The sequence below is a fragment of the Podarcis bocagei genome (assembly GCF_964188305.1).
Source record: "Podarcis bocagei genome assembly, chromosome: 8".
In the NCBI taxonomy this organism is placed as follows: Eukaryota; Metazoa; Chordata; class Lepidosauria; order Squamata; family Lacertidae; genus Podarcis; species Podarcis bocagei.
In genome coordinates this window covers 29078578-29142930 of record NC_138133.1, presented here as the reverse complement: position 1 = coordinate 29142930, position 64353 = coordinate 29078578, and the positions used below count along the sequence as shown (strand labels likewise).

General features: G+C 44.4%; 1 protein-coding gene across 2 annotated transcripts; it reads left to right on the top strand.

The window, feature by feature from the left end:
* The first annotated feature begins 8588 nt into the window (after nucleotides 1-8588).
* On the top strand, nucleotides 8589-63733 carry NEDD9 (neural precursor cell expressed, developmentally down-regulated 9). 2 transcript variants are annotated; one of them, XM_081206264.1, is made up of 7 exons: nucleotides 8589-8778; nucleotides 31250-31696; nucleotides 54002-54103; nucleotides 57504-57605; nucleotides 59400-60620; nucleotides 62242-62331; nucleotides 62751-63733. In XM_081206264.1, the coding sequence occupies exons 1-7, from the start codon at nucleotides 8767-8769 to the stop codon at nucleotides 63258-63260; spliced, it is 2484 nt and encodes an 827-aa protein (XP_081062390.1). In that variant the 5' UTR covers nucleotides 8589-8766; the 3' UTR covers nucleotides 63261-63733. The 2 variants fall into 2 exon arrangements, with proteins under 2 accessions (XP_081062390.1, XP_081062391.1); XM_081206265.1 differs by lacking the exon at nucleotides 8589-8778 and adding an exon at nucleotides 9367-9386.
* Nucleotides 63734-64353: the final 620 nt, after the last annotated feature.

Here is a 64353-nt window from a genome sequence, read left to right as displayed (position 1 = left end):
AGCATTGTTGTATTTGACATTGTTGTATGTTGAGCTTTAAATACTGTGAAGTCCCACATTTTAAACAGTCTACTTATTATTCAAATTATTTATGTGTTTTGTTGCTAAATGCATAGCTGCAGGTCTGCTGTGATAGCCTTAGAAAAGCTTGGAATAATAAAGGATATGAATCTAAATACATAAATGGCAGAGCATTCCAAACCCCCAGATCTATTGTTCTGGAGGGGGCTTGGATGGAATAAATATGTCCCCCTGCCCAGTCTTGTCCAAGTCTGCTGGTCTCTGTGAGTGAGAATTTTGCTCTCTTCCTTAAACAAGGACAGAGCAGTATACCCTCCAAGTGTCCCAATTTTCTTGGGACAGTCCTGGAATTACAGAAACCATCCTGGTTTCTGATTTGATCCTGAAATATCCTGGTTTTCCTTTTCCTCCCCTCCTCATTTTGGAAACAAGCCTTTGCTCTATCTGTGTGTGTGAAGGTGCAAAAAAAGATTCCTGTTTATACTGAATATAAAGTATCTGCACCAAATGAAGGAAACTGAAGCTGGCATACGAAGCCCTTCCTAAAATTTTGAAGGAAAATGTAACCAATCCACTTTTAATTCTTTAATTGCAATGCTTCAGCAGCCAGCCTTTTTTTAAAGGAAATGCCTGGAGTGTTTATTCCTTTATTGTAAATGGAGCCTTACACTGTCTACTCATAAGTAAGCCCCACTGCATTCAATGGAGCTTACTCCCAGGTGACTGGGTAAGGACTGTGCAGCCTTACACCGCAACCCTCAGCATTTTTTTTACTCAGAAGTAAATCCCACTGAATTCAATAGGATTTATTATCAGGTATGTTCCTGATCATTCTCACAGTTTCTGTTGTTGTTGTTTCCTGCCTTTTTCCCTGACAGAGACACAAGGCAGCTTACAGCTAAAATTTTATTTCATTCCATTTATCTGTGGAAGGTGTTCTACATTATCCTTTCATTCGCAATTTTTTTCTTTACAACAGTCTTGTGAGGTGAGTTCAGCAGAGAGGTTGTAATTGTCTCAAGTAACAGATATATATGTGTGTGTGTGTGTGTGTGTGTGTGTGTGTGTGTGTGTGTGTGTGTGATACACACACACACACACACATATGAGATGCATATGTGTGCAGCAAGATCAAGCATGGGAGTATTTTCCTGATGCAGAATTTTCATCTGAGAAATGTTGGAGGGTATGAGAGCAATCATAAGAAACTCCCATAATAGCCTAAGTCCATTGTCAACTAGTCACTGAACCATATAAGGACAGTATCCACACAACCACATCACACAGTCTACTTTCTGTAACTTGGAAAGGCTGTCTATTCCAGATTTATCCTAGACCAAGAGAAGTATATGAGAAGGAGATTTTAACACGAATGGTAATTCTCCCTTGAAGAAAAGCTCTGGAAGGAAGTAGGAATCAGAGTGTAGTGTCCAAAGTGAAGAATGGTTTAATTCTGGCTTGTGAATACATTGACATGGTACCTATTTATCTGATACCTCCACATAAAATGCTTGGCCAAACAAGTCTGTAATATGGTGTCCAAAGGAAAAGAGACCCTCCAAGTTTCCCTATTTTCCAGTGACAGTCCCAGATTTACAGAATCTGTCCTGCTTTCTGATTTGATCCTGGAATGTCCCGCTTTTCCTTAGGTCATCCCTATTTTCATCGGAGAAATGTTGGAGGGCATGGGAAAGGGCAGAGCACACCTAGATAAATAGCTGGTCTTCTCTAGAGCCTCTGGAGCTGCCTTTGCCAACCTGATGCCCTCCCAAAGTTTTGGACTACAATTCCTTTCAGCCGCAGCACCCAGCTGTAGTGCAAAGCATTTGGGGGGCACAAGGTTAGCAAAGCCTGCTCTGAAGGCCCAGCCATGTCTGCTGAAATACTTGTATAGCAGGGATGGGGAAACTGTGTCCCTGCTGGCTGAATAGCCACTGAAGGGCCACTGGTCCCCCCATCCCTGGTGCATAGTAATCGGGTAACACAATACAGCTTACTGTTCGTTTTTATATCACTGGAAGCAATCCCAGTCCATCTGCAGCACTTAGAAATACTGGTGCAGGTCCAAGTTGGTCAGAATAAAAGAAATAAACGTGGAGCTCTCTCACCAGAGGAATGCTTTGAGACTCAGACTGGAGGCTTTTCAGTCCAAATCATTTTGTCTGGCTGGAGTTCCTCCAGTCAAGATAGTGAATGTCTGGCCAGGAATCATCTAAACCTAATAAAGAGGCCCAGTTAAAAAGAACGGCAACAGCGTTTCACTTTTGACTCATCTCCGTCCTGCCCCCATGTGAACCCAGCGGGCTTTTCCGATTTGGCCATAGTTTTATACCACCAGGCATTGGGCTCACTCATAGGCGCCGACTCCATGGGGCCTGAGGGGGCCCGAGCCCCCTCAAAAATTCGTTTGGGGGGGCTCCGCCCCCCAATATTCTCGGGCGCCCTTCCAGCAGAGCGCCACCGCCGCCCCTCCCCCAGCCCAAAATGCACAGGGTCGGGCTGCATGCCTCCTGCCCTCCCTCCCGAGCAAAAGCTCCACCCAATTTCCTTCGGAGCTGATTAATAGGCGCAGCACGCTCTCCCCTATTCGCTCACGAGGAGGCGGCGCCACTTTATCTGCATATTCATGAGCTTATTTATTATTCATGAGCTTTCGCGGGCTCCCCCAATATTTTTTATAAGTCGGCGCCCCTGGGCTCACTTTAAACCAGTTTGCCTTCCAACACCTAAGCAGCATGTAAATAAGACATTTTCCCCACGCAAAACAAACCTTTGGCCTTTTTATTTTTGGACTGAGGAGACAATGAGTGGGTGTTATGGGAACGTCTTCTAAGAAAAAAAGGGGAACAATTAATGTGTTAATGGGGGAAGAGATCTCGCTACTGAACAGGAAGACTGGCAAGATGCACTTCTGTCCCTCAAAATTATAAAGCCCCCCCCCTTTTAGTCAAAGTTTGTCTGATTTTTAAAATAAATACTCCACCTTTATTTCAGGCTCTCACCAGCCCACACAATGTAATGGGCAACACTTTCAGGGTATTTAAAGGGTACAGGGTTCCAATGAATATTCCTATATCTCTGCAGTGCCCCCTGCTTTTGCTGTTTCAGTGAAACACTTTAGATATATTGTCTTTAACGTTAATAGGCTACACCCATAGCTGAAAGCCTTCCATGAATAGAACGTGCATGTTATACACCACATACTATAGCAGCACCTTGCTGGTGCAAAATACACATTTACTGCTTTAAAAAAAGCTTTTTTGGGGGGGGGGGGACACAGAAGGCTACTTCATATGGGGTTAGCCTATTTGTCCAGCAAACCCAGCCTTGTCTACTCTGAGTGGAAGCAGCACTCCAGGGAAAGGGTCTTTCACATCATCTGCCACTGGATCCTGGAATAGCATGAGACTTTTAATCTCAGGGTTATGGGTTCAAGTCCCACACTGGGCAAAAGGTTTCTGCATTGCAGGGGGTTGGACTTGATGACCCTTTGTGGACCCTTTCAACTCTACATACTAAGTACATAAAAAGTAAAATTATATGGAATGGGACATCCCCATTTCAATCGGAGAAATGTTGGAGGGTATGGTACAGCATGGGTGGTGGTGGTGGGGCAGTGTGGCAGAGCACAGTGGCAACTTCTCTAACACCTAGTAGATTGTCAGAAATGTATATATAAATCAAAAATATGTGTTGGAAATGTAAAGAGAAAGAAGGCACCTTTTTCCATATGTGGTGGCCTTGTAATAAGGTTACAGCTTACTGGGAAATGATATATAATGAACTGAAAAAGATCTTTAAGTTAACATTTGTAAGTGAGTGCCCCATGGGTGGTGGTGGTATGGTAGTGTGGCTGAGCATGGTGCACTTCCTGTTTTGCCTCAAGTGGTGAAATGAGACGTACCACCGCTGACCTCATGATTTGAGAACTTAAACCTGTCAGTTCTGATGAAAGGCAGGCAAGGACCTACAGCCCAGGTGGGGCGCACTAGCTTGGGGAGGAGTTGTCTGATTTCTCAGCTGGAGTAGACTCAAGACAGGTGGGAGTCGCATGCCTTGTCAGTCTCAGAAGGTATAGCAGGAAAGCTGTCCTGGCCGACAAAAGACGAAATCTTCCATGATATGTTGGGTAATAGATATTGGTCACAATATAGAAATGGAGGCATTGGGACAACTGTGGAATATGGATGTAAGATTTACAGCATGCTATGAAAGAAGATAAAATTATATGAAAATGTTGTATAGCTGGGGCCTAATACCAGCAGATTGGCAAAAATGTATAAATCAAAATCAATTAAATGTTGGAAATGTAAAGAGAAGGAAGGTACCTTTTACAGTTACCTTGCAATAAGGTTAAAGCTTACTGGGGAAAAGATGTGCTGGAAATCACTACAAACACCTCCCTTGTTCTCTTAGTATGGCAATGGTGCCCACCTGAGATGTGCTGGAACTGAGTTTCTGTGGGGGGGAAAGCCCTGCTTGTGGTATTGTTTTGCTGGGTGATGCCTCCCTCCATGATCCCTAGTTCCATTTTGTTTCCATCAGACCAAAGGAAAGGTTGTAGTCTGCCTTTTCCCACCACCAGCTGCTGAAGGCACATTTATGGTATTTTTATTTTTTACGATTAAAACATCTGTTTTGCATTCACACAATAGAGCACTATTAAAAAGAAAAAGTTTCCCTTGCAGGTACAAGCATGGGCGTAGCCAGGATTTTGGTTGGGGGCATAGCTGTCAAGTGTCCCTTATTTGAAGGGACAGTCCCTTATTCCAGCACCACGTCCCGCTGCTGTCCCTTATTGATGGATGTCCCTTAAATGTCCCTTAAATGATGTCCCTTAAATTTCAAAGGAAGCAGCTCCTCTCCCTCCCTCCCTGCCGGCTAGGGAGGAGGGAGGCTCCAAATGTGTTGCTCACCCAATAAGAAGTCTAAGAACGACTGGGGGGTGGAGCTTGCATGCCTTGTGTGTGGCTAGTTAATGCAAGCTGAGGAGGTTTTTGAATGCTGGATGCCATTTTGTTGCACGTGCTGCTGCAAACTTTGCAGTGCAAAGCCAGGCCGGGGAGCCATCTTAAGTTGAGGCTGCATAGGCCTTGTGGTGCAAGTGATTCAGATTCTATTCAGTTGAACCTCTGGTTACAAAGTTGGTTGGACAGTGTTCTCGAAGCTACCAGCATGAGTTTGACCAGACTCCAGGAGGACAGGAAGACTGGAGTGCCTGGAACAGGTGAGGCTGCAGGTCCCTTATTTTGGCTGCTGGTCCCCTATTTTCAAGGCTGCTAGTCCCTTATTTTCAAATCTGTAAGTTGACAGCTATGGTTGGGTGGGGGCAGCCAAAATTGTTGAGGTTTTCTTGGGAAATCATGGGTAAAAATATCCTGTAAATAGGACATTGTAGGGGGCAGGCTTCTGCTGGAGGTGAATGACAGAACCTCCGATAAATGAGTATTTCCAATGCTTTTCAATATTTTTTGTGGATCTGGAGGGGGCAACTGCCCCCTGCCCCCCTTGGCTATCCTCATGGATGGCAACACTTTCTGAATGCTCAAAGCCCTTCACGTCCATTATCTCCGCAATCATTGCAACAGTAATTTCTAAGTTGTGTGCTGAAGGACACTAATGCCGCAAGAGACCTGCTAGTCTGCAGTGAGAAGTGAATTCATTAAAAAGATGGATGGCAGCTCTGGGCCCCTGTGAGTCCAGCACATCCCATCTGTAGAGGTGCTGCCTGCTGTGTGATTTACCGTCTGGCCTTGCAGTCTTCTGATCAGCCTCCACTGGGAGAGGCAGTTCTGCTCTTTACACAAATGATAATTCCTGAGCCAGAAACACAGAGGTATTCAACGCAGTGCCCCCCTTCCAAAGTGGCTGAACCCCAGTTCCCACCAGCCTCAGCCACCAAGGCCAATGATCAGGGATGATGGGAGCTGTCGTCTACAGCAACATCAGGAGGGCCACAGGTTCCAGAGGAGAAGAGGTCTTGCCTATTAGAATGACTCCACCCACCTGGTCTACAGATGTGAAGGGCAACATGCATCACCCAGGGACCCAAGGGTGAGATGGAGGTCACACGCCCTGCTTCCAAGGAAGAATTGTGTGGCAAAGGCAGAGCAACCCACCCCCTTCTACTGACCATAGTAGAAGCAGAAATAGGAAACTGGGCAGAGGGAACCAGGCAGAGGGCCTTCTCGGTAGTGGCACCCGCCCCGTGGAACGCCCTCCCACCAGAGGTCAAAGAGAACAACTACCAGACTTTTAGAAGACATTTGAAGGCAGCCCTGTTTAGGGAAGCTTTTAATGTTTGATGCATTACTGTGTTTTGATATTTTGTTGGGGGCCGCCCAGAGTGGATTTACCACTGGCTGGTTTACTGCTGACACTTAGTGGCAAAGAACTAGTGCCTAGTTTCCTTCCCCCGCCCCCTCTTCTTCCCAATCCCAGTTCCTTTTGTGTCATAACTTTTAGATTGTAAGCTTGAGGGCAGAGACCATTGTTTAATAATGTATTGCTAATTGAAAGCTGCCCCGGAAGCTTCACATCTGAAGAGCAGGGTATTTTTATTTATTTTTAATAAACAGATAAAGAAGGCTTCCTGGTCAGGCTGGAATTGTTATGTGGGCAAAGAGGATAGTCTTTCATGCCATGGGACCTGTCCAAGTGATTGCAGAGCTGAGCTCTGTCACTCCTGCAAGAGGCTGGCATTTTTCTCTCTTCCAATCAGGATGCAGGGTCAGGAGGGCATGTAAAAAGGTAGAAGGGTATTGGGAAATGATTTATAATAAATGGGAAAAAAATGTTTAAAATTACACCCCCCCAAAAAAACCCCCAGAGTTCTTTTGTTGGGGATAACCCAGACTAAAATTCCCAGGTGTCAGAAAAGGTTATTTATGTATGCAACAACTGCGGCCCATGTTTTGTTAGCCCCAAAATGGAAAGTGAGGGAGGTCCCAACTAAAGAGGATTGGCAAATTAAGTTGACAGAATATGCACAACTTGCAGATTTAACATATAGAATAAGAGAGCGAGAAGATTGGAAAGCATTTATTGAATATCTGGAAAATAACTGTATACAGTTGAAAACGCTGGCAGTATTAGGATAAATGCAGCAGAGTAAATAATTTTTGATGGATGTAAAAGTGGAAAATGGATTTGAATGGTTATAGTAAAATATGCAGGGATGCATATGATATGTAAAATGAACCATGGCAAGAGGAGAAGGGAAGTCATTGGTTATTTTAAGGTTTGTAAAATGTTTATTTGAAATTGTAAAACAGAAAACTTAATAAAAATTATTACATAATGAAGAAAGAAAAAAAGGATGCAGGGTCAGGAGAGTGATTTACACAGGGAACATGGGATGGGCTTCTCAGAAGAATGTCAAAGCTATCTTGTATTTTAAATTTCAGAGGTTTGGTGGGAGCACTGCCTTTACATCAACCCTGGTTGGCAGACCAGACTACTTATCCCAGTTTGTGGTGGTGGACTCCACCGAAGCAGAGAAAGTGTGTAAGAGAGTGAGTGTGACTTGAAGAATCCATAGGTTGCTGGACTTCAACTCCCATCACCCCCAGCCAGGGAATTGTAGTCCAACAAGACAGCTATGATTCTTCAATTTACATGTTTTACTGTGTTGTAGATACAGGAATAAGGGACACGGGTGGTGCTGTGGGTTAAACCACAGAGCCTAGGACTTGCGGATCAGAAGGTCGGCGGTTCGAATCCCCACAACGGGGTGAGCTCCCGTTGCTTGGTCCCTGCTCCTGCCAACCTAGCAGTTTGAAAGCACCTCAAAGTGCAAGTAGATAAATAGGTACCACTCCGGCAGGAAGGTAAACGGCGTTTCCGTGCGCTGCTCTGGTTCGCCAGAAGCGGCTTAGTCATGCTGGCCACATGACCCGGAAGCTGTACACCGGCTCCCTTGGCCAATAAGGCGAGATGAGCGCCGCAACCCCAGAGTCGGCCACGACTGGACCTAATGGTCAGGGGTCCCTTTACCTTTAGTTACATTCAGACAAACACCACAAAAGTTGCAAATAAAGAGACAAAATCTCATAGGGAACAACAGAAGCAGCAGATAACAGAAGAACCCCTTTTCGTCCTAAATGCCGATTTCACGCAGGGCCTATGGGGGGTCGTGAGAAGTTTTTTAGTGAATCCGGTGTCGGACCTCACTTGGTCTCCCATCTCTTATATTTGAGACATGGGTGTAGCCAGGACTTTGGGGGGGCAGGGCTTTTGGGGGGCAGAACCGACCTGATTGGTCAGTTAAGTATGTGTATTGTTTCACTTAATTAAGGGAGGGAAGAACAGCTGCCGCAGCTGCTCCCCCCCCCCTTAGCTACGCCCAGGATGCGAGACTATTTTACAAGAAGAACGTTCAGCGCCTTTCCCACGTTTTACTCCGGGCGGGAGCAACACGTGTAACAAGAAGATTTCATTCAGAAGGCGGCGCGTAGGGGGCGTTGCCCTCCTCCGCAGCGCGTCTGGCTCTCTAGCCAATAGCGGGAAACTATGCAAATGAGCGCCGCGGTTAGCCTGCGAGCGAGCAAAGCAGCGAGCTCAGAGTCGCTGGCGAAACGCAGCTTTGCAGTAGCGTCGCCGCGGCCGGAGCTGGCAGGCGGCTGTTTTCGTTTTCGATTGCAAGCGGCGGTCAATGGAGTATAAAACCCGCACGGGCTCGAGGTGGTGGGACTGACTTGTCCAAAAGGGAGCGCCTCTTCCACTCCCTGCCCCAGGCCTGCGAGAATGAAGTACAAGGTAAGAAGATGGGTTGCTTTGAAAAACTTTGCTCGCCCCCCATTTTTTCGTGCGTGGGGCAGGAAACGCGCGTGGGACGGGCAAAAGTTGTGCATGTACTTTTCGTGCTCCGGAAGATGTATTGGCAGAGCAGAGCGGGGAATGACGCGAGCCTGACCCGCCTCGGTGCTTGGATTCAGGGTCGAGCCAAAGTTAAGGATCTGTCGGGAAACTTTTCCAAACTTCTCCAGCGGTGTCTCAGTTGTGTTCAGTAGGTCTCTTGAATTTAAAAACAAAAAGTCGAGTCGAGTGAGTGAGTGACTGCGGTTAGTCCTTGCTAGCAGCCAGTTTTTATTTTGTATTTTGGAGGGGAGAGTTTTGTTGCGGTTTGAAAACTTCTAACCAGCCTCAACTATGCCTCTGACAAGCTCGATATTTTCTCATCCGCTGCTGATCTTCAAGACAGTTAACGCTGTCTCTTCCTCTAGCTCCTTACTGTAGAGCAGCCTCGCTCGCTTACTCCAGAGTAAGGCTGCCCTTTCAGGGAGAAAGACCGAAACAGCCGCGCAGCCCTATACATATGTCTACTCGGAAGTAAGACCCATTGAGTTCAGTGGGCCTTCTCCCAGGTGAGTATAGGACTGCAGCCTCAAAGTTAATATTTCAAAGTAAATGAGACACTTGAGATTTTATTACCTCCTTTTGAAGCTCTTCAAATCCTTTTTGAGATAAAAATATGTGTGGGTACCTTTGGGGTGTGTGTGTGTGAAGCAATGGGTTAAAAGAAAACTGTTGTGGAGCAATTTAAACCTTTGCCAGCAGAGATATCATTGAATAATAGATAACTGAGAAGAGGATGTCGTTTACAGTCAGTGATAAAAATAATTTTCAGAAAAGGTGTATCAAAGAGTTTTTCTGAGTGACCAAAGGAAGCCTGTTCTTCTTTCCTTCAGAAATCAGGATGAGATCGGGATTATGTTGGCTGGATAGAAAATATTTAGATGTCGGCATAAGACTTAGCTGTTGACTTGGGCTTGGATTTTCCCCCATTTTGCATGCAAATCTATGCAGAAGATCTGAAAAGATTTCCTTCCATCACGTAATGGAATTGCTTTGATAAAGTAGAAAGCATCTCAGTTCCTGTTAAAGAACCAGTTTTAAAAACTTAGTGCAGTAGACCAATGAGATCTGGGTTCAAGTTCCTTCTACTTAACCAATCACCACACTGGCTGCCTGTGGATCAGTCCCTGTATATCTGCCTAGTTGTGAGGATAAGAAGGGACCGTCCCCATGTTGTTCACCAGTTTGGACACTTTGAAGGATGAGTGCTTTACAAAATGGGGCAAACAGAGTTTGATGAAATATAAAATTCTAGATCTGTATTGTTAGCAAGAGGGCTCACATGTTGATTTAATGTGATTCCTCCTGCAGAGATGTTGCCCATTAATACAAAAATGTGTAGCCAGAATCCTGCACATTTCAGTCACTTGGAATGAATTGTTGTCTTGCATTTCCCCCTCTTTCCAGTTTGCTTAGTTTCTAGAGTTCATTCTAGTCGTCTTAGAAACACACATTCGGGCTGTGATCCTGTGTGCATGCTTACAAGGGAGTAAAGACATCTGAAATCAGTAAGACTTTACTTGGGAATGTGTGCATTGTGCACAATTCTTTAGGTAGCTCTGAGCAACAATCTGGACAAGTATTTGGTAGCAGTGACCCCTGTATTCCTTCGTCTCCCAGGGGTCTAGGAAAACTCTTTCAAGTTAAACTAGGAAAGAGATTGAACTTTGCAGAGCTCTTTCTAAAGGAATTCTGTTTCAGAGCTTTCGTGATTGGCTCCTTGCAGTCAGTCACAGCTCTATACTGATTAAAAATATGTGTGCTTGGTACAAGAATACCCTGGGGCATCAGATCAGCAAATAGCATCTACTGCAATCTTGTTTTGTTGGACTCAGAGGGGAGGGGGAGGGGAGGAAAAGTTGTTCCTCTGCCAAGAAAAAGGAAACCTGTCAAGGTCAACATGAAACCAAAAGAGTGAAGGAAGTTTTTTACCTTCCAAGTCGAAGTTTGTAACTATTTATAATGTTGTGAGTTAATTTGGCCACAAGTGGTGGTCTTACTATATGGCTGTACAATGCATAGCTCCATGCTAGTCCTAGCCTATGATTATAGCCTCTAGAATGCAAAAATAGAGTAGCAAATAGTCATAATGATAATTCATGCCTGGAGGTACACTAATTCTTAACTGTAATAGTATACATGAACCTCCTCAGAATTTCCCACATGCTGCAGGGGAATTTAGAACCAGGTCTCATGAATGATGGGCCCAAGTTTAGGATTGCTATAGAAGATTTGGGTTAAACAGTGATAGGCTGTGACAGAAGATCTTGAAAGGCAACTAAAAGCTTTCTTGAATTTAGGGCTGTGCTGACAGCAGTTCTTTTCCTGAGAGATGTCTCACAGTGCTAGCTCCAGGATTTGCTCATTCTCTCTTTCTTTGCAAACAGATCCATGGCTGGTGGCAGCACCTGGCATAGGTGGGCAGCTGACAGCATCTACCTTGGTTCCCTCCCTTCACTATCATTATTTTTTCAAAATGGCCCGCCACTCTGAGCAGTGTCACATGGTTGAATCTGGCCACCATTTTCATTTCCCACAATGCCCCTGATCTAGGATGATAAATTTAAAGGGTGTTTAGGCCTAGCTCTGCTTGAAGCGCTGCCTGGCACTGCTAGGAAAGCTTTCCAAGGTTCACTAATGGAGGAGTGGGTCTGCCAGAGGCCCTGAAACCCAGATCCGTCCCAACACCCAGGCAAGTGAGCAGGTGGAATTGTGAACTTGGAGTCTTGGAGAGGTCAAATGAGTAGGTAGCAGGTTCTGGTGGTTAGCAGTAGAACCTCTGTTAAGGTCTGATCCTGGGCAGGTAGTAGGTAGTATCAACTCTGGGAGAAAAGGAAGGGGCTTACAAATATTGGCTTCCAAGTAATTTTGGAAGAAATATATTGGCTATTCCTAGTGGCTGCCAACAATCCTGCCGTTTCCTCAGTTACCATTGCACGGACGGAAGGTACAGGGAGCAAGGAGGAAGGATCTCTGACGTAGTGCTACTCTTTGAAAGCTGTCAGGATCTCAACCAGCCTCAGTTCAGAAATACACCCACTTATAAACAGTGTTTTGAAAGGAAATGTGAGGCCCATGTACCTGCCCTGCTATTGAGATCAAGGAACATTTTGCTGTTGGCTTCAACTGGGTATGGGATACTCTGCCTTAATTGCACCGTAATCCCTTTGGGATTATAAAATCACCTTGACATTTCTGGTTATCCCTTTTTTATCCTTCCCGCACAGCCAAAAGCGACGATCCTGTTTCATATATAGATGCAGTCTCCTTCAAAACACCGAGTGCATGTGAAATGAGTAATTTAATTCAGATGACTGAATGCTGACTGACTGACTGAATACTACGTAATGCTCTTAGATGGAGCAGGCCAGACTTCTTTTGTGCCAGCGAGCAGGCAAACCATAAAATCAGAAGATTTTTGCCTCTATAAAACCTTCCTGGTAAACTAGTTTGTTTACATTTCTTAGGGAGTCTGAAGTATTTATTTAAACAGTTTACCCAAGGCTAACATTCTTAAGCTGAGGTCCACAAATCATTCACCCTGGAGTAATTCTATAGATTTCATTAATACTACTACAAACTTAAAACCGTTTATCAAAGTTGATGTAACTTGAAAAACTACTTCTATTGCCTTTCTTAAAAGCAAGGCAAACAGCCAGCATCTAATATATTGCTTATTTTATGTCCTGACATTTATTATTATTTTTGCTTTTGTTTGCATAACAAAATGAATACCCCTTGTGGTTTAATGGATAGAGGATTGGTTTGGCTGCAAGACTTCAAAGTCTTGCTCAGGTATAGAGCTCATTAGGTTGGTCTGGATCAAATTGCTGGTCATCAAAGTCATGCTACCAATCACTTTCCTCAAATTCATTCTGAATGGCAAAATCTGGACACTTCTCTGAAGCATACATTTTACAGCTTGCAAGAATACACATGTTCCAACAATTTCCCTACATCTTTTTTGATGTCCTGGAGTTGTAATCCTAGAGTTTCCACTGTTGTGTGACATAAATGCCGAGTATTTCAATAAACAACTGTTGTTTTCCTAATAACAAAGCTTTGATTTGGCCGCTACTTAAAAATAGAAACTTGATAAGATGGATAGTTGGCCTGAGCATGTTACAAAGATTCACCTGCTGAGCAATAAGCTGAGTATATTATGCTTTCCAACAAAATCTTGAAACATCTTTGATACGCAGCAGAATTAATCTCCCCACGCCCATACATTGTACTTCGTGTATAATCTAGTAGACGTTTGAATACTTGTAATGTGGGGGTAGGGAACCCTTTTCAGCCAAAGGGCAACATTATCTTCTGGACAGCTTTCCAGGGGCCGATGGTGGGTGTTGCCAGAGGCAAAAGTGGATGGAAGAGCAAGCGTAAATTTTACCTCTGTGCAGTAGGGTAGTTTCAATTAATTAATTATACACCCTGCCTTTCTTCCCAAAGGAGCCCAGTGTGTACACACACCCACACCTACCTCTACCTCTACCTCTGTATTCTCCATCCAGACAAGGAGGAGGCATGATCAGAGATCTAGGACACAATCCAACCAAATTTGGAGAGTATTCTAGGGCCAGGTAGAGAGGCCTGGAAGGCTGCAGTTCACCTTCAGGCCTGAGAGTCTCCACCCATCCTGTAAGGCAGGGGTGGCCAACTCCCAAGAGACTGCGATCTACTCACAGTTAAAAACTGGCAGATCTACCCCATTTTTGGGGGTTCAGGTCAAAGTTGTTGGGAGCCAACTTTGGGGGGAGCCAGTGATCTATCACAGACATCCAGTGATCTACCGATAGATCACGATCTACCTGGATGTGCCGATCTACGTTGGATGTGCCTGCTGTAAGGCATAATAAGAGTTGGGTACGACAGCTGAGCTTCCCCAGGAGCAATTTCCCTAGTCGCACCACTGGAGAATTAACTTCCAGGTTTGCACTGTTGAGAACCGCCTGCCACGTTTGAGCTTCATTCCCAAGAGCATTCCATCCCATTGAAATAATGAGAGCTAGCCGTCTTCCTTCTGTCACGGCAACAAAGGGTCTTTGCTGTAGCACCTCAGAGGCCATCACATTGGTTAAGACCCAAGTTGTCAGAAGCATTGGAAATAGATCTGTCCATTTCTCCAAGCCTTTCCCCCATGCCCCTTTGTGTGCCAAAGTCTGATGTGCATAGACCTTGGCAAATAAGTCCTCCCTGCCCTATAATTTTTTCTGATGTGAGTGACTTGTGGGCAGAGGCCCAAGGCAGAAAATTGTAACTTGGGAAGCGGCTCTGAGCTCTGCATTCCGAGAAACAGAGGCAGCCACCAGGACTGGTAGTTGCCAGAAAGTGTCTGGCCAGAAGAGGAAACAAATGAAAGGCAGCAGAGCCCGAGCGTCAATGGCCTGCACACAAATTCCTTTAAATGGCAAACTGGCTGAGGAGAAATGCCTCAGAGGGCCAGTTTATGGGTGTGGCCCCCCACATCCCTGACCACAGCTGCTTCTCAGCTTAAACAAAATGGCCTGATTGACAAATTTCCCACGGGTGTCTATATGCCACTTTAGAAGGATGCCACAATAGAACAACTCTTCTGTTGCCTTAGAGATGCTGGCACAGCTCTACTGGCAGTGGCGCGTAACCCATGGGTGTAGCCAGGATTTTTGTTGGGGGGGGGGAGAACCTCAGTTAGCCATGTATTTTTATTGACTTGGGGGGACGGCTGCCCTTCCCTTCCCCCCCTTGGCCATGCTCATAGCATAGCCTATGGCAAAGTAATCAGAGAGCACATATAATTTGCATCCAGAGAGGCTGGAGGGATGTGGTATATCTTGTGAGGAAGAGTTGGAGAAGCTGGGTAGATAGCAATCTGGAGAAGAGAAGGTTAAGGAGAGACATGATGGCCATCTAATATCTGAAGGGCTATCATGCAGAAGATGAAGCAGGCTTGCTTTCCCTTGCGGCAGAGGGCACGACTGAATCCAGCGGGTGTGCGATGGCAAGGAAGCGGATTTCAGCTAAATATTAGGAGAAACCGACAGTAAGAGTTGCTCAGAAGTGGGACAAATGGCCTTGCGAGGTGGTGAGCTCTTCTTCACTAGAGGATGGCTGCCTCTCAGGGATGCTCTAATTCAGGGGTGGGGAGCCTCATGCCAGGGAGGCAAATGTGGCCCGTGAGACATCTCTTTCTGGCCCTTGGAATGTTCTCCAGGGAACCCCCCTCTCCCCAGGCTACTCCCCTCACTGGCACTGCTTCAAACCCCAAGGTTTTTTTGTCTACCTGGAACACATCCTTGAACTCTGATAAGGTCTCTTAGAGGCTAGCCTACTATTCAAAGGTAAAATTTACATGTGTTGCTCCACCTGCCTTTGCCTCTGGCTCCGTCTACCACTAGCACATGGTTCAACTGGTTGCCTGGAACAGAATGAGGACGTTGGACTGGAAATGATTTCTTCTCCCTTGTTGTGGTTGCAGATTCTTGTATGGAGCAGGGGGACTGGGCTAGATGGCCTGTAAGGTTCTTTCCAACTCTAAAATTCCATGATCGTATTGAAACAGATTTCAGTCAACCAAGCTGTAGGCATGAAATTGGAAATAAATGACTAATAGCAGCGAGTAATTGCAGGTATATTTTTTAAAAAATGAAATAATATATCACTGTACATCTTTCAGTTAAGAAATAGGTAAATGAGTCTCTTTTTTAAAATGCCCCATTAGAGAAGAGGGAGGGATTAGCATTTGTTTAAAAGGTGATTTGTAGATAACAAATTGGGATTTTGAAAAGACTTCAAATCATCAGTGTTTTAAATAGCCCTGTTGCTGTAATTAACACCCGCCTGTTACAAGCCCTCTCCCCACCCCTGTTCATTGCTAGTGTACTGTGAACAGACCTTAAGGTCAAAGCAGAAGAGGACTTTATAGAATGAATGGCTTTTCAACCAAGGACCTGACCGCTGTGATTTTTAGGAAGCGCAGGGTATTCGCTTCAAGGAGGAGTTCTGAAACTGTGCCCTACCAAGCCTCTCTAAGGTCTGGTCCGTGTGTTATGCTGAGCCAGGGTGTGGTCCACAGTGATCTTGCAAACATGGTTCTTCCAAGGTGGAAGTGGCACTCACTGTTCCCTGCTGGAGCTTTTTAGGTTTATGCAGGGCCAACAGCTAATCCACGGTTTGGCTTAGCATGTCATCCAAACCCAGGATAGTGCTGAAGGTGCTTCCTGCTTGACCATGATGGGCAGCCATAGGACAAACTGTAGACCTGCAGCATCTTCCAAGAGAGAAAGGGACAACTTTTGTTCGCAGTTGCTGGTATTGCTAGGAAATCCTACTCTGTGAAGCCTTGGAGAGTCAGTGCTGGTCAGTGTAGACCAAGAGTGAGGAGCTGAATGCCTGGGGGCCAAACGCTACCATTCAGGCCTCTCTGCTGGTCTTCAAAACTCTACCAGCCCTAATTTGTCGTCTTCTCCAGTATCCCTGGATTCTGATAACACCTCCTGCTGGCTTGAATGGAGGACAGAGAGGGGTGTGTGAATGTGTGTAGAAACCAGCCTACTGTTTAAGAAGCCTTTTCCTAGCCCTCCCATCTCTGCTTAGCTGGAGGTGTCAAGGAGTGAACCTGGGGATCTATACTTTCTGCGTGTGCGGTACAAGCTCTGTTGCTATACTCCAACCTTTCAACCTAAAGACCCTCAATTTTCAGCAGTCCTCCTAACAACAACAACAACAACAACAACAACAACAACAACGATGATGATGTCACTTGAGCTATCTCTTCTTGATTCACCAGTTGCAGGACAAAAGTAGCTTAGTGTCACTCTATCCTCCAGTTTTTACATGGACAGGAACATATGGAAGCTGAAATGTGCATGGATCCACAGATGATCCTGCATACCTTTTTACAGCCCTGTACAAGTGAACTTGGCCCGCCTACCTAGAGTTCACTGGGGTTTGCTAGCTATCTGATCATCCGAAGCAAACCTAGGGAAATGGCGGGTAGTTCACAGTATGCAAGGCAGGGGTTGGGCATGTGTTGCTGCTGCAGAAAGCTTGAGGTATTGATCATCTATTTTTAGGTACTTGGTAGGAAAGGGAGAAAGCTGAGCAAATTGGTCTGTGAGGCCTTCGATTTGGGCTGCAGCAGAGTCGTAAATACAATGTTGGCATGCCAAGGCAAACACAACAGTATCTCTGGGAAGGATTACTGTATTTCTAACCATAAGTGCTTGCTGTCTGTAACCAAGGCAATGAAAGACCTGGAGCATTAAGCTATGTAAAAAAAAGGGGTGATGGCATGTACTTTGCTGACCCAAAGTGTTTATTCCTGACATTCCCCTCTGAATGTCACGGCACAAAGTGTGGTAAATGAGATCAGTAAAATCTTAATACTAATAAAAGAGATTCCTCTGACTTCACAAGGCATGGGTAACTAGCAGCCTTTGGGCAGCTATAGTCACCCGATACATTAAAGGCTCTAAATATTATTTTGCATCAGCATTGACTCAAAGAGAGGAAAGATAATTAATGACACTCTTGGTCACTGTTTGTAGTCTGTTGTAAATACAGCACGCTATCTGTCTCCTGTTACAGTCTTGCATCCTGATGAAGTGGATGCAAGATGAATGCACTGCATGTTATGGGAAGTCTATTTTAGCATGAGTGAAGAGAACAAATGCAAACGAAAGAGATTCTGTGGGACATTTTAAATTAGAATTTCAGGACATCCTCATTTATCTGGATGCCCTGGAGAACAATGAAGGGAGCTTTGTCTAAAAAAGGAGCTATTATTTTCATGAAGGTTACATGAGGAACTGTCTGCACTTTCAGCTACACTATTAATGAATAGTTTTTGTTTGATACGTTCATTTTTTATTTTACATTAAGGCTGCATTCGTGTACATAGGAGTAAGTCTCACTGAACTCGGTAGGACTTCCTTCTGCGTAGGCATGTCTAGAAGTGCACTGCCTGAACCAAAAAATACCACTCCATAGCAACTATAGTTCTGTGGATTTTGGCTGCACGTTTTGAAAATGTTCGTTGCTTCCCTCCTTTTGGATTATCAGCTGGCATTATAGTGGAAACTGCCTTTTCTAGTGAGAGTTTTGCTATTTAAACAGATCTGTTTGATTCACTTCAGTCCCAAGGATCTCAGAGAGCAGCTGTACTTTAGCCTCACAATAAAGCAATCACATGAGGCAAATTGGGTAAGAAAGTGATAGGGATTTGCCTTGTCTTCTGAGAGCCTCATTTCAGAGCAAAGATCTGAACTTTGTTCTCTCACACCCAAGCTGGACACTCTAAAGTTATCTGCATTAATGAGTGTTTCAAGCAGAAGGCAATAGTTGGCATCATCTATATAGCCTTTGAGATGTTTCTTGGCTAGAATTCTCACCATCCCTGACCATTGACCATCTGGCTGGGGCTGATGGTGGTTGGAGTCTCTAGCATGACTTTCTGCATGATTCAGGCTTTGCAAACCCACACCACCTTGTGTAATCTTGTAATAAGCGTTGGCTGTTACATATAAACTGACCTAGAACTGGGTAGAATTTGCTACCCAGAAGGACAGTGCTGGTGGCAACAGAGGCAATGGTGTTTTGCAGAGAATTGTGTTGGTTGCCATCTTAAAACAGTGATGCTAACTAAGTGTGCCGTCAGCTAGCTGCCCAGTGACCACATTTATCTGTCCATAAAACTGGATACACTTGTATGCACTGTATGTGTGGGAACTTTTAAGAACTAAGCAGAACCAGAGTCTCATAATTCTTTGTTCTGAGTCATTTTTGAATCCAGCTAAGTGGGAGTGGGAATCTGCTGCTGAATCACAGATTAGCTAGAATTCAGCAATATGTATTGCTTCTTCTGTTAGTCCACTAGATGTCCCATGTACAGCTAAACATGCTCAGTGAAAGAATTGGAGTGAGTTTCTGCATACCTAGGAGACCCCTGAGATATGCAAGAAAATCTTGGCTTCTTGGGGAGGAAAATACCCCAAGTTCTCAAAAAACTGGTAAGGACCAAGAGCTGTACTTGTGTGCAAAATTGCTGCTGTCGCTGAATGTTGGCAGGAGAAAGCCCTACACAGTCACTTGATTTTCCTCATAAAGGGAGGGATGGTTAGGTATTTGCACCTCTGAGCCAAATTCTCATACAGGATTCAAACAAGATATTTCATGGCTCGAGCAGGGAGGCTTCAATGGCTGTCGGTGAAGCTGACTCCATGCAGCCAGATTCCCTGACCCAAGTAAGGAGACCACTGTTCAAAAATATGTGTTTGCATCACTTGCTGGTTCAGTTGCGCAGATGCTCATTCATATATGCATCCGTGTTCAGGGGCCACATATCTCTTTTGCATTGCTTTCAGCGAGATTCATGTGGATCTCCTTAGTTGGATCAGAGCAAGAGAGCAGGGATGGGAGGATATAGCTATTAAAGTTTTGGTAAGCCCCACAGCATAAAGATCAGACTTACAAAGTGAAGTATTTAAATGCATCAATGAATTGTTCTGGTAATAAGGAGAGACTTATGGTATGTTACAGCACAGGTAATCTACCAATCAGCAGTGAGAACATTATGTGTATCATACAGAACAATTTCTGCCAGTTACAAAAATCTAGATTTATGCATCCTCTAAGCCAAAATGTGATGTCATTTATCTTGGGCCGGTTTGTCTCTGACAGCTCATACTGTTCTTTTAAAACGACTATTTTCTTTCCGCTTCTTTATTCTGAATAATAGTGGAAATTCTTGTCCATTTTTAAGTGTTTATTCTTTGCCCTAAAGAAAATAATTAAAAATGAGAAGAAACATTTCTGTTGAGAAACATAGTTTCTGTACGGTTGGTGAAAATGACCCAACTTTTTAGTTTCAAAGGGGACAAGGCTAACTCTATCTGTTTGAAGTTTGTGTTTTTACACCCATTCATTCATTCATCCATTCATTCATACAAGCAGGCTGGATTAGTATGCTCCAAAAGAAGGGGAGAACTAAGAATGGATTTAGTCTGCATGAATGTAGTTGGCATATTAAGAGGCCCTTCTTAAGATGTGCCCCATTGACTAGGAAGTTGAAATTTCAGCGGGAAACCCTGTGACATGTACAGAGACAATAGCCTTTGAGGAATGCTTAAAAATCGTGGGAATAAAGTCTTGTTTCCCACTGAATGCCATCTAGCTCACTTCATTATTATTTTTTTAAGAACCATGGAGAATTGATGTTTAATCTACAGGTTCAAACAAACTGTGTACGTAGAAAAAGTCTTTGGCATTGTAATTTGTAATAGTAGAGTCTGGGTTTGTGCCTTCAGTCTTTTCACCAGCTAATTCTTTATAGAGTTAAAATGACTGTGGAGTTTTCACATATTGCTACTCTTAACAAGACTATACTGAAGGGATCCTACTCTCAACCCAGCTCTAGTAGCTGGAGGTTTTCCATTCTAGTTTAAAAGTTGTGTGGAAGCTCCTTCCATTTAAAGTAGTCCGATCTTAAGTAGTTACATTTCACAGGCATAATGGGGATGAGAATGGGCTTCGCTTTGGTTTGTTCGGCTTTGGTCTGATCAGACTTTTTTATAGCATTGAGTACTACGATGCCGGAGTACTAGTTATGCCTCCCATCTCTATTGCACTGTCCAAAGTCTGTTTGGGGGGGGGCTAATCCAGTCCACCGGTTGGTTTAATCTGGCCCCTGTGGCAGTTTATTTCCTGGGGTAAAATCCTAAAAAAACCCCCAACAACTTCAACCCTAAAAAAAGGTCAATAACTTTGGTCGGCCTTCATGGCCCTTCACGTCATCAAATCTGGCCCTCTTTGAAAAAAGTTTGGACACCACTGTTTTAAAGCAATGTATTGGATCCATCATTAGTCATACTTGGAGCAGATCCATTGAAATTAATGGATATGACTCCTGGTAGATAGAAGTCATGCATCTGAGCCAGGTAACCACTAACATTTCATTGATTAGACAGGGATATAAGACATCAAGCAGCCCCTGAGATATCATGGACCCAAGTTGGAATTAATACAAAAACCTTGACCCTGGAAACCTGAGTCAAGCTATTGAGTACTGTTATGGAGTAGCTGTTGGTTCTCCCACCCCCAATATGTTATGGGAATTTTATTCTAGATTGCTTATATGGGAAAAAGACAGAGTGTGGGCAGTTTCAACCACAGCAGATTTCAGTGGGTTCTTACCTCTTTTGTTTCTCTCATGCCCACTCCCCCCCCCTCAGCTTTTTGCCTCCTAGCACCCAACAGCCAGTCTCCTTTCACAAGGAATTTCCTGGTTTGCCCAAGGGAATGAAGTTAGCTTTTCCACCACACATGTCTGGGTTTTTGGCATGGTAGTATTTAAATCCTAGTGAGATAATCCTTGCTTTGCTTGGTTCTCTGCCTTCTGCTACCATCCCTTTGGTTTCGTAGTTTTCCTTCATGCACAGAAATGATGGTGTGGTCTTTAAAAGGAAGCCCCCTTCCAGTTTAAGAATTATTTTAAAATAGATAGCTCTATAGGAAAAGGGTGAGGGGGGGTTTAAATATATATATGACCAAAATCCTTTGACTTTGTAGAGTTTCCAAACATTTGGCTAGTCTGAGCTGGGAGGCAGAGGGTGGAGTCTGTCTCTTTCAAAGGATATGTAAGGGCATGTCACTGCTAATGTTCCACTGGAAAAGAAATGAGCGCCCCATGGAGTTCTGGAAATGTGATATGGTAGCTTGGTTGCCTCTCTCCTGCTTGCAATAACTGCTTCATCTGGAGTTGTACTAATGTGTGTTGCTCCCTGGTCGCTGTCCGTCATGTGCCTTTATGAGCTGACACCTCCTTCACAGCAAGGCTGCATAGAATCAGTCGGCTGGTGATCTCATAAATTCCTCAAGTCTGCAGCAGGATCATCGGCCCTTTGGCACACTAACCTACCTAAGGCAGAGGATAGAATGCCAAAAGCAAAGCAACAGAGCAGACATCGCCTATCGGCACTTGGTAGCCCAGGTAAAAGCATAGTGTTTTAGATATTACAACACTGTTCCTCTTGTGCCACAACCTTTGGGCATATTCTGATAGAGACCTGGGATTTCTGAGTATGTGTACATTCAGATGTGCGTGAGGATCAGGGTAGAATGTGCTGGTGTGTGTGTGTGTGTGTGTGTGTGTGTGAGAGAGAGAGAGAGAGAGAGAGAGAGAGAGAGAGAGAGAGAGCAGTGTGAGAAAGCAAGCAACAAAAATGAAATCCAACTCCACCCTGAAATCTGTTTTGGGTTTTGTAAAGCTTGTTCACAGGCCTTTTAAATGAATAACAATCCTGTAGGCAAACAAGCAAGCCAAGAGCCCAACCTTCACCCAGACTAGCACCACTTAGCATGTGTTGTTAATTAATGGACGTTGTTCAGAACGAAGATCCTTGGTGAGCATTCATATGGTCTGCTGGAAGGGACAGCCATAAAATTCCAAGGGAGGAATTCAACAATGCACTCTTCCGCTCTTCCCATCAGGGCAAAGATTTCTGCTTGCCAGGTGGAATGAAGCCCCTCTCCTCTTGCCATGTTCTGTTCTGGGGGTTCTCCTCACCCTCCAGAGGCAATCTTAGCGGGTTGGCACAGGGGGCAAACAGGGGGAGGAGAGGAGAAGCCCCATTGCACTAGTAGAACCCCTTGTATTGACATCCACCAGCATGCTGGCTTAGTTAAATCTGGCCCTGAGTGTTTGCACACGTAACGTCGTGATTCTTGCAGGGTGGTGGCACTTCTTTGTGTGGGCTCCATGTGACAAGCTGCTTGTATGCAGTGCTTCTCTTGTGCTGCCATGGCAAGGTCAACCTTCCCAGTGTGGCTTCTCTTTGGGGGACCAGAGGAGGAGGGATATTCCACGGGCATGGCTTGCCACAGGTGCATCCATGAAATTGCATTTCCAAGTGTGGTAAGCTCCATATTTGAAAGAGGCCAAGGCAGTCTTGCACGGTTTCTCCATCCCATATGATGGGATAAAGGTGCTGCTACAGGGATTGCCACATTCTGAAGCAAGTGAAGTAATGCCATCTAATGTAAATGAATCGCTTAATATCAGGGTCATAGATTGGAGTCCCACATTAGGCAAAAGATTCCTGCATTGCTAGATAACCCCCATGGTACCTACAAGTCTAAAATTCTGTGAGGTGACCATCTGTAAGAATATTAAGTCTGGAGTCTTACAGGATCTGCAGCAGCAGGTCTTGTCACCAGTTCCTTCTGCAGTAAAGATACAGAATATCTGAAACCAGAATACCTGTTTGTTTCCTAACTGATCCCCATCTTTTTGCTGCAAAGAGAGTATAAATTAGAGTAAGAGAAAAGGGTTGGCGTGCTTTCGCAGGATCATTCATGAAGCCTCAGTCATCCCTGGACTGCATCACAGTCTTGAAGAGTGAGTGAAACATCTGGAACCTAATAAACCTATTGGCTATATGCCTGCCACACCTTTAAAATTAGACTGGCATTGCCTGGTTCATCTTGGAAGTGAATCTGAGTTGTCGTGCCAAAAGAGAAAATGCAACTGGCATGATTTTCCCGCCTAAAGCAAAAGACCTTAATAATATTTTTTTAAAAGGGGGGGGGAGCATTATGGTTGAGAGTGCATTTTTAAAAACTTCTATTGTTTGAGGCTGATAAACTTCACCACTGCATATTCAGATCCTCCCGCTTTGTAATGTAGAGTGAAACAAAGGCAGGCAGCTCCCTGGAAGAGTGAATTGAGAGACTTGCTTTTCTCCTGCCCAGGCCAACGTTTTTCCACACTCTGCTGCTTCCAGACAACTTGGCAGGCCTAGTGGGCTCAGTGACTGGCAGCCTCTGCCCTGGAGATGCACAGGAATGAAGTGGCCGGGCATTCAGAACTCAGCACCTTCTCATGGCTCCTGCCAAGGCTGGGAAGCCATCACTCTTTATTTGCATTAAAAACACATCATCCAGATTTTTGGTGGGGGGTGGAATATCTGACTGCCAAATAAAGCACATGGGTGGAATTATTGTTGGCCACAGTGTTCTGCAAAGAGATCCCTCCGATCTCCCCTCACGAAACTCTTTGAGAACGGTTTGTACTTGATATGAACGTTTGGCCTTCTGTGATAATGGTTGTGTTTTGCCTGAGGGTTACAAGAGTAATGACGAACACACTGGCTTCTTAGGTTTGTACTTTGCAAATGTCTCATAGCTCTAAGTAAAGACACATCAGCAAAGCCGTTTCTTGATGATCTTGGTGTAGCTCCTGCGGTCAATTTTAGCTCAGCATTTACGGTACATGATCAAAATGCCATCCTGCAACAACATTGAGATTTAGGGCACTTCTCAAACAAGGTGTTTGTTTTGCGCTGTCCACAAATACTGTCTTAATCAAAATGCCACCCCAATCTGCAAATTCAATCTGGAATTACCATTTCCATGGAAAATCCACTGAAGTAAAATAAAAAATGTGGAACTGGGAAATCTGGCTTAAAGAGAGGGGGTGGGAAATCGAGGGACATTTTGGTGTGTGTGATATTGTGCGGGCAATGTGAAAAACTTTCATGTTTGAGTAGCACTAAATTCACAGTAAACTCTGATGTGGAAGTGAGCTTAATCTCAATACTGTTGTGGCAAACCACTTTCTAAAAGCTGTTTCATTTTCTTTAAATATATAAAAAAAATCATCAGGTTGGAAGCCCATCCCATAACCCTCTTGTATAATAACCACCCTATTTAATATTTCTGTGACAAATGGCAGCTGAAGGGGGTCATAGGATCCTGTGGACCTCCTCTCTGTCGACAGAAGGGGAGGTAGGTTAGGTTAAGAGACAGTGACAAGCCTAATGTCACCCAGTGAGCTTCGTGGTTCAGCAGGGATTTGAACCGTGATCTCCCAGTCCAGTGCTCTTAAGCTGCTACCATGATACTTGCATGAGTTTTTAAAGCTGCCAGAGAGCACCAGAACAGAACAATCGTCTGCATCCTTTAAGCAAACAAACAAAAATCAAAAGATTCTAAAGCCATAATGTTTCTATCTGTGGCGGGATCTGCCCAGCTCTGGTTCTCACAGAATCTCCTGCTTTCCATAGATTTGTGACACACAATGCTTCAGTAGTTTTCCTCCTTGAAAGTACAATACAATAGGCACTTTATTCCAGGGATGGGGGATGAGGGAAGCGGAAGATAAAAAAGAACCGACACAGAACTGTCTGCCAGATTCCCGACTAGAGATGTCCATTGTCAGCCACCACAACACAGCATGTGCTTCTTTCTGTTGATACCCTGTCCCTGCTTTATGACTTGGGGCGTTTTTGCCTCCTCCTGTCTGTGTCAAGTCCACGCAAGTTACTAGCTCACAAGGTTTAATGGGCCGGTGGTGCACTGGTGGGAGGAACTCTCGTAACTTATTAAAGCTTCCTTGCTGGCTCACCAAGAGGTTGTTCTTATTTGCCGTGTTGAGAATCAGACCTCAGTTCTTCAAGTTCATTAGCGGATACTATGCCACTCATTCTCTCTATGCCTAGCCTACCTCACAGGGTGGTTGTGAGGATGAAATGAGGAGAGAAAACTACATACAGTGGTACCTCGGGTTAAGAACTTAATTCGTTCTGGAGGTCCGTTCTTAACCTGAAACTGTTCTTAACCTGAAGCACCACTTTAGCTAATGGGGCCTCCTGCTGGTGTCGGGCCGCCGGAGTACGATTTCTGTTCTCATCCTGAAGCAAAGTTCTTAACCCGAGGTACTATTTCTGGGTTAGCAGAGTCTGTAATCTGAAGCGTATGTAACCTGAAGCATATGTGACCTGAGGTATCACTGTACAGCACTCTGAGGAACTTGGGCAGTGTGTGTGTGTTTAGAAAACAACAACAACTGGGTTTTGTGTGGCTGGAATGTCACCATTTTACAAAGCAAAGAGTCGTATCTGCTGCTATCATCACTGGCCCCTAGCAGGTTACTCATGAAAGGACTGCGGCCCTCAGACTGCCAATTCCTTTGGACTTAAAACCATGCATATGGAGAAAAGGAGGCAAACGGTATTAGAGATAGACCATTCTTTCTGCCTTTAAATTTTTATTATTAATAATAATCTTGGGAAATTAGTCACTTGCTTAAGCTTCTGCTTGAGAGGCTTACGTCATTCTTCTTTGTTTGAGCTCTTACTGCTCCTCCCTCCTTTTTCCTGCTACTGTCTAAACATGAGTGAGATAATTGGATGACCTGTTTGGGGTAGTTTAGAAACTGCTCCTAATAGAAACGAGCAGGCATTTCTCCTTTACTCAGAGGTGATAGTTTCCTTGGTAGCTATAATAATAAACTCTCTGTGTACGTAGGTGGCACTAGTTAGGGAGGCGGGGGCAGAGAAGGAAAAGTTAATCATTCTGGTATATGATAGCTCAATGTACACAAGTGTACGTGCCTGGGAGCCTTTCCCCCGCCTCCTGCTATGACAAAAAGATTCTGGTGAAAGAATGGATGCTTAAGTTGTTTTCTGATGAATAACTGTTGTCTGGGGGAGAGGCAGACGAAGGGTGCTAGTTTTTTTGGGTTTTTTGTGGCCAGTTTTGTTAGCCTTTAAAGAAGCCATTGTACACAATCTCATGGTGCTGCATTAGTTATCATCTCTCTGTTTGCTCCATGGCTGCGCACCCACCCACCTACCACTGTCTTGCAATGGACGTCATTCGCCCTGTTTACTTTATGAGGCCGGATGGAATACTCCCTGCGTTCCCACCCCTGCCTGCCTGGCCTCTTTCCCTTTGGCATTTTAAAGCTGTCACTTCATATCCCTCTTGAATGTTTCTTTCATCTCCTTGCCCTGATTTTTATTTTAATGAGGAATTAAAAAAAAATAGCAGGCTCCTGTTTTTATATAGCTACTTTTGTGGGCTAACAACCCACATCATGGTGTCGTTTCATGGAGGAGTATGCTGAGATTAGCCTGAAGGTTGGAAGAGAGCTGCAGCTCAGTGGTTAGAGCATCTGCTTTGTGGTCCCCGGTTCAATCCTTGGCCTCACCAGGTAAGGCTGGGAGGAGCTGCTGCCGGCCAGTGTCAACAGCACTGATCTAGCTCGAACAATGCCCTGACTCAGTACAGTGGTACCTCAGGTTACAGATGCTTCAGGTTACATATGCTTCAGGTTGCAGACTCCACTAACCCAGAAATAGTGCTTCAGTTTAAGAACTTTGCTTCAGGATGAGAACAGAAATCATGCTCTGGTGGCGCGGCGGCAGCGGGAGGCCCCATTAGCTAAAGTGGTGCTTCAGGTTAAGAACAGTTTCAGGTTAAGAACAGACCTCCGGAATGAATTAAGTTCTTAACCCGAGGTACCACTGTATAAGGCATCTTCCTGTATTGTATATTGTAGCAACCTAAACATTAAAAGAAACAGAGTCTTCAAAGGATGGGAGCCCCACACAGAATGATGCAAAATAATTGGCCATGTGAGTGATCAGTGCTACCAGTTCTGAGCAAATGGAGGGAAAGTGGTTTTTTTCAATAACGGTCCCTCTTGTATTTAACTCACTTGTTTGCCACAGGTACCCAGGAATTCCATGCAGGTGAGTGAGCGGGCAGGATCCCCCATCCCTGACTAGTTGTCTTAGTTTCTATGCGAGCTGCAGATACAGTGAAGTCTTTCTTTATTCACAGCTAGTGAGAAGCTGCAGCAAGGTGGCAGGGAGGCAGGGAGGGAGACCCCTTCCCACCCACCTCCATTGGTCCACTTTGTAGCCTGTTAAAAGGACTAGCATCCTGCATTTCCATTCTTGCTGCAGAGGAGAGGGCTCTCCCCTACACACTCCATGTCCAACACAGAACTGTACAGCACAGACGACTCGCCTCCTAGCAAGCTAATAACTTTTGCAGTCCAGTAACTTGTGGGCTTACTTAAAAAAACTGTTGTAACTTTCTTTATTTACCCCATTCTTTAGCAGGATAAAAGGCTCCTGGAGCTTTGTACGACAGTCCCTGCCCTCAGGTTTATAATCTAAAATGTATGGCAGGCAAGGAAAGAGCAGTGGGGAGGGAGGAGGAAAAAGGTAAACTCGGGTTCCAGTATATATGTTTGCATTCATCTTGAGCATCTTTAACATTTCATGGGAACAGTGGCTCTCAGCTTGTGGTGCCTGGTAAACCAGTCCAGCAAACTGAGGCCATTTTAGCTCAATGGCCAAGTCCTGGTCAAAGGAAAAGAGGGAAGACTCTTATTGATTCCTGTTTATTGGCGTTTGTGGGTCTTTTTTCCTGGCACCCAAAATTATTACTGACATTTTGTCTTATCCCCCCCCCCCCGTTTGTCTTCAGTGCATTTGTTCTAATTAAAAGCTGGAAACCTGAATGGTTCTGCTTGACTACTCAAACTAAAGGTTTGCTTCCTGTTCACCCAGCTGTAAATCAGAGACCTGGCATGTTAGGTTTTGGATAAGCCAAAGGTAGTTAGGCTTGGTGCTTTAACTCCCCATAAAATGAAGGCAGGAGAAAGTGGTGGGCTATACATACATCTGGCTGAGGGTAGAACTTTGAAAAAGAGAAAGATTTCAACAGTTGAGTAGGTTTTCAAGTAACAGTTATCATAGAGCAGATCTATGCTTTGGGTGTGAATTTGGTTGCTACACAGGAGTAAATAGATACCCCCTAGCACAGGGGTGGGGAAGCAGTTGCCTTCCAGATGTTGTTGGACTGAAATTCCCATCTGTTCTAGCCAGCACGGCAGATTGTCAGGGGTCACTCATCTGTGATAGCTAGCCCTCCTAGAGAATCAGACTTGCCAGGCTATCCTCTCACCCGATACCTTCTATGCAATTGGGTGTTCCTTTATCACCTATTAATCGTGGCTCATCTCTTCCTAGTCTGCCAGTCTTTTTGGAAAGACAGATTTGGCTAAATTCATTTTTATCTGCTTATACAGTCCTGTTTAACTCACATGATAGCATCTTTATTTGGTCATATGTGTTTGTCTCAAAGCTGGATATGATCTTTGTTAATTTGTGTTGATTCATTCTTCTGTATTCATTTTGCCTTGTATCCTGCTGATAAACCTAATAACAAAGAATTGGGACTTTTTGGCTGGCAAGCTTCAATTGACCATATTAGTTGAGCTTTTGTTGAGTAGTCCAAGGGGTCCAGTTTTCATTTGTTGAGAGAACATATTTTAATCAGTAGTAGTATGAGTGTAAAGATAAACCAACTTAGTTGTTCTATACTATCTTTGGTTCTGGTTCTTGCAATAGTGAATAAAGCATTTAATCTTGAACATAGCCTCTTACCCTTCTCAAGAAGACACCTGTGTTGATATTTTGGTAATATGCAAATTTATTTAAATGTAGCTATGTTATCAGTGAAAAGTCTGATTAAAATCTCTTAATTAGCTGACAGCCCTACTTAGAACATAACAGTATTCTGTTATTTGTGGTGCTCTCTCAAGCTTTCTCTCCCCCAGCTCATCAAATCAGCATAATTTCACCTTCAAATAAGAATACTTATTAATTAAAGGCAACAGGAATGCAGGTTGTTGGTTTTTTAAAAATAAATAAATAAATCTATGTTTGAGGCTCATACAGTGGTGCCTCGCAAGACGAAATTAATTCGTTCCGCGAGTTTTGTCGTCTTGCGATTTTTTTCGTCTTGCGAAGCACGGTGTTGGGAAAGTTTTGGGAAAGCTTCAAAAATACCAAAGTCTTTAAAAACCTCAAAAAAGGCTACCACACTGCGTTCTATGAGTTGCTCCTCGAAGTCAAGTCGCAACTGTATTAACGGTGTTAAGAAAAAGGAAACAAACTTGCAAGACGTTTCCGTCTTGCGAAGCAAGCCCATAGGGAAAATCGTCTTGTGAAGCAGCTCAAAAAACAAAAAACCCTTTCGTCTTGCGAGTTTTTTGTCTTGCGAGGCATTCGTCTTGCGAGGTACCACTGTACAGTCATTCCAGATTGACTTGACTTTATTCATTTTCAGCATGGTAATCAACCATATAGTACCTTATTTTAAGATACATTGAACTTTAAAAAAATTACTTCGCAAATCCACTCCCTGCCCTTGTTTGAATGAGTAAATAATAAATCCTTCTAGTACTGTTAGAAACTAGTACTGATTTGTGTTTGAGGCAGGGAGAGACTGGAGCTTCATCCTCTGCTGTCAAAGTTTGGCTTTTTCCAAAAAGGAAAAATGCTTTCTCCTTCGTATAAACTGTCTGCTGTTAAAATGACTTTCCAGAAGCCACCAACCATCAGCTTGTTTAGGATGGGCTGTAACCATTCATTGCTATGTCTATGTGTTTTTTGCACTACGTATACATTTTCCTCAGAGAGAAGAGAACTCTTGCAATTCATCTACAGCTATCTGGCTCCTCTGGAGTACAGGACTGGGCAGTCTAATGGCTGCCAGCGTGCTTTGCTTACGGCCACGTGAGCCAAGAAGTAGAGCGTTCTGGGCGTTTGTGAAGGCATCCAAGAATGACAGCCTATACAGCTTGTCTGCTTCCCACTGACTGCCTAGTTTGGCTGACAGCTTCAGTACCGAATGTGCCAGACAGCCATGTATACAGAAAGAAAGAGAGCGAGAGACAGGCAAAGCATGTTTTGTCTGTGAATGGAAACGGCATATTTTTAAAAAGAGGTATGGGTTGGCTCATGTTATGAAGTTGCAGAGCCATATGCAGAGCTGGGGTGCTGCTCTGTAATAGTGGATGCAGAGCTAGGCCCAGTGCTCCCATTACTCTGGTGGGATGGGAACCTTCAGTGGTGCACAGCTCCTTCCTGAGAAGCCTGACCATGGCAGGGAGAACATGGTCCAAAGCTCCTCCCCATGGCAGGGTTAACCCAAGCTCCTGAAACATGAGGCTGGCATGGACAAGCCACATTGCGGCCCTTTCTGTAGGATCTAGGGGTGTCTCTTAATCCCATGGTGGCTCAGGAAGCAGTGGGGTTGCAGGGCTATCATGATAATGTCGCTGGGGGCCTTCCAACCTGGGAAGGTAGCCCATCTAGGAGAAGGATAAGATCCCCATAAAGCAGGGATCTTACACCCTAAATCCATGTCTCTCCAGATATTGCTGGACTCCAATTCTCATCAGCCCCAGCCATCATAATCAGGAATGATAGGAGTTGTAGTCTAATGAGGTCTGGAAGGTTCCCCAGCCCTGCCATAAAGAAGCCTATACTCTTATTGTACCCCAACCTCTTTCTCTCTGTTTTTTAAGGATATGAGGCAATTGAAAGTGATGGGGGGGGGTGAAGGCTGCCATTTTGACTTTTGGCTTCAGGTGTGACAGTGTCCATGGCTGCTGTCATTGTGTTTTTAATGCCACATTTGTGCAATGATCCCCCCCTTACTCGCACCGAGCATTCTTACTTCTTTAAAGAACCTGAGTGTGTCTGAGATGGAATATATTGTGCTGAAGTTCTCTCCTCTGTTTTCTCCGCAGAATCTTATGGCAAGAGCTCTCTACGATAACGTTCCAGAATGTGCAGAGGAGCTGGCTTTCCGCAAAGGAGACATTTTGACCGTGATAGAACAGAACACGGAAGGGCTGGAAGGATGGTGGCTTTGCTCCTTACACGGGCGGCAAGGCATTGTCCCGGGCAACCGTGTGAAACTTCTCATCGGCCCTGTGCAGGAGAGTCCCTCTAACCAAGACATGGCCAATTCGGGATCTGTACACCAACCCTTTAACCAGCCAAAGATCTACCAAGTGCCTAGTGCTCATGTTTCTCCTCGGGATCCGGTCTACCAAGTGCCTCCTTCTTACCACAGCCAGGGGATCTACCAGGTACCCACTGGCCATGGTTTTCAGGGCCAAGATGTCTACCAAGTGCCTCCATCTGGGCAAAGGAGTTTTGGCGGAATGGATACCTCACCTATAAGCAACAAGGTGGGTCCAAATTATCTTGAGGCATCTGTTTCAAAACCGTTTCCTTTGGCTGTTTAGTTTTGGGATAGGGAAGGTAGCTGAATGTGGTAGACTTCAACCCTCAAAAAATAGATAAAGCCTCAGTTAGTCTGGTTTTTTTTTCCCTACCACCAGTGATAATGAGATTATTTATTTATTTATTTATTTATTTATTTATTTATTTATTTATTCATTCATACCTTTCCCAACGTTATATATATACATCTTACAATTGCCTTTGATCAACTCATATCTCAAGACTTCCCAGTCTTCCTCCATGGCATCTTATTTGATCCTACTAGTTGTGCTACATATCCTTTTATTCCATCCAGTTTCCTTCTATACTATTCCTAGTTGTTATTAACTGCTGTTCACAAATCAAACCCTACTTGGAGGTTTAGTTTACTATTGTACCTCTTTAGATACCCTCCAAAATGTTCCCACTCCTCCCTTATCAGTGTCTCATCTCGATTTCTTATGTTTGCTTTCATAGTAACTGACCCCACATACTCTATTATCTGATTTTGCCACTGTTCTTTTGTTGGGATTTCTTTGTCCTTCCGTTGTTGTGCAAAGATTATTCTAGCCGCTGTGGTCCCATAGAAATAGGCAGAGTACCTTCTTGGGGGATGTCACCCTTTGTTATACCTAATAAAAAGTTCTCCTTTTTTGGAACTATAAACCTAAACATCTTTTAAAATTCTGTATAGATTGTCTGTAATCTACAGGGGATAATAGAACGAGTTGAGTCTGTAGGACTCAATCTTCGGTCTTGCTTAGGACCAGTAGCTGAGCCAACTTTTGGTCAGCTTGGATATTTGTCCCTCATTGAAGTGGTCCCATATAGTCCCTGACACCGCATACTAGGAGAAATTCCTTCTTTTCCATACTGTAATACAAGAAGAATTGAGCAGTGATGGATTCTGAGAAAATGGTGAATGAAGAATCCCTGATTAGTTGCTAGTAAACTTGCAGGTTTTATTTGGCTTATTTATTTGGCTAATCAACTAAAGTTAGAGTTCATTAATTGGTGGTCTCTGGTGAAAGTGTAAAAGCTTTAAGCAGCCTAAATTCTTGTGCACGGGGGCTACAAAATGTGGTACAGTGGTACCTCGGGTTACATAAGCTTCAGGTTACATACATTTCAGGTTACAGACTCCGCTAACCCAGAAATAGTACATTGGGTTAAGAACTTTGCTTCAGGATGAGAACAGAAATCTGGCTCCAGCGGTGCAGTGGCAGCAGGAGGCCCCATTAGCTAAAGTGGTGCTTCAGGTTAAGAACAGTTTCAGGTTAAGAACGGACCTCCGGAACGAATTAAGTACTTAACCTGAGGTACCACTGTACTCAGTATTTCTCATGTGGTCACAATTCTGTTAGGCAGCTTTGCCTATTATTAAAACCACGCAAGTGCCAACATTATGTAAAGGCAGCTTTTTGTTTAATGAGTTTACAGGATGTATTTTAAGAAATGGCGCCAGATGTGACAACAGTGCCCGACAAGGAGAAACAGGAAATCTAGGTAATCTTTGATTTGAAAGGGTGACTCAAACATTAAACCTGGAGCAAATAAAAGTGACACTTGACATCTCTCTGCAGGGTTACGTGCCCATTGCATGAGTCAAGGCAATTGCTTCTTGAAAGTTAGTGGAAGGCCTGCTCTATAAAAAAAATCCTTTGCATTTCATCTGATATGGAGCAGCTGGAAGGCAGGGCTATCAGTAAATCCTCTGTAATATTTAGAGCTCGTTGCTGAGCCCTTATAAATGTGTCTCGGTGATGTACAGCAGACAGGGATACGCAAGCAGGAAGTGCATGTCTGGAAGGTGCCATGGTTTAATCTTTCATTGCAGTTGATGTTGGCAGGAATTCTGGCTCTTTCCTTTTAAAACTAAAGCTGCAATCCTTCTAGCTTGTCCTCGATTCACGCCCCATTCACTTTAAGGTACTGACAGGCAGATAAGTCTATTTCCAGCCTGTGTCAGTTTTACATGAGTTCATTCATAAGACTGCTCTCTTCTTTTTGCATCCATCTACAATTTTCTTTTAAAAAGCATGGGGATCTGCATTATCTTTGAATGCATTATCTTTGAATGCATTTTCTACAAAAGACGTATTTTCATATATGTTTTCTCCAAAAATATGCATTTGTGTATGCATTTTAACCTGCTTTATGCATTTAAAACACACATTTCTATATATGCATTTTGGCGCTTTTATGATACGATATATCTTTATTGTCATTGTCCCATGCAGGACAATGAAATTGAAAAACTACATAAAACTACATAAAAACTACATAAAACTACATAACTACAAAACTACATAAAACATTCAAAAACCCCTAAAAACTCTAAAACCCCATTTTAAAATACACTATACTATAGAAACCCCTTATGCTGTGTTTAGAACCAGAATTGCATTTGCATAGAAACTGTTTCTCAGGCAGCTAGTCCTGGCCTTTATAACCCTATACCTTCTTCCAGAAGGCAGAAGCTGAAAGAGATCATTTCCGGGGTGCGTACTATCCTGTGCTATCTCTGCCACTTTCTTATGGCACCTGGCAGCATAGATTTGATCTAAGGTGGGAAGAGTGCACCCAATTATTCTCTCTGCAGTCTTTACAAACCTGGATAGCATTGTTTTTTCCCTGGTCGTGCAGCTCCCAAACCACACACACAGACCATAATTTAGTACGCTCTCCATAGTGCAATGGTAAAATGCCATCAACAGGTCCTTTGAGAGATTGTTTTTCCGGAGGATTCTCAGAAAATATAAGCTCTGCTGTGCTCTCTTCACCAGGTCTTTGCTGTTCTCTCCCCAGGTTAGGTCGTCTCTCAACTCCATTCCCAGAAATCGAAACACCGAGACCTGTTCCACGCACTTCCCCTCAATAATAAGTGGCTGAATATTCAGTTTTACATTTCCTAAAGTCCACAATGATCTCTTTTGTTTTCTTTAAGTTAAGGAGTAAGTTGTTTTTCCTGCACCACTCCCCCAACTGCTCAAATTCCTTCCTATAGGCCGCCTCCCCCTCTCCAGCCGTGATTAAACCAACCACCGTTGTATCATCTGTGAACTTAATTATCTTATTACTGGGGTATTTGGGGGCACAGTCAGCTGTATAGAGCGTATATAAAAGCGGGCTCAACACGCACCCAAGACCGCAAAATTCAGAGCAGTGTAAAAACTGAAAGCTAACTGCTTTCTGATCGATGCATTAGTCTGGGAAGTGTGAACTGAACGAGGTCAGTTGACTTTTTTTAAAAGCCAAACAAAATTGTTCAGCATCCTCACTTTTAGGTTGCTCGAACTAGCAGGAGCTTGTGTGGACTCTTATTTTCCATTGGGACTCTTTAGGAACATTTTCCTGGTATTCTGATGACTAGTTTTGGTGTGTTCCCCATCCCTTCGTTTTCTAATGGCAGAGAAGGAGTTCCAAATGAATTCATTCACATATTACTCAAAAGCAGAATTGCAAAAGCTATTAGTCCAGCTGCCCACCAAGATTTGTAACTGTCTTATATACAGCATATATTAGGAGGTACCTAACAGTGAACTTGGAGCTTGCTTGCTTCCTTGATGGGACTCAAAAGCAGAGATGGACTCAACGAAGGCCAAGAGATGGACCAAGAGACAACTGTTGCAAACTTTGTGGAGCAAGATCCCATGAATGAAGGGATACTGTTTGATATGCAATGATGGCTGCCATGTGAGAGCAATGCTGGATCCTTGTAGGCTGAAATGAAGAGCCTGTGACCTTCCAGATGTTGCTGGACTCCAACTTCCACCAGTCCCAGTCCACATGGCCAATGGTCATTGGTGGTGGGAGCTGTGGTCTAACAATGCCTGGAGGACGTAGGCAAGATGAGTCCAAGCACTGATCTCACACACTGTGAATGGTTCAAAGCCAGGTGGCTTATGAAGTCCTTTGTGCACTGCTATATGTGGCTGCTGAAATGTGTCCAGTTTAGCGAGTTGCAGATTGCTTGATTAGAAATGGTGTAGATAAGTTAGGATCTTTATCACAGTGGTTATCTTGGGTGTTGTTCTGTTGCCTATTCCACCATTTTCCATGCCTGGAGAACTGGAAATACCCACTCTAGGGCTTTTGGCATTGAGGCAAACTTGGATAGCTCTCTAGCAACATCCTTCGACCTCATGCTTTGGAATTGTGTATCTTTGTCTTTGCTTCATGAGCAATTGCAAAAGCTTATTACTGTTACGTTTGTTTATTTTAATGTATTTATGTACCTTCAGCGGTAATACCTGGGCAGTTCGCAACAATACGTTACAATGCTGATAAAATAAACACATCAAAACACATCACGGTCCACAGTAGACTAGCTCAGCTCTGTATTAACAGCCCTCAAATGCCTGAGTGAACATATGGGTCTTTAGCAAACATTGAAAGCCTGGGTTGAATAATTCTCTGCAGCAGCATAGGAGGTGCTATAGGGAAACTAGCACTGAGTGGTTTAAACAATCAATCACAGGGAATGCTGGGGCTTGCAGCTCTGTGGGAACAGGGGGTCTCCCAGCAGCTCTCAACACTTTTAACCATCTACAGTTCCCAGGATTCTTTGGGGTAACACATGACTGTTTAACACGGTATGACATGGCTTTAAATGTACAGTTTTCATCACATAGATATGTTAGGAGGGGATTCCAGGTACAAAGGAAACCAAAGGGCTGCTTGTTGTTGTTGTTTTCTTGCCCAGGCCTCATAGAGGTAGAGTCTACAGCAGTCATGGAACAATGCCAAACCTTGAAGTTTCTTTTAACAGGCTGTTAGCAAGGCCAATATGATTACACTTAAGGGAAAAGTTTGTTGTAACTCTAGAGTAGTTAGGAAAAGCTCTGAAAACAAGAAAGGAAGGGAAACCATCTTCAAACCAATTATGTTGGGCAGTTTTTTGAAAGGATAATCTTCAATGCTTTCATGTTTTTCTTTAAAAAAAACCTAATTAAAAAAGGATTTTTTAAAAATCTGTTGTGCCTTCCCTCCTCATCTAAACAAGGCAGCCTCTCATCTTAGATCCTCATCCTCAGGAGATCAGTAAAACAATATTTTAAGTATTTAAGGGAGCTTGGCCTAGTGAACAGTTGAGCTCTAGGTTTCCTTGACGTCTAATGTGATGAATATCTTTCCTTCAACTGGCAGCACCTGTCCCCAGCAGATTAAGTGAACCGCTGTGCCTTCTCTCCCTAATACAGCCCATGCTTACAAGTGTTCTGTGTGTCTTGGCAAGGCTTGGGAGTTAAAAATATTCCATCTAGCATGATCTCAAAGACCCGTATTAATAGCAGAGGGTCAAAATATCTACAAGGCTTGTGGCTGCCCTGCAAATGGGCAAGTCCAGCCTTCTCGCAGGATTTTTCCATACAATCAGCTCGTAGCAAAAGGGAGTGCTTGTTTATTGCTCTGTTGCACGCACTACAGATAGTTTTCTTCAAGAGTGTGGCGCTTGTCTCATTTCCCCAGCACTGGGGGTGTTATAATTTGTACATAAGAAAGCGCAGTCCTTGTCCTATGTAGCATTGGCATGTGGAAATGTAGATGCCTAAATGTCACAGGCCCCTCCAGGACAGTGTTTGAAATTAGCCGGGCGCCAGGTGCGCTTTGCACCACTTTTGACCAAGCGAAGATGCCTGGGCGCCTGACATCTCCACCATCTGGAGGTGCATGCCTGGGGATCATTGGATCTGGACTGTTTTCACACACTAATACCACATCCTGTAGAATTCCATCAGTTATATTTTATCTGCACAATCGGAATAAATTTCAGGAACCAAAATGCTTTTTCTGTGCAGCCTGAACAGGAGCAGTCAGCCTTAAGAATAAGAGGTTGGAAGAGGCCAATAGATATGTGGATTGTCCCTGGATCAAGTGACTTTTCCTCTCAAAGTTCTCAAGCTAGCTCAAGGTTGTCATCTGAACTAGCCAGACGTTTAACTGAGAATCAATCCCAGTCAGTACGTTGTTTGAAAAATAAGACTTTAGAGTTGTCTTTCCCCAAAATGGCAACTAGTCAAAGTTTTGATGGGGAAGGAAACAGTGGGAGGCAACTGAGAGGAGGAGGGCAAGGTTAAAAAAAGGATGCATAGGTGTGAGTACTGATGTGCGAATGAAACAGTAGAATTCTGAGGTGGCAGAATGGATTGTACCACTTCAGGATGCTGGTGGGGGGTTCACAATTCTTTAAAAGTTGCTGGAAGGACACAATTAGCACTGCAGGGTGCCAGAACCAGACTAGAACCGTTCTTTCAGCTATGTGGGTTTTTGTTTTTTGTTTTTTTAACTAGAAGGGAATACTTTTATATGTGGGGTGGCATTCAGACTGGTGACCCTTCCAATAGTCAGAAATAATACCGTCCACTTCGGTTTCATTTTGGTTGGGGAAAAGAAGTGCAGCTCTTGGGCCTTGGACTGTTGAAAATCTTCTCTTTCATACACACTTCCCTCTCTTTCCCTCCTCTCTTGCATCCCAGTTCCTGCCAGGATATTTCCAGTTGACAAATCATCTCCTATTTTTCCAAAGGCAGGAGGGAACCTGGTTACTTGTTCACTGTTTTGAACTTGATTCTAAAATGTTCTCATTTGCTAAGTGACTTCTACAACCTTCTCTCCAGATTAAGCGACATAGTTGGAAGTCAGCTAATGTGCAGAGAGAGGAACATGGGAGTTGTTTCACAAAATCAGTTTGTGCCTTCTCCCCAAAGCAGCAGGTATCTATGTGGGGGTTTGTGGTTCCAAGAAGCTTTTGAAAGAGGTGCCTACAAAGTGAGTGCTCATCAAGCTGTTTGCAAGCAGCTAATTCCCTCTGTGCAAATACGGTGTGTTTTGCTGCCGCGCAGTTTCCATTAAATAAGCACTGAGCACCATAAACCCCATGCTAACGCAGCAGTTACTGCTGGCAGACATGGTAAGGCAGGTCAAAGAGACGTCTCAAGGCAGGTGATTAGAGTGATGTCATGACTGGGGAATGCTAAGGCCATTGCTGTATCCACTTCTCTTCAGGAACTGAAACACCACTCTGAAAAGAAATGGTCTCAAATTGACTGACAAAAAATAATGGATGGCTTGAATAAGCCTTTGTTTGAATCCCTCGCTGGAAATGATCCTTTGACTGAATCTCTCATTAGAAGCAAGGTTTTCAGTCATGGTTGTTCACTGTGCAAAAATTACCTAAGGGGCTGATTCAAACAGTCAGTTTTTCATAGGTCTAATCTGCTCTAGACATTCAAAGCAACTGTAGTTTTTGAAGGGTGCTGGGAGTCGTTGGGAGAACCTTATTCCCCTCACAGAGCTACAATTCCTTGGGAAGAGGGATTGACGGTTAAACCGATCTCTGAATTGAAGTCCTTTGAGGGGAATAGGGGGTCTCTCAGCACCCTTAACAGACTACAGTACCCAAGATTCTTTGGGAGAAGCCATGAATGTTTAATAATGTTCGGTCGTGATCTATAAATTATAGAATAAATAATATTACCTGGGGCAGAAAAAGCACTTCTGCAAATCAGCACCAGAGATGTTGTGTTTCTCAAATCAGTCTTGGCCTGAACCACAACAACTTTAATCTTTAGTGAATGTGACGCAGGAAATGCAATGTTGTTGACTCTTTGGCATAGATATATATCACTGTTTCATACGGCATTGTTTGGTACTTGGTAATGGTTGCTAGAATGAAGTGTAAAGTAACATTGCTGACTTTCTGACATAGTCTTCCAGGAGTGGCTTGGCTTGGCAGGAGGCACAGAGCCACGCCAATAGCCTCCTGGCAGGGGTGCTACTGTGGTGAGGGGCACCACACCCACTCTGCACAGCCCTAACCACTCTGCAACCTGCCCTTCCTGGTAAGTGGCACTGCTGCCTGGAGGCTGTTGCTGTGGCTCCATCCCCCTGGATGAGCTGCCCCTGTAGTCTTCCACTATTGCTTCATATACCTTTGATGCTAACTGCTAGAAACAAAAGATTATCCTAACAGCTGTTTCTAGACAAACAGCTGTTAGGATAGTTCTTTGTTCCTAGGCTCTGCAGGATGAAATAGCAAGTTTACAGGCATGTGCGTGCAAGCACACACATTTTAAAAAGGGTACTAACTTAGAATCCCTGCTATGCCAAGTCAATGGGTGGATTTAGCTGACATAATTCAGTGGAGGAAGTAAATTCTCCCCAGAGGCACTGTCTTCTTGATGATGATGATGATGATGCAGATGATGATGCACATTTTAGGGCCAAGACGTGACATCGAAAACAGATTCTGAGGCTAAGCCAGCCTTGTATTTAAGCACTCACCTTGTCACCAATGGTAATGAATTGCATTCAGACCCGTGCACTGAAATCCATGCCAGTGAGTTAATGGGCTGGTGGGAGGGAAATGAGGCACTCCATCCCTTCTCTGTACCCAGCATAGAAACCAAGTAGGTGCCAGTGGAATGTGGCATTCTCTGTCCCTCCCTTACTAGCACATTAGTGTTGTTGTTTTTAATTCCACACGGAGGGACTTTTGTTTAACTTATAATATTCCAAGCTTAGTAACTTTTGTGGGCTCATTAAGCCGTGGCTCATAGTTAAGCCCTGGTCAAACCTAGTACAAATCGATTGTGCAGTCTCCTAAATCCGACACTTCTTATTTTATTATTTGCAATGCGTTTTTGCAAAATGCTTCCCTACCAAGTACTCAAAGCGTAGTCCAGCAATCTGAAAAGCAAACTGAACCATGGTGCCATAACATGCTCAGATCACATAAACACAGAAAACATGGAAAAAATTCAGGCAAGCAATTAACAGTTGTCGTTTACACGAAACCTCCATCATAGTCCAGGCCTTTCAGTCTTTGGTAAGCAGAAACAACCCCCCTCCCCTTCTTCATCCAGAATTGGCAAATAACTCTCACAGTAATGAGTCTATTCACCAGGTCGTTCATGTTCACATGTCCTTCCTTCCAATTAAGCTGCAGTCCCAGTCTCCATTGAGAAGGAAAACAATAACAGCAAGCAAGATGTATTCCAGAAATATTCTCCCTCTGGCTCATTATTGTTTTTATGCTGTGGTTCACATGCTGCTGAAAAAGTCAAAGGCTTTGGTTATGGTGAAAGCAGCTTAGGCTTGTTTGTTCTATATGCACAAGGCATGTTAACATCAAAGGGAGAAAAACATCTGCACTATTTGAAGTTTGGTTGTGAACCATATTTTCCCCCCATTTGAACACCACTTTTTTTTTTAAAGCGCCCTCATTTCACCCTTGGTCACATAATGCCCCAGTTTCTTGCAGCATGCTTTTCAAACCAAAGTTTATTTTAGAAAAGCAGGCCTCTGAAGAACAACTTGCAGTTTCATTTTAACTATACAGAGGATGCAAAACTGGCTGTGTCTCTAGTGTGGAGGGTACTCTTCACATTCGAAATTTCTCCTACCTCTTTTAACAGAAGGTGAATACACCCTCAGTTGTGGGATATGCCCTTATTTTATGTGTTTGCTTTTTTAATGGTTCAGGAGTGCAGATGCATCAAAGAATACCCTGGTCCATATATCTACATTTTCAAAATTTTCTAGATTACCAAATCAACGAAGTTCTACTCAAAATAGACCCATTTAAATTAGAAGACCAAAGTTAGTCTATTTCCATGGGCCTATTCTGAGTGTGACTTAACACTGGATATAACTCAGCGTAATTATATCTGGCTCAATCCTATCCACATCTACTTGGAAGTAAGTCCTAATGAGCTTGCTAGGGCTTTTTACATTTAGGACCGCAGCCAGTAGCTACAAGAAAGTAAAAGAAATAATTACAAATAGAACTTTCAATTTAGGACAAAATCAAGAGGTAAGTGCTTTTTCTCAGTGTCCCAGAGGTTCCAGCTGCCAGTGCTGGTGGTCTTCCTGCTCTCTGGTGCTAGCCTTAGTCTTTACTATGGAGGAGGTAAATGTTTCACTTTGCTACTAAGAGTGACACTAAGCAACCTCTGGACTTTAATGACCATGTGAGGCCTGGAAGGTGAGTGGATGCAGAGACGTAGCTAGGGGGCAGGGTGGGTGTGCACTGGGCGCCACTCACCGAGGGTGTGGCACTTACTGTGGGGCTTGCAGTGCGCCCGAGCCACGCATCTCTCCTGGGCGTGAGACAGTGGCTTGGGCACCTGCACGCTCCGCGTTGCCCAAAACCGCAGCATGGGGCTTGTGTCTGCCCACTGCCTCCCCCTCAGCTGCCCTACAGTTACCTGAACTTCTGTTTGTTGTAGTTACAGGTAGGTAGCTGTGTTGGTCTGCCATAGTCGAAACTAAATAATAATGAAAAATTCCTTCCTGTTGCACCTTAGAGACCAACTAAGTTTGTTATTGGTATGAGCTTTCGTGTGTATGCACACTGTTTCAGTGTATCTGAAGAAGTTTGCATGCACACGAAAGCTCATACCAATAACAATAGCTTAGTAACCAATAACTTATGTGGTCTCTAAGGTGCTACTGGAAGGATTTTTTTGTTTTGTTTCTATTTGTTGTGTTTGAGGTGTTTCATTCACACATCCAAGTCATCACTTGATAACTGCAATGTATGTGTGAGTGTTAAATTATCCATTTTATTACCTGGCCAAAGGATTTCTCCTGGAGGGAAAGCGTAAGAGGAGTGAAACGTTGTTTTTGCAGTCCTGGTTCTATTGCAGCAGAAAAGTCGTCATCTGTTACTTACCACACATAATGGTTGAGAACAGTCATGTATCTCAGCCATTTGCATTTATATCTGTGGTTATTCATCAGCTTTCAGGCTTTCTCAGAAAACCACTAATTGAAGAGTCCTTCTACCTTGAATATGCAGTAGTAAGAAATGATTCACTGATGTGTGACTGATGATTATTCTAAGGAAAATCCCAGAGTTTTTATAAGATGTCTCTGTAGGAGTAACTGAATGCTTTCATTAATGCTCTCAGCTGAGCATTAATTGGTTTTTGATCTCGATGGCAGCAGGGATCCATTTTAAAGGAGAATTAAATGGTGATGCTATTAAAAAAAACTTCCCTCCCACAACAGCAAAGACTCTCTGTGGCAAAGGAAAGCATTTGGATTTCAGGAGTTAATATGACTATACATCAGCAATCAAAATTGGGTGTGTGTGTGTGTGTGTGTTACAGTGCTGGCCCCACAAGAAAAGTTCCAAAATACATATTAAGGAGATACTTAACTTAAAAGCAATCTGTACTATTTCTTTTTCTTTTTTTAACCTAGGGGCAAATAGCACACAATCAATTGGTGGGATGCCTGTATTGCAACTGTAAAACAAGTTTGAAATAGGTTGGTTAGTTGGTTGGGAAGTCATTCTGAAATGTACTTTGACACATGGTTGGACTTCACCCTTGTGGTATCCGTGTGCTCTGGACTGCAACAACCATCATCCTTGGGCCTTGGGTCATGATCCTTGGGTCATGCAGGCTGGGACTGATGGGAGTTGTAGTCCATCTGGAAGGCACCAGCTTAGAGAAGGGTGCTACACACTGTGAGCTCTTTCCCCCTTCTGCCCTCCCTGGATTTCACCGACAACCCCACAGCACGGTAATCTGCATCCACCCATAGTTTTGACCAATTTTTGACAAGTTTCATGATGTGTGAAAAACATGTTGTGGTGAGTTTCTATCTCGCCTAGTCTTACTTGGGGGTTCATTACGCTCATAGGCGATAATTTATGGAAACAATAGTTTTTATTTTGCTTTCAAAGTGTATCAACTTACAAGGAAATATATGTCGGATGAGCTGAGAAAGCGTTTATCAGAAGAGGTAATTCAGTGAGTCACATAAGAGGGGCTTCCCCTACCCACATCACCTCTTTCCCTGAAAGTGACTCACTGCAAAGAGCACAGGCCTTTAGAGGCAGGTTTCTAATCCAGCTCTCCTCATTCAAGAGAACTGCAGAGAGCCCTGCAAAGATCAGGGCCCTGGGCAGGCAGGCAGCTCACCCTGGGAGAGGGGCCACCCTGAGGGGCCACACCAAAGGGAGTCGGCATTTCAGGGGTGGGGTGAGGGCACGGACCAGCCCCCCTGTGCCAAGTTATTAATTTAATGGGGATGGGGTTTAAACTTGGGGGTGTTTTAAAGTGTTATAACTTGTATTTGTATTTTTAGTTTACCCTTTTACGTTAGTTAAGTGTTTAAGTTACAGTGGTACCTCGGGTTAAGAACTTGATTTGTTCCGGAGGTCCATTCTTAACCTGAAACTGTTCTTAACCTGAAGCACCACTTTAGGTAATGGGGCCTCCTGCTGCTGCCATGCGATATCTGTTCTCATCCTGAAGCAAAGTTCTTAACCCGAGGTACTATTTCTGGGCTGGCGGAGTCTGGTAACCTGAAGCGTCTGTAACCCGAGGTACCACTGTATTTTGTTTTAAGTGGGACAGGACAGGTCTGCCTGGAAGTCCAAGTATTGCTTTTCTTTTCTTTGGACCACATCATCAAGGCCGAGGGAGGGGGCTTGTCATCTGGGCAGCCCAGGACTGCCATACAGACCACCCAGGCTTGCGCCCCAGGGAAGTCACTGTGGTGCTGCTAACGCAGCGGTTTGATTTCACCCCTGGAGCTGCACTCCAGGGGAGAGAGCCAGTGTGGTGTAGTGGTTAAGAGCGGTAGTCTCGTAATCTGGTGAACCAGGTTTGCGTCTCCGCTCCTCCACATACAGCTGCTGGGTGACCTTGGGCTAGTCACACTTCTCTGAAGTCTCTCAGCCCCACTCACCTCACAGAGCGTTTGTTGTGGGGGGAGGACGGGAAAGGAGATTGTTAGCCGCTTTGAGACTCCTGAAGGGGAGTGATAAAGCAGGATATCAAATCCAAACTCCTCTTCTTCTCCTTCTCCATTTTTCTTGAGACAGACAAAGGCCAGCAACTACAGCAGCTCCCCAAGGTCTCGAAAGGCAGAGATCCTTCTATGCTCCACTTCAAGATCTTTTTAACTGAAGATTTGGTGGGGATTGCACCATATACCTCCGAAGCAACATACAGTATTCTCTCTCTCTCTGAGCTTTGGATTCTTTCATTAAAACAAGCGACTTGCGGGTCATTCTGGTTCCCCATCTGTGCTCATGTTACTCTGCTCAAAGAACAGCATTGATATCTGTATCTAACTAGCTAACACAGGGAGGGGATACTTTGATTCACTGTCAGCCCAGTTTATATTTTTATTCCCATTTAGAACACTTGATTTTATAGTGCCGGTCATAAAAGGGCTTCATATTTTCATACTAGCGACGGTGCAAATGCATATAACTTCAGGCATGTTACTAATGTGTTGATTCAAAGAATGCATAGAGTCGGGGAAAGCTAACAGGGGTATTGTTTGTTCACAGATACACAGTGAATCAACCTTTGTTTGTATCTGATGTTGAAATATAGCACCACAGGCTGGTTGAGACTGGTTAAGGCAATTGCTTTTTTAACACCAAAGTGAGAGGCAGAGTATCATGGATTGAAAAAGATAATTACTGTGTCTTATCTAGCCTAGTGACTTACAGCTGTCTTTTGTCAACATTATTGCTGGCTTTTAATGCAAGTTAGAACATTGTTTCTCTGCAATGTTATCACCTTTATTTAAAACGTGTTCCTATTTTTCTGTCTGAAATATATAGTAGACAAGCCCAGGTGGTGCTGATTAGTTATAAAATAATAGAGGGCTCTCCAAATCAAAAGTAGGACTGCATCACACTTTTAGCTATCCATGTCTGTTTGTTTTTTAAATTAGGCGTACATCTAAAAAAAAAGTCATATGTGAGAAAGTTACACAGCTGTTTGAAAACATAGAGGCTTGGTTGGGTGGTGGGCTTGGCTGCCACGTCCTGTTGAGGTAGCAGCAAGCCTCTTTGGTTTGTTCTGTGTAATGTGTGAAACAGTCCTTGGTGTTCTGTGCAATGAAATTGCTGGGTTGAGGTCCCATCTTGATGGAGGACTTTGAGCTTTCCTTGAAGAAGGTCCTGGGTTCAGCCTGTGACATGCCCTGCTGAAACATGAATGGCTAATCCGTTGTCCGTTGCTGCTGATCTACAGTTCCCATAAGCCCTGGTCAGCATGACCAGTGGTTATTGTAGTTCAGGAACATCTGGAGGGCTGTAGGTTAGCCTCCCCTGTGCAAAAAGGGATATTGAGATGGGAGTTGTAGTCCAACAAAAGCTAGAGACACAAGTACTGGATTAGAAATTACAAGATCAATTGTCTGATTCAATACAGCAGAAGGTCACATCTACACCATCCATTTATAGCACAGAGAATCCTGGGAACTGTAGTTTGTTAAGGGTGCTGGGGGTTGTAGTGCTGTGAGGGTTAAACCACAGTTTCCAGGACTCTTGGAGGGAAGTCGTGTGCTTTAATGGTGTGGATGTGACCTAAGGATGCTTCATAACTTTTCTGTTTTAACAGGCATGCTTGTATATGAAAATCTAAAAGCTTGATTTTTGTATAACCTGGCATTGCACATTCACTGAACAGTGTGTATAGTTCTTTAGGAGTTGGCCTATCTAGCACCAACTACCAAGAAAGCAAAGGAAAGGTAATAAAGGCTCCCAAACCAAAACAGAACCTAGGTTTCTGCGCTTTTAGCATCTGTAGATTCCTTGCTGAGATTTCGTAAGCAGCTTCACTTGCAACATGTTTCCGTGTGGGAGCATTCCTGAAAAGCTGGAGAGAACAGTGGGTTCTTTTGTTAAGGACAATCAGTTTTAATTAGATTCCGTTTGCAAGTTTATTCTCTTCGGAAACTGCTACTCAACAGGAGCAGACTTTGGTAATGGCTGGAAATATAAGAGGCAAAGCTCTCGTCTCAAAGTCTTTAATCCGATGCACCTGCCTCTGCCGATCTGACTCGAAGGACATGGCGGCAGGGGTCGAGGGCACCCTTGTTTGTTCTCTGATCTGACCCCTCTTGTTAAGTCATTGCACACCCACACACCTTTGATCTTTAGATGGCCATAAGGAAATGCAGGGAAACGCAATATTTCAAAAGAATCGCTTTATCAAGTTGTTTAACAAAAACTCCTGGAGTAAATGGGTCCAAGTAGCTGTTGAACCATTTTTGGAAAGGGTAAGGCAGTGTGGTGCAGTGGTTGGAGTCTTGGGCAGGGACCTGAGAGGCCAGGGTTCAAATCACTACTCAGCCATCAAGCTCACAGCCTCTCTAGCCTAAGCTACCTCACTGGGGGGGTTGTTGTAACGATAAAATAGGGGGGAACAGCATGTATGCCACCTTGAACTCCCCAGAGGGCTGTAATGCTCTGAAGGTGTAGGGAGGGCAAAGTACCGTATTTTTCGCTCCATAAGACGCACCAGACCACAAGACGCACCTAGTTTTTGGAGGAGGAAAACAAGGAAAAAAATATTCTGAATCTCAGAAGCCAGAACAGCAAGAGGGATTGCTGCACAGTGAAAGCAGCTACCCCTCTTGCTGTTCTGGCTTCTGGGATAGCTGCGCAGCCTGCATTCGCTCCATAAGACGCACACACATTCCCCCTTACTTTTTAGGAGGGAAAAAGTGAGTCTTATAGAGCAAAAAATATGGTAATTGCTTGAAACTAGAACAAAACGGAACAGATATGAAAACCCCATATTGTCTGTCCAGCTCAGCTTATCCCAGCCACCAGACAAATCCAAAGAGAACTTGAAGTGCTTCTGAACCTTCAGCTTTTAACTCCATGTCAATTTCATATGTTCACCAGAGCTGCTTCCATGTGGCTGGAAGCAGCACTGTTCTGGCCATGTCTGGTAGGAAGGAATTGTGTGGGTTGGGTGAATAACGTGACTCTTTCCCACACCAAGCCCCAGGGAGGAGTAACACTGGCATGGGAAGGAACCAGGACGCTTGCCCAACCCACACAACTTCTTCCTATAAGGCTTTTTAAAACAACTCTTTTAACCACTTGGATGAAGTTGTCCTGCTGCTGCATTTACATTTGCCTTATGTTGCATGATTTCTTCTTGTTGTAGCACTTTATTCAATAGAATATATTGTGCACTGCCCTGGAATCAGTTATAAGGATTTTTACAGAAACAAACAAATATACCGGTATTATTCCTGGAGTACTGTGATCCAGTCCCTGTAAATCATGGATCTGACATGGTTAATCTCCACAAAGCAAGCAGGCTTTTTTAGCTGAGATAACCCCCCGCCCCCCCCAAAAAAGCTGCCTGAATGTGACCTTATTGTATGAAATAGTTGCATGGATGGTACAACCATTAAGGTGCTTTATCTTTATCTTAATGCAGGGCTGCTGAACCTGCTCCTTTCAAAATGCTGTTGGACTCCAACACCCATCAGCCCTTGCCAGCATTGGTCAGGGATGATGATGGGAGTTGTAGTCCAACAACATATGGATATGAAAAACCCAGGTTTTCTATCCTTGCTTTAGGAGATGTGTAAGAGTTGTATGCATATAAATGTCAAGCCTATATCCAAATTTTGGCCCTGGGTGGAACCAGACACAGGAAAAAACCCCGCTATTAATAAGTCAGAAATTAGATCGTTATAACAAAAGAAAAAAATTCTATGGAAAACCGCATTTAAAATTTCCTGCTCTCTGACGCCATCTGGTGTTGCATGTTCATAGCACATTCATATTGCTGTTCCTTTACTAATGTAGCTGAGTCCCTGGAGGGTGTGTTCTTTAGCTCCAGGTCCCTGAAATAAACATCTGGAGTTGGGGCTGAAGCTGACATACTGGCTGGAATCTGCTGAACCTCAGGGTCCCTTCCAATTCTATGAAGAACAGTAGTCCTGGAAAGGGCACAAGTGCAGGCCAGGCTCCTAGCACCTGTACCAATTTCATCACTCCAGAGACTTCACACTGACTGCCAATCCCAGGTATTAATGGTGCACATCCTGGTTCCCTTTTGCCTCTAAAGAGAGCTCAGTACACACCTTCCAGGATAAGTTGACTAGGCTAAATCTCAGCCTTAGGACCCTGAAGTTAATGGCTCACATCATCCCAGATTCTCTGTCAATTTGGACTAGGACATAGTAAGTTGCCTTATACCGGGTCAAACCATTAGTCCATTTTAGCTCAGGAGAAGATGTGTCCATAGGGAGGACGACAGGTTAGTTCTTCCTAAGAAACAAGTGCCAATGTTTTTAACAGGGCGAGTGCAGTAAGATTTCTTTAGATGTTTACGATTCTTCTCCCTCATGTGGATTGTGGCTTTGGAGGCACCCGGGCAAAAGTCAGTCTGTTTCTTAATCCGTACATTGCAGGACAAAGGGTCATTAGAGTGATTCTTCATCATTAGAAGTAATTTCAGAAATATGAGATGAGAAAATGTGGTGGGAAAACAAACCAATTCCCCAAACATGGGGATTAGAAACAAACTGCATGCCCTTGAGGGATGGAAATTGTACTAGCGTCTGTGCATCCCGCATTGTGGGTATGGAAAGCAACCACTATCAAATTTAATTTGGCTTTCATACTCTTGATTTACAACAATACTCTGTGCTCGCAACTCCGGTTGATTTCAAGAAAATTCCTTGCACCTCTCAAAATAAATAAATAAATACAGTACAGTGGTACCTCGGGTTAAGAACGTAATTCGTTCTGGAGGTCTGTTTTTAACCTGAAACTGTTCTTAGCCTGAAGCACCACTTTAGCTAATGGGGCCTCCTGCTGCCGCTGTGCTGCCGCTGCACGATTTCTGTTCTCATCCTGAAGCAAAGTTCTTAACCTGAGGTACTATTTCTGGGTTAGCGGAGTCTGTAACCTAAAGTGTATGTAACCTGAAGCGTATGTAACCTGAGGTCCCACTGTAAAGAAAAAAGTCCTGGGCTGGGATGCAAAATTGTGTCCTTGAGTGGCCCAGGAGCCTGGGTAGCAATGTGTATATTACTATCAGAAGTGCAATATATTTAACGGCATCCCTGAAGTGTGAATGGGGATTTCCTTGTGTCCAAAAGCATCTCTGCACCATCTATCTACATGGTACCTGATCTGGCAAGGAAATTGCATGAGGAAGCAAGTTTCCACTTAGGTAGCTCCCTTGTTGGGTTGGGGCAATATGAACAAGTTTAATTTTTTATTTTTATTTTTGCATTTCTATCCCACCTTTTCCTCTACGGAACTCAAGGTGGCGTACATGGTTTCCCCCTCCCCATTTTATCCTCACAACACCCCTGCAGGGTAGGTGAGGCTGAGAGACGGTGACTGGCCCACAGTCATCCAGTGAACTTCATGGTCGAGTGAGGATTCAAACCCTGGTCTCCCAGGTTCTAGTCCAACACTCTAACCGCTACACCACGCTGGCTCAAAACACTCCATAGGACTACAGGTCTCCATGCAGTCAACCAGCTGGCAAGTTGCCACCGCCAGCAGATTTTTATGCAGCTAGCTTTGGGCAAATGGAACTATCCCCAGGTGGACAGGCCCATGTGAATGGCAAGCCTTACAGACTTGCTGCAGAAGTCATCTGTAAATACAAGGGTCCGCACGGGCAGTTGGGGGGGGAGGGGGCACCCATGGAAAATAGGGGCCACATTGTTGCCTTCCTCCTCCCATGTTGCAGTACACAAATGATCAGTTGCAGAGGGAGAAATCCAAAACTATGTTTTCAGGAATTTAACATGAAGCCCTGTGTATGTATGTGATTACTTGCGTATGTATGTATGTATGTATGTGATCATTTGGCCAGGTTCCAAGAGCAGCACATTTCAGCATTGCAAAGTTTGAGCATTTTCTCCATAGCTCGTATAAGCAGCCTGACGCCAAAGTTTTTGCATTAAAAGAAAGGATTAAAATTTAAGGCTGCCTGGGGAAGAGACTTTTGTTTCTCATTTGCCGTATCTGTTCTCCTAAAGGAAAGGTTTGCAACACCGCGGGGACTTGTTATTTATGTTAAACAGAATCTCTGCAACTTAAAGAGCCCCTGGAGGACAAGGCATAAAATGAGCTCCCCCCCCTTTTATTTTCTTTGAAAAAAGTCTTTTTGTTGCAAAGCATTTCTGCCGCAAGTATGCTTAGCATTCAGAATTAGTAGGCAGTCTAATAATAAACTTGTCACTGAGAGATCTGGAGTAGATATTTTGCACATTTGTCAATCCTAGGGAAAACATTGCTTTTAAAACTGTTTTAGGGCTTAAGGGAGGAAAGAAGGCTGAAACAGCTTTTGGCACTCCTTGGCTGTGTGTGTGTGAACATTTGCAATTGCGATGGCAATTCTAATACAGTGGTACCTCGGGATGCGAACGGGATCCGTTCTGGAGCCCCATTTGCATCCCGAATGGAACGCAACACGCGACGGTGTTTCCGTGCGGGTCGCCGCTTCCGCGCATGCGCGTGACGTCATTTTGAGTGCGCATGCACGAGCGGCAAAACTCGGAAGTAACGCGCTGCGTTACTTCCGGGTTGCCGCGGAGCGCAACTCGAACGCGTTCAACCCGAAGCACATTCAACTCGAAGTATGAATGTAATGATAATGATGATGGTGACGATGATGATGTTGATGATACTATATTTATACCCCACCCATCTGGCAGGGTTTCCCCAACCACTCTGGGCAGCTCCCAACAGGTTAAAAACAGAACACACACACAGTACACAAATGCATGATATACCGATTTGGGGAGGTCTGCCTTGCTGTTTTCACTTCTGAAGTTGGACCATGGGCATACCTGATGAGCCAGCATAAGTGGCAAGTGAAGGTAGCTCTGATCTGGTATGAAGGGCGGTGTAGGAATTTATTAAATAAATAAATAAATCTTACAGCCATATTAGCTGCACTACTTGTGACATCCTTTGCACCTAGCAAAAGGCCAGAGAGAAAATGATGATGGTGCTTAACAGATTTAAATGAAACACAATTCATTGATGGATAATGTGTTTTGCATGCACAAGGTTCCAGGTCTGATCCCTGTCATCACCAGCTAGAAGGATCAGATAACAGGAAATAAGTTTTTCTGAGATCCTGGAGAGCCAGAGTCAGTGCAGATGATGCTGGACAAACAGCCTGGCCTAGTATAAGGCATCTTCTTGTGTCCCAAATATTTCTTTGTTAAACCCTTCTTTAGTACATCAATATACAGCGAAACAATTCTGCATAATTGAATTAGATTTCTTCTGAGGGTAGCCATAAGATTTCAGTCATGACAACAAGAAGATATTTGGAAAAGTTGCCACATAATGTGACCATACATTAAAACAATGCTGTTTGCAAATAAATGTCTTGCCCAGAACTGTAGCAACATACTGGGGTTTGCTGGCATTTTACCAGGGAAATTAAAAGTAAATTTCATCTCAATTTGCCTTCTTTTAAATTAAGCAGCACTGCTTCCTAACAACACATTTTCAGGCATCTTTTTTGGTTCTGTGTCTGGGCGTTAATAAAAAAATGTGCAGCTAAATAACTTTTATTATTTTGGCAGTATCAGTTTCCTCTATAAAGTTTGTTGATGGCTTTAGTGTTAGTTTTTAAAAGTTGCACTTAACTGCATATTTGCCGGGGAGAGTCAGATGTTCATTCCAGATGTAAAGCATTTATTTGTTAACCCAATTTAATCTGAAGCTGGTTTGTAAATTCAGATGAGGAGCTCCTTTATAGCAGGTGAAGAAAAATTAGTGATGTGATCAGAACACCTGGAATTATTATTTTTAAAATAAATATAGATTTCCAATATACAACAGCAATTACCAAAAAAGAGGGGAAATGCAAAAACAAAACTCCAACTTACCCCCTCCAGGATGGATCAGTCTATTTAAGAACACCTGGAATTCTTAAAGATCAGCAGCTGGGTGCAGAATCAGCTTAACAGGTGTAGAGTTTAGTTCATGTTCCTTGCTGGCATATAGCCATACAACAAGACTCTTCCTGCTTGAGCTCCCCTTGACTCCCCAAGTCCTGGAATGGATTAGCCTGTGATTCACCCAGGACATTCTAAATATTGCCTTGGATTGAGGAAAGGATCTGTCACAAACACCACAGAGTCCCACAGACTGTAGCTTGCATAGGAAGCTACAACCAACCATGGCTGTCTGCTGAGTGCACCTATATGACACGCTCTGAAATCCGTCGCCTGTGTTTCTCATTCATGCATTGATTTTTTTGTGTGTACTTGAAATATGTAATACATGAAGCATCTCATAATCATAGGTATACAATCACTGGACACCCTCTCTCCAAACACTGACTCTGAGTTTAAATGCAGTCCTCAGTCTCATCAATGTCACTTCAAGCTATCATTGCAGCGTAAAATCCATGGGTGAATGTGGTCTATGTGCCAGATATGCTGGTTGGCTACATCTGATCCACAGCTAATCTCCATGTGGGCATACAGATCGACCATATTGCTGGCAACCCGCCTGTCACAAGAAACAATGGAGTGCTCCTCCAAGGCTGTGTGAAGTCAAATCATGGCGTCAGCAGCACCAAAGTGATCTCCCCGGGGCATAAGCCTGGGCAGTGTGTGTGGACGTCCTGGGCTTCCCAGGCGACAAGACTCTGCTATCGGCCTCACTGACGTGGTCCAAAGGAAAGCTGAGCTGTATGTTTGGCACCAGCTTGGCTGCAGGAGTTGCCAGAAGGAGGCGTACAAGGCAGCATCCAACCATCTTAGGGACTTCACTTCGGATTTGTGCAGGGTTTACTCCTTAGCTCTGTATTCTCCCAAAGATATCCCACAAGGCTGTGGAGGTTTAGAATAAGAGTTTTCATTCTCCCAGATGGGCTTCCTTCCTTCCCAGATTGATTAGTAGCAGATAAATAAAGCATCTCTCTCTCTCTCTCTCTCTCTCTCTCTCTCTCTCTCTCTCTCTCTCACACACACACACACACACACACACACACACACACACACAGAGAGAGAGAGAGAGAGAGAGAGAGAGAGAGAGAGAGATCTCACACATTAGGCTGCTAGATAGATAGATAGATAGATAGATAGACAGACAGACAGACAGACAGACAGACAGACAGACAGACAGACAGACAGAGTGCTTTTTTCTGGGGGAATGCATATCCCTAAACATTTAGTGAATCTAAGTTTGGCCTCATTGAGGGGCAGTGTTTCAATATGAGTAGGAAAATGAGAGTATCCCTAAACATTTTTTTAGAAAAAAAGCATTGCATGATTGATAGATACACACACAGAGGATTAAACTTGTTATGAGCTATCTTAGGTATACTTTTTTTTTTACTCTCAAAATAACGATGGTTTGGGTTTTCCCCCTGGTAAAACTGCCATCAACCAGTGAAATGAATGTTTGTATAGAGACTCTTAACATGACTGACCAGTGTCTGGCCAAGTGCCTCAGTATTTATGCTTTCCTGTCTTTCTCTTTGAACCCATAGGTAGTAACTCCAGTCAGGTCAGGACAAGGTTATGTTTATGAGTTCCCTACCAAATACCAGAAGGATACCTATGACATCCCACCGATTCGTCCTCTCCAAGGGGTAAGTACCAATAAAGCTGTCAATGGCCGGTGAAATTAATCTGCATCTGAGGTCTTGGCATTTTATCTATTTCCTAAGTGTAGATCAGGTTTACTCATTCCAGATTTTTTTTTTAAAAAAATAATCTCTGACCAGATTGCCTTTCTCACTCTCTAGATGGCCACAGAGTTTAATGAATGCACTGCATGTGGCTCAAAAATAGAAAATATGCATCTGTTTTCTAAGGGAATAATCTATTCAAGTGGTCACACAGAATACCTGAAAGCAGAAAGCAGTCTGTTGTGTGTGTTTTTCCAAGTGCTGTTTCTCAGTTCAAATGTCCCCCCCCCCTCCATATAAGAATTATTGGTTCCTTGAATATAAGTACAAACAGCTTAGCTGGACTTGCATACTATAAGAAAATAGAGCATACTTGCCTGTGTAGGTTCAGGGTTTGTTAGCTTGTTTTTACTCTGAGGTTATCCTGGCCACAAAGACTGTGTCTCCCAGCATGCCCTGGGGCATCTCAGTGGGTTCTGAATAGCTCAGTAGGTTAGAACATGGTGCTGATGATGCCAAGGTCGCAGGTTTGATCCCCGTATGGGACAGTTGCATATTCCGGCATTTCAGGGGGTTGGATGAGATGATCCTCAGGGTCCCCTCCCATTTTGCACAGGGACTTGTGTATTGTTTCCAGTGTAATAAGTACCCCTTAAAATTGATTTGTGCTCCAGGCAGCAGCCTACTTGTTGTATGATGGAGCCCAGCCTTTCTACTGCATGTCTGGTTGATGTCCTGCTTAGACATTTCAGAAAGTCTTGCTGATCTCCTTTGCTTCGTGCCATGTTATATTGGGACTGGCAAAGAATGAAAGCATGGCTGTCATGTGTTAGGGGGACCCGCGCGAGTGCAAAATATCTGGGCGAGGAATTTCTCGTTTCTGTCCTGCACGTAGAAGTTCCTCACTGGCTAGGAGTTCAGCAACATGGGCCTTCCCCATGACGTTGGTGGAGCAATCTTTGCAAAGAGCAGGCACCCAAGAGAGAGGGAGAAATACCCAACCCAGCCCTTCCTGCTCCACATCTTAAGGTCCAGGGGGACTGTAAATGGCACACATATGTGCTGATCTCAGTGGAACAGAGCAGGGAGGGATAGTGGGGCGGGAGAGTTAATTCACACCTCATGAAAATTGTTAGGGATTAGGCATCAATTACCATCAGCAGCTGCGTTCATACTTCAGTGGAGAAGGAGCAGGGCGGCCGCTCTGAGATAAATCACAAGTGTCAAAGCTGCAGGAGGATCGAGCCCTGTGTCAGAAGCCTTTTCCTGTAGATCGCTTTCCTACGGTCATAGTCAATTTATTTCTACAGCACATTGTCCACAAATGCACATATGCTTAAAGCAAAAAGTAAGCAGACTACAGTAATAACAAGCACGGTGTTGAAATATTATTATTATTATTAATTATTATCAGTGCTATTTTTATAGAAAAAGAGGTGCCGGAACTCACCATGAACTCCTCCCTTGTTCTCTTAGAATAGCAATGGCGCCCACCTGAGAGCTGTCACAACTGAATTCTGGCAAGTTCCGGCTGAAAAAAAGCCCTGATGATTATTATCACAGTTATATCCTATCTTTCTTCCAAGGTGATCAAGGTGGCATACGTGGTTCTTCCCCACTTGACCCTTACTACAACCCTGTGCGGTAGGCCAGGCTGAGAAGCAGTGACTGGCCCAAGGTTTCCCAGAGAGCTTCAAAGACGACTGGTTGATTGGAACCTTGGTCTTCCAGGTTATTGTCAGACATTTTCACTGCTGTGCTACAGAGGATGGAAGTTGATGTTGGAATTTGGACACAAGGTGTTTCCCAGGAGGGGGTAGATATCACAGGGTACGGGTATATAGTCTGAGACTGCTCCTCAATGCCAGGTTGTCAGCTGAATCCCAGGTGGCCTCAGCAGTGCAGGGTACCTATGCCTCATTCACCAGCTACAGCTGTTTCTGGACTTAGATAAGCTGGCTGCAGTGATTTATGCTCTTAATAACCTGCAACTGGACTGCTGGAATGTTCCCTACATGGGGCTACTCCATCTTCTTAACCACCCAAATCAAGCTGCATAGTACCAAGGTGGGTCAAGTTATTTGGGGGCCAGAAAAAAGGCGATATATATATATCCCAAGTGTCTCTCCCTGGCAGTAAAATATATACTAATAAATTAAATCGCTAACCATTTATGGCCCTTTCATCACCACCCAAAATCAGCTGCCCAAGGCAACCCGCCTAACAGTTAAGGCCAGCCCTGCTAATGTACAAATTAAAATTTAACAAGCCACTGGAGCTCAAATGTTAAATTGCGGGACTTCTAACAAAATACACAGCTTGTCATGAAAGTGGGCCTCCTTCCTGAAGGACTGGAAAGTAGCCAAGGTAACCTCAATTAAAAAGGGGGGGAGGGGAATCCAAAGGGAAGCTGAACAATTAATGACTCGTTATGTAAGCCTTTGCTGGCTTTACAAGGGGCGTAGGAAAATTCATGGAGGGTAGTTTTAATGGCCATTGATAGACCCAACAGTGTAATCCTGTACATGTCTACTCAGAAGTAAGTCCCATTGGTTCAGTGTAAGTTGACACAGGATATCAGCCTAAATGGAACTTCGTGTTCAGGAGCTGTATGCCACTGAATAGCAGTAGTTGGGCAGCGAGTCCAGGGCAATTGCCATCATGTCTTGGTTGGGGGGCCTCTCCGAAGGGCAACTAATCCCAAGTTTCCAAATCCTTTTGAAATCAGGATCCTAGCCTAGACGGTGAGGGTTGATCAGTGGGGGCTCATCTTATGCCCATGTTCTGAAATTTCTCTTGTGCACATTTCTCTTCTACTGATCTGGAATCTGTCAAAACAATTCCAAATTCTACTAAAACCACATTTGATAGTGATCGTGATAAGTTAGTTGGACTCAATGGTCTGACTTGGGAGTTAATCCAGCCACTCAATGGGTAACCTTGGACCACTTGTTACTTATTAACTTGATCCTACCTCAGAAGGTTGTTGTGAAGAGTGAAGAGACCACATAAGCCGCCACGAGCTCCTGGAGAAAAGTTGGGATACAGATGTAATGAATAAATAAATATGACCCCAGTCCTTCAGAAATATATTTCCAAAATACGTTTGTTCTTTTCCAAAACGGGAAAACCGGTCCTTTAGAAAAGCATGAAAGTGGTCTGGAGATGTCTTTGCATGTCGCCGTTGTTTGTTGTTCTTTAAACCCGAAGCAACAGCAAGTAAAACCCCAAACCTCATCCTGTTTGTTACAGAAGTAATTCCCAAGCAAAGGGGTAGAGTGGGGTTGGATGGATTTGAAATGGCTGTGGGTCCCTATGGCGCTTTCCTCTGTTTGTGTTAACGCGACTCTTCTCTCCTAAGATTTACGACGTCCCCCCTGCATCATTTAAAGGTCCCGCACACACCGCCCAGATGGGGAACATGGAACCTCAAGGGGTCTACGATGTGCCTCCTGCAAAAGGCGTAAGTCTATTCCTCCTCCGTTGAAAGCAAACGTGTAATTTCATGCCGTGTCGAAGGCATGTTTGAACAAAAAAAGTACATTTTGCATTTTACAGAAGAAGCAGGGAACACTTTGAACTCTCTAGCCCTTTCAACATTCCCCTCAAGCTTGCAGCTCGCTTATTTATTTAAAATTGTGATAAAGATAAACTTCAGAGTGTAATTACTAGCTTTACGTAAGGCATTCTTGTAATTAGAGTTTTGAAAAATCAACACTTGTGCAGCGGGCTGATTTGGATCTTTCTGCTTCACCTGAGAGGAGTTCATCTGTGTTGCTTCATTGGTTTCCCAGTTGCTTCGTTGGTTTCTCTGGGGCTCCGACTGCCTGGTGCGCCCGTCCCCGTGGAAGTTTCCCATCAAGGCATACATTCACACACAACCTGCTTATGCGGTCTTCCCTTCTGCAAGACGCCGCATAGCAGGCTTTGCCACAGTCATAGGAGTCCTGGAATCTGACTTACATTGTGAAAGCTGAGATACCTCTGTCAGTAGAGCGTGAGACTCTTAATCTCAGGGTCATGGGTTTGAGCCCCACACTGGTCAAAGGTTTCCGGCATGACAGGGGGTAGGGCTAGATGACCCCTGTGGTCCCTTCCAACTCTACAGTTCTATGAGTCAGACCGTGAGTCCATCTTTCCTCAGTAATGCATTGACTGGCAGTGGCTCTCCAGGGTTTCAAGGGAGAGACTTTTCCCATCCCAAGTAAAGCAGGTGCCATGTCTGTATGGTGTGAACAGGGGATGGAGAGGGTGTTGACGCTGGGTCATGGAATCATGGAATTGTAGAGCTGGAAGTGACCCAAGGGTCATCTAGTCCAACCCCTGGCAATGTAGTGATCTCAGCTAAAGCATCCTTGACAGATGGCCATCCAACCCCTGCCTAAAAACCTCCAAGGAAGGAGAGTCATCCCAAGCTACCTTGTTCCTTTTTTTGGAGACATGGTGGGTCTCTTGGCCATTCCCGAACTTCCTTCCTGTTGGTGCTGCAGCTTTGGGGAGTGCAAACATCAGCTAAAAACAGAATATAGTGCTTAACACAGCTACTGATAAACCATCTAGGTTAGGTGGGTTACTTTTCATGGAGGCCACCAACCTTCCCTGAGCACTGAGGAGCAATTACATCATGTGTCTGGCTCAACCTGGTGTTACTGAGCTGTGACCATGCTGATCCAGAGATCACAATACCGTAGCTGAGCATGAATTCACCTTCTCTGGAAACCAGTGCAAGCATTTATGTTGACCTGCCTCAATGTCTTAGATATCTTCACAAATTGCCATATTTTTTGCTCCATAAGACACACCTAGTTTTTAAAGGAGGAAAACAAAAAAAATAATATTCTGCGCAGAGCATGTAAGTTCTTGCTTCACAGTGAACTGGGAGGAGGGGCGGAAGGGGCTTCCATCCATCCCTCCTCCCGCCTCGCTGTAAAGCCAGCAGAGCAAGAGCCGCGGGCATGCTCTCCGCAAGAAAAGCGAGAGCTGTGCAGAGCGTGCAGAGTTGCTTCACAGCGAGCAACGGAGGGGAGCCATGGCTCTGGCTGTGGAGGCATCCCTCAGCTCGTGACCGCAGAGGCAGCTGAGGGATCCCTCTGCTGTCCAGTACATTCACTCCATAAGATGCACAGATATTTCCCCTTACTTTTTAGGAGGAAAAAAGTGCGTCTTATGGAGCGAAAAATATGGTACTTGCAGGCCTCACTGTATGGAGGTGACGTCTTTTTGCAGCTCATGGCTTTTTTCCACTTTCGTGTTCCAGATCTACTCAGTCCCACCTTTGGGGTGCAGAGATGCTGCAGATCCCAGGGAGCGCTCGCCCGACTCATCCTCTTGTGTGAAGCATGAGGCAAGGCCAGAAGGTGTGTACGACGTCCCACCTCCCATAGCCAAAGGAGCTGCAAAGGAAACCGGGCAGAAATGCGTTTGCAGCCTGCCTGCCCCTTCTGACCTCCCTCCACACCAGCAAGGCCTGTATGATGTCCCAGTGAGCCACCAAACCCCCTTTGCTGGGCAGCAGATGGCTCCCCAGATGGACGTCTATGACACCCCCAGAGGAGTCCCATTCCCCGGACAGCTCTTGGGATTTGGGGATGGTGAAACCAAAGAGGGTGTGTACGATGTGCCTCCGCAGGTGACACAGGACACTAAAAGGCTGCAGGACATGACGGATGGGATGAACAGGCTGTCCTTTTCTAGTACAGGGAGCACCAGGAGCAACATGTCCACATCTTCCACAACGTCAAAAGAATCGTCCTTTTCAGCCACCCCAGAGAAGGACAAGAGATTAGCGCTGGATCCCGACGCAGCCATAGAGAGACTCTACAGGCATCAGAGCACAATAGAGACCACTGTCTCCAGCTTAATGGCCTTTGTCAACTCCGACTGGCGGTCTTACGAGTACATGGAGAAGCACATCAACAAGATCCACGCGGCCGTCGAGAAGGTGGAGCAGTCCCTGGTTGACTACCTTCATTTTGCTAAAGGAGCTGCGGCCAACGCGTCCTTCCTCTCTGAGCTCAGCCTCTACAGCAAGCTGAGGAGGGAGCTGCAGAGGCTGGAAGATTCGCACCAGATTTTAACCCAGACTAGCCACGACCTCAGCAGCTGCAGCTGGTCCTTGAACGTCCTGGCTGTCAACAAGGTCCAGAACAAATGCGATGATCTGGACCGCTTTGTGATGGTGGCGAGGACGATCCCGGACGATGCTAAGCAGCTCACCACCAGCATCAGCCTCAACGCCGAGGTGCTCTTCAAGCAAGGGCCGAGTGGCTCTTATTTGAAGAACGCGTCGGAGATTGCAGATTACGTATATGACAGCCCTCAGGCCCAGACGCTGCACCCTGGAGACAAGAGCCAGGGCCATTGTGCTTCTTTGTCACCCCTCCTTTCCAAAGACCAGCATTGCCAGTGCAGCAGCAGCAGCAGCAGCGATGGCTCGGAGAAGAGCTGGATGGATGACTATGACTATGTGCACTTGCAGGTTAGTACTGCTTCGTTGGATTAAGCCAGGTTTGGGGAAAGGCTGTAGCTCAGTGGAAGAGAACCTGTTTTGCATGCCAAAGGTCCCAGGTTCCAGCATCTCCTGGTAGGGTTAGTAGATGCTGAGATCCTGGTGGGCTGCTGCCAGTCAGTATACAGTGGTCTGACAGCAGGTTCCTGGGCTCAGCATCCTGCTTTCAGTAGGGGCAAATGCTTTTGGGAAGTGGCTGACAAGCAGGGCAGGAAGGCAACAGCCCACCTCTGGGCTTTGTCTCCCAGGAACTGCTGTTCAGAGCTATACTGTCATGAAACATGGATGTTCCTTTGAACTAGAATGAATATTAGCAATAATGGATATCTATTGGCCCATTTTCCATGAATCCATTTAAATTTCCCTTTAAAGCCAGCAATAATAATAATTTATTATTTATACCCCGTCCATCTGGCTGGGTTTCCCAACAGAATATTAAAAATACGATAAAACATCAACCGTTAAAAACTTCCCTAAACAGGGCTGCCTTCAGATGTTTTCTAAAAGTCAGGTAATTGTTTATTTCCTTGACATCTGATGGGAGGGCGTTCCACGGGGTGGGCACCACTACCGAGAAGGCCCTCTGCCTGGTTCCCTGTAACCTCACTTCTCACAGTGAGGGAACCACCAGAAGGACTTCATTGTCCGGGCTGAACAATAGGGGATGGAAATGCTCCTTTCAGTTATACTGGGCCGAGGCTGTTTAGTGGCCATCATCATAGGTCAGGAGCAGGAGAGCAATGAGTCACATGGCATCAGTGAAGTTAACTCTTTATTCAAGGAAACACGGTTGGCCCAGAAGGCCAGGCCTGATGAGCAAAGCAGCTCGTCCCGGTAGATCAGGGGTCAGTAAGGTTTATCTCTCCATGGGCTGGATCGTGTGTGTGTGTGATTTCAGGCACCGCGGAAGTGGGTCCCCGTGCCACGGTGTGCTGGCTTAGCGCAGCGTGCAGGGACTCGCCAAGCGGGCGGCTCGTGGGCCGGTTAAACAACCCCTGTGGGCCGCTTGTGACCCATGGGCCTTAGGTTGCTGACCCCTGCAGTAGATCTTGCCCCTACAAGGCATTTGTGGAGCCTGAAGATCCCCACCTTCCCACTGTCGTCTTAAGTCTCCTCCTCCCCCCGGGTCCTTTCCAAGCAATCTGAGACTCCATCGTTGTGCTAGTCTTTGCTCCTCCCTCTTTGGGCCTCTTCTGGTTCTGGCTTCAAGTGCTGCAGGGGAAGGTGGAAATCCCTCACACTGGCACCCGTTTTCTGGACAGCAGCTCACCCCAGGGTATGCTGTCTCAGTAGCAGGCTGTTTGCCCCAACTCCTACCCATGGCTACTAGTCACAGTGGCTGTGTTCTGCCTCTGAATGCCGGTTGGTAGGAATAGCATGGGGCGAAGAGTGCTGTCGCTCTTATTGGGATTATTTCACATGGTGAGCTCTCTCTGTTCTTGTATCCCTTCCTTCTCTTCAATGATAAGAACTGGAGCGAGAACATAATGAAATACCTGCTGTGCAACAGCTACGCTCCTGGCTTGGTTGTCATCTCAAGAGATGCATATGCGTGACATGGCTTTCTTTGTTTTGTTTCTTATCCAATCAGGGGAAGGAGGAGTTTGAAAGGCAACAGAAAGAGCTTCTCGAGAAGGAAAATATCATCAAGCAGAACAAGATGCAGCTGGAGCATCACCAGGTAAGAGTTTGTGGAAGCGTCAAAAACAGCAAAAGAGGAAAAGTCACAAAATGCCACTGAATGGAGAATTTACTCTCTCTTTAAACCACGTGGCCAGCTGGCAGGGGGCAGGAGAAGCTGTCCTCTTTTCAGAACACACATTTCTTTATTATTTTATTAAGCATGCAAAATGTACTAAGCCCCTGAAAGCACATTAAAAGCATGGCATCTCTTCCCACGGGCTTAATAGACAAAGCACAAAATGTTTTTTTTAAAAAAATGTGTTTGTGCACTCCTCCGGTTTCGCCCAAGCTTGCTGCTACTCTTGTTTTCCTGTTACCCTGTTTTGTCCTTCATCCTGTTGGCACTTAAAGAGCTTGCTATTAGAAGGAATGGCACTTTGAAATAACGTGGCATTGACCCTGCTGTTTGCTTTTCAGCTGAATCAGTTCCAGTGGCTGGAACAAGAAATCACGAAGCCCGTGGAAAACGACATCTCGAAATGGAAGCCGCCTCAAGGCCTTCACCCTGTGAACAGCCCAATGGCCTCTCAGGAAAGGCAGCTGCTTTTGTTTTATGCGGACCAGTGTGAGACTCACTTCATCTCCCTTTTAAACGCCATCGATGCCTTCTTCAGCTGCATTAGTGCTGCTCAGCCACCGAGGATCTTTGTTGCGCATAGCAAGTTTGTCATCTTAAGTGCTCACAAGCTGGTGTTCATTGGGGACACCCTCACTAGGCAGCTGACCACTCAGGAAATACGCAACAGTATAATGAACTCCAGCAACCAGCTTTGCGAATTGCTTAAAAGCATCGTCATGTCCACCAAGGTGGCTGCCCTGAATTACCCCAGCACAGCATCCTTGCAAGACATGGTGGACCGCGTGACAGAACTCTCCCATTATGCGCAGTCATTCAAACGCTCTTTGGTACATATGGCATCTTACTGAGGCACACAAAATGGACAGAATCCAATGCAGAATAATGCCTAAAAAAATAAAAGAACTGGAAATGTTTTCTATATTATGTACAAAAATGAAACTTGATCATTTAATTTTATTTTTTCTAGAAGTTTTATACTAAATATTTTAAATTCATTTTATGGATTAGAAATTATAAAGGGTTTCGGCAATCTCAGCCTGTTTCTTTTATCATTTTAAATACAGTATTCATATATAAATATAAAGTGATACTCTGCATGTATGTATATGTTGCAACATTCCATAAAGTTAATTAAGTAAGCACCTTAACAAAAGCATCCGTCAGTTTTATGGTGTATATGTGGCCTGGGTTTTTCAGGATATCCATGAACCGGATACTGTTTTTGCCTCTTGGGGGCTATAGTGTATATTGTATTTTATTGTAGCCTAATTATGTCTTGGCATAGGTTGCTACTAAATAAACGATGCCCTCTTACACTGAAGTCCTGCACATTTCTTTGGAAGCAAAACTCATTTCCCTTTGCCAAGCTATGAAATTCACTCCGACCAGAGATAGTGATGGCCACAACTTGGAATGGCATTAAAATAAGATTATTAGACTAATTCAAGGAGGATAAGACATTTTGTGGTTACTATCCATGATTGACTACATTGTGGCTCCACTGTCAGAGGGAGTGTGCCTCTAAATACAAGATACCTCTGGTTAAGAACTTAATTCGTTCCGGAGGTCCGTTCTTAACCTGAAACTGTTCTTAACCTTAGGGACCACTTTAACTCATGGGGCCTCCCGCTGCCGCCGCTGCGCAATCTCTGCTCTTATCCTAAGGTAAAGTTCTTAACCCGAGGTACTGCTTCCAGGTTAGCGGAGTCTGTAACCCGAAGTGTTTGTAACCCGAGGTACCACTGTACTGCAAAACACAGAAGGGGAGAGTACAGTTGTTCTCAAGCCCTGTTTGCTAGTTTCTCATAGGCATCTTGTTGACCTGACAAAAGATGCTCAGGAGGCCTTTCAAAGAATGGTCTCATTCTTTGAAATGAGCATGCACAGGACAACAGGACAGCAGCCTTAATTGCTGTCTTGTGAGTGGTATGAATTGTTGCT

What these genes read in the sequence shown, in the direction of transcription:
- NEDD9 (XM_081206264.1), top strand. An exon ending in CCTCACCTATAAGCAACAAG is followed by an intron (nt 31,697 to 54,001) that starts GTGGGTCCAAAT and finishes TTGAACCCATAG; the next exon opens with GTAGTAACTCCAGTCAGGTC. An exon ending in TGCAGCTGGAGCATCACCAG is followed by an intron (nt 62,332 to 62,750) that starts GTAAGAGTTTGT and finishes TTTGCTTTTCAG; the next exon opens with CTGAATCAGTTCCAGTGGCT.